Source organism: Jaculus jaculus, chromosome 12 (genome assembly GCF_020740685.1).
Source record: "Jaculus jaculus isolate mJacJac1 chromosome 12, mJacJac1.mat.Y.cur, whole genome shotgun sequence".
Lineage (NCBI taxonomy): Eukaryota > Metazoa > Chordata > Mammalia > Rodentia > Dipodidae > Jaculus > Jaculus jaculus.
This window is the reverse complement of record NC_059113.1, coordinates 11,782,294-11,843,241: the sequence shown is the minus strand read 5'-3', so window position 1 is coordinate 11,843,241 and position 60,948 is coordinate 11,782,294. Positions and strand designations below refer to the sequence as shown.

Here is a 60,948-nt window from a genome sequence, read left to right as displayed (position 1 = left end):
AAAAACCAACTTTTGAGTACCCTTTTTGTCAGTGGAGGAAGGCCCATGATGTTACATAGGGTTAGGACAAATCTTAACCACTGACACCTTGCCATGTCTGGACTATACAAGACTACACCAAAAAGCCACCATTCAAAGTGAGTTCTCCACAACTTAAATTTTTTTTTTTTGGGGGGGGGGGCAGGCTGGAGAGATGGCTCAGTGGTTAAGGCGTTTACCTGCAAAGCCAGAGGATCCCCGTTCCACTCTCCAGGACCCAAGTAAGCCAGATACACATGGGGGTACACGCATCTGGAATTAGCTTACAGTGGCTGGAGGTCCTGGTGTGTCCATTCTCGCCCTCCCTCTCTCAAATAAATACAATCTTTAAAAGATCTATTATTTTAAGATAGGGTCTCACTCTAGCTCAGGTTAACCTAGAACTCACCCTGTAGTTCCAGGCTGGCTTCAAATTTACACCTATCTTCCTACTTCTGCCTCCTGAGTACTGGGATTAAAGGTGTAAGTTTATCTTTCTTTTCCTGGGAATTTAACCAGGACTTGAACCATGTGTGCTCTGCTACTAGGCTATATTCTGAGGCCACAATGAGTTTCTGAATTCTTTTGTAAAAGAGAAGTGTGAGTGTGTGTATGGGGGGGAAATCTATGGGATATTTTTGATCACTTTATCTCAAGACAGCTGGGGCAGAGGGGACCATTCTTCAAGTATCTGTCAGAAAAGTTTTTTCTTTTCTTGTCTCCATTACTTCTGAAGAATTCCAGTTCCCTGGAGCATGTTATGGTAAGGTTGAGGGGCATCTTATGCACTGGATTTCCAGACAGCATTTTTCAAATATCCTCATGTGTTTAGAGTGAGACATGTCCCTGGACACACTATATTTGATTCTGAAACCAGGTCAGTAGAAACCACTGAAGTTTATTGGCGGTCACAATGCTTACACTGTATGCAGCAAACACCCTCACAAAGTCTATCCGCAACCTGATCACGCAAGAAAGGATCCACCACACAGTTGCCAGAGGAGAAGGGGAAAAAAAAAAATAATTGACATGTTTGTTTCTGGGAGTAGAGGAGAAATAAGAATAAAACCTAATTGATGAATGTCCCCTGGGCAAGTGCTGAACTAGAGAAGTGTACAACTAGCAGCAGCAATTGTGGAAAAAGTACAAGGCAAATAGCTTTCTCCATTTAATTTTCCTCTGTAGTTTTACTTTTTTAAAAAATTCAAACATTTATTATGGTTTTTATTTTATAAAAATGTATATTTTCAAGGGAGAATGTTAAATATTTCATGCTAGGTAGACCTTGTTATTAAGAACCCTTCCCCTGTAGTAACTTCCTCCAGTTCATACATTCATGAGTGCAGGTACATACATAAACATCCACACACGTCCACACACACTGCCTCGAGGGCTGGGGAAGACAAAATTATGGCCACACATGGTTAGGCCTCTGCTGGACTCATCCAAACTGCTCAACAAGAGAGCAAATGGCTCAACTACCTCTCTCTGCTCTCCCTACAGAGACTGAGAACCCTAAAACATACAGTTAAATGCAACTTTGAACAGGAGGAGGCATCTGTTTGAGGATGAGGGTATGCAAAGTGGGAGAAGGGATGTAGACACTTTTAGCTGGAGTTATTTGTCACTGCAAGAGGCCAGGACATAGGGCAGCATCCATGGTTAGGCGGGGAAGAGATGGTGCTCTGGCATGGCTTAGAGTTCCTAATAACAAGGGTTAATACAGCAATAGGAACAGATTATTTTTGGGAAGTGAGGACAGGGCATTAAGAAAAAATATACATTTGGAATTTTTATTTTTATTTTCTGCCTCTCTACACTGTGTCACTAAATAGATCTCTGCGCTTTCACACATCCTTGTTCAGTAAAGCTTCAGGCCACCAGAATACACATTTTCTCCACTCGCCATACATAACCCCTCACATCAGCATTGGTGCACTAGACTCTGTAAAAATTTTTCAGTCACACTTTTTGTTTTTAAACTTGAGTCAATATAAACCTTGTTCAAAATGTTATGAAAAAATGTACATGTTTATACAAGGCAGGTTGTGGCAGGACACTGGAGGTTCTCCCCACTTGGGGGCCCTGGGAGGCGGATGGAGTCTCAGATGTTTGTGTCTGTCTCCTCCCACCACCCTTCCCACCCAGGCCCCAGGAACCAGCAGCGCCCTGCCCCTTAGTGAGTGCACGCACAGCCCGCATTTCCTGGGGAAGTAGTAGTTGACCTTTGCCATTTCCCCACAGCCCTGGAGGAAGGAGCCAGGATCAGCCAGGCCCTTTCCCTTGCAATTGTTCGCCCTCTGGGCCAAACCAAAGGGACGCTGCTCTGTACAGGTAGAGTCCAAGGAGGTGTCAGCTCATCATGTCATTGCTATTCACTCCATAAGTGGAATTCTTCATCGAGTCGTTGACTTCTCGACGGAATGCGGACAGGTTCTGGGTGAACCTGCAGAAAGGATGCATGTGTGTGGGTCGGGGAGGGGGCAGAAGAGAAAGGTCTGCCTAAAATGTTCATTTTTTTTTTTTTTATTGACAACTTCCATAATTATAGAAACCATGGTAATTCCCCCCACCCCACTACATCCCCCTTCACAACTCCACTCCATTCTCCCGTCACATCACCCCCCACAACAATCTTGTATACTTTTATTAATTATTATTTATTAATGTACTTTTATTGTGCATAGATACGGCTACTGAGCAGAACAGAATGATGGGCTCTGCATCTAAGTCAGTTACTGTCTTATGGTTGGTGGTAAGAGAAATCTGGCCTAGTCTTCTGTACCTGACAACTGCAGCAGACAAATCTGGAGCTAGGAGGGCCACTCTGGGCTTTTGGGAGCACAACAGGAATCTCACTGTTAAGAGCAGGGAAGCAACTCTCGCAAAGTGAGCAAAGAGTGAGCATGCAGCTGCTGTATCAGTCAGCACTAGGAGTCGTTTGGTCCAATGAGGTAGCTGCCATCCACAGATGGCCAGAGAGCATTGGAGCTGTGGCCAGTGTGACAGAGAGCTGAATCAAGCTAAATAAAATTCACCTTCAGTTTCCCCAATCACACTTTCATCATTTTTATATTAAAATACCTTGGTTAAAATTAAACAAGAATTAATTGAAAACGTCCACATATTTAAGTCAGGTATTATGAAACTATTAAGTATATTTAGAACCACCTGAATACAGGAATTTACTTTGTCAATCATAAATTTATATAATCTAAATTCAGATCAAGTATTTCTGGTAGACATTTAAATTTGAACTGAGGTGTGTCCCACATGGACTTTGTGAAGTGTTAGTATATATACTGATAAAATCTTAGATGTTTTGTTTTGGGTTATATAAACCAATGAAACGATTTTTTTTTTTTTTTTTTTTGAGATAGGTCTCTCTAGCCTAGGCTGACCTTGAACTGATCTTTCTAACTCTGCCTCCTGAGTGCTGGGATTAAAGGTGTGTGCCATCATACCTGGCTACTTTTTAAAATTTAACTTATTTATTTATCTCTTATTTGAGAGTGAGAAACAGGAGAGAGACAGACAGACAGAGAATATAGGTGCGCCAGGGCCTCCAGCCACTGGTGCCACCTATGTGGGTTCTGGGGAGTTGAACCTGGGCTCTTAAGATTCGCAGGCAAGTGCCTTAACCACTAAGCCATATCTCTAGCTCCAGTTCCTTAATTAAAAAAAAAATGTGGCTACTAGGGTATTAAAAAATTATACATGTGGCCTTTCTACTAGACAGAACTACATACTTGGACACAGAGACTACCTTTGTTTCAATGATTTGAAAAATAACTATCCATGATTTCCTGGCAAGACCCTGGCACTCACCTGTCTCTGTTTTTTGTTAGAAGATTCCGCTCAATGCCTTCCATGAGATTTTCAAAGCACAGATGCATGGCCTGCTGCTTCTCTGGTGGCTGGCTATTGACGATACTGTTTCTTAGGTCAGAAAAATACTGTGGTGGAAGTTGGGAACAAGGTAAGAGAAAGTAGACAAGAGCAAATTAATGTGATGAATGTTCAAGAAGGAATGTTCTTCAAGGAAGACGTAATACAGACTTGCAGGACATCTTCATATTTAAAACTCAGGAATTTATAAAACAGTTTAGAGGTCATCTGCTCCAAGTTGTTGTTGTTATGTTTTGGCTTTTTGAGGTAGGGTTTTACTCTAGCCTGGACAGAACTAGAATTCACTATGGAGTCTCAGCCCGGCCTTGAACGCTCGGCAATCCTACCTCTGCTTCTTAATGCTGGGATTAAAGGTGTGCACCACCACACCTGGCCTATTATTATTATTATTATTATTATTATTATTATTATTATTATTTGGTTTTTCGAGGTAGGGTCTCACTCTAGCCCAGGCTGACCTGGAATTCACTATGTAGTCTCAGGGTGGCCTCAAACTCATGGCACTCCTCCTACCTCTGCCTCCAGAGTGCTGGGATTAAAGGTGTGCATCACCCTGCCCAGCTCTATTATTATTATTTTATAATTGTTTTTGTGACAAGGTCTCATGTTGCCCATGCTGTCTTTGACCTGTGTAGTTAACGATAACCTTGAACTCCTACTCCATCTGCCCACACCTCTCAAGGGCTGGCATTACAGGTGTGAGCCACTGTACCTGGCTATGTGTATGCACTCCTAACAGGGACGAATATGACATGCTTAAAATACTGCTGTTTTTCCAAAGAATTCTGTAAGTTTCACAGTGCATGAGAAGTGAGCACCAAGTGAAGACTGACCACCAGCTCTGGCTCAGCACTGGGAAGGACCAGGGAGCGGCCTACCTTTTCATTAAGTAGTATCAAGCCAAGGAGTGGCCGAGACATGGACCACTGATTCCTACAGTCTTCAAAGATGATGATGTTCAGCACCGTGGACAGCATCTGGAAAGAAGAGGCAGCCACCTCCTTAATCAACGTGGTACCTAAGGTGTCAGATTCTGGAGAAGCCTGCTAGGCTGAAGGCTTTTTCTGTGCATGACAATCAGACACATATTGGTGACAACAGTCTTGTGTCCCCACCCCCTTTTGTGAGGTAGGGTCTCACTCTAGCTCAGGCTGATCTGGAATTCACTATGCAGTCTCAGGGTGCCCTCAAACTCTTGGTGATCCTCCTACCTCTGCCTTGTGAGTGCTGGGATTAAAGGTGTGTGCCACCATGCCCAGCTCTCCATCTTCCTTTCTGTTTCTTTCTTCTTTTGTTTTTCAAGGTAAGGTCTCGTCCTATCACAGCCTGACCTGGAACTCACTAGGTAGTCTCAGGCTAGCCTCAAATTCACAGTGACCCTCCTACCTTAGCCTCCTGAGTGCTGGGATTAAAGGCGTGTGCCACCATGTGCTGTTCCCTTTTCTGTTCTTTAAATTGGTTTAATTTTTTTTTTTGTTCATTTTTATTTATTTATTTGAGAGCGACAGAGAAAGAGGCAGATAGAGATAGAGAGAGAATGGGCACACCAGGGCCTCCAGCCACTGCAAACAAACTCCAGACGTGTGTGCCTCCTTGTGCATCTGGCTAATGTGGGCCCTGGAGAATAGAGCCTCGAACCAGGGTCCTCAGGCTTCACAGGCAAGCGTTTAACTGCTAAGCCATCTCTCCAGCCTCAATTAATTTTTTTCCCCTTTGGCTTTTCAAGGTAGTGTCTCACTCTGGCTCAGGCTGACCTGGAATTCATGTAGTCTCTCAGGGAGGCCTTGAACTCACAGCAATCCTACCTCTGCCTCCTGAGTGTTGGGATTAAAGATGTGCACCACCATGCCTGGCCAGTTCAATAAATTTATTTACAGATGGGCCTTCCCAGTTCCCTATTTGTGGGAACAAGAGCAGTGAAGCAAACAAAATCACTCTGTAGTCATTTCCAGGTACTGGTCTTAGAGGTTTATGTGACTTTATGGAGGTGAAGAATTGTGAAAAGAGGGTGGGGGTATCCTCCAGCTCAGCATTTTAAGGCATTTGTTTACAAAGCCTGCTGGCCCAGGCCCATTTTTTTTTTTAATTTTTATTAACATTTTCCATGATTACAAAATATATCCCATGGTAATTCCCTCCCTCCCCACCCCTACACTATTAAGTATCCTCCTCCCTTCCTTTCTCTTCCCTTTATGTCTCCTTTTCAACTTACTGGCCTCTGCTACTAAGTATTTTCATTCTCACACAGAAGCCCAATCATCTGTAGCTAGGATCCACATATGAGGGAGAACATGTGGCGCTTGGTTTTCTGCCAGGCCCATTTTTAAAATAATATTTTTATTTATTTACTTGAGAGAGAGACAGACAGGGCCTCCAGCTACTGCAAATGAACTCCATATGCATGTGCCACCTGTGCAGCTGGCTTACGTGGGTCATGGGGAATTGAACCTGGTCCTTTGGCTTTGTATACAAGCTCCTTAACCCCCAAGCCATCTCTCCAGTCCCCCAGGACCAATTATACAGCCACACATGTAAAGCCAGATGGGCAGTGGGCATTCGTTTGCAATGGCAAAAGACCCTGGTGTGTGTGTGTGCACACACACAAGCAATAACGGACAATGGTGAAAATGTCTAAGATACCACTGGCTTAAGTATTTAAGTGTAATTCTATTGATTCTACTTTGTTTTCTGTTTTAGTACTGTATTTCTGTAGTTGCTCCAAATAGTTAAAAAAGATATGGACAGGCAAGCATATGGCTTGATTTCTCTGCAGTCAGTTAATTTCATCTGTTCTGCAGGCTTGTTTCTTCCCCTGTTAGTGCTGGGGATCAAACCCAGGGCCTTGTGCAGGCTAGGCAAGTGCTCTGACACACACCTAGCTTCCCTGCACTCTTGTTCCTGCTTTGCACATGGAACACAGACCTGAGAAGGATGGATATGGCTAACTCAGTCTCCATTTTCAAAAACTGAGGGAGGAAAGCAATGTTCATGGACGCAGGACAGTACTCAGGGGAGAGCACCAACGTGCAGGGGTTGGTGTAGCGCTCAGACCCACGCAGCTGAAGACTGAGTATCAGTGACAGCGTGGACACGTGAGGCGGCAGCGATGTGCACTGGGTCGCCTGGCCTCTCCTCGCAGAGGTTCTTGCTCTAACCCCTCAGCTTCCTCACCTGCTGGATCATCTCTGGATGCTGCTGCATAATGTGCAGAAAGCGGTCGCTCTCCTGGCTCAGGGGTGCTGTCCTCTTCTTGGTGCTGCGTGACAGCTGTTTGAAGAGGTATGTCACGATGTGGTCCAGACAGGAGCAGCAACCTGTGCATACCATTGTGTCTGGAAGAGGAGAAAGCAAGAATATTGAGCTGCTGATGGTGACGTGGGCAAACACGGATTGCCCATTTAGACAGGAAACTCAGCCAAACTCACCAAGGATGTAACCTGTTAACCTCTTACCCTTACAATATAAAAGTCCCAGTTTTGAACTTTGAAACTGAGTGTAACACATAGTAGTCTGTTTTTGATGGATGGCTCTACCTAATCTAATCGAATCTAATCTAACCTAATCTAATCTCTCTTTCTCCATCCCAAATAGTTCACATTCATTAAGTGCTTCATTTGTGCCAGATACCGTGTGTAAAATGCTTTTCAGGATTGTCCCTGGCTTATGCTTGTGAGAGCTCCAGGATGTAGGTTTTGCATTAGGCACACAGGAAAACCTGTTTGGAGATACCAGATTTGCCTAAGACAACACTGCTGGGAACTAAAAGAGCTGCTATAAGATACAAGGAACCTGAGGTGTGAACCTATGTTGAATTACTGAGGGACAGTGTCGCCAGTGTATCTTGATGGGAACTAGTCTTGTGTGTACTTTTTACCAAGGGAACACACCAGTAAACCTGTCAACTGAATGCAAAGTCACAGGGCTGAATGACTGACTACTTAAGTGAACAGTTTTCTCTTTCTTTCTTTGTCTTTCTTTTTTGAGGTTGGGTTTCACTGTACCTCAGGCTGACCTTAAATTCACTCTGTAGTCTGAGAGTGGCCTCAAACTCATGGTAATCCTCCTACCTCTGCCTCCTGAGTGCTGGGATTAAAGGCGTGTGCCACAAAGGCCTGGCTGTGAACAGTTTTCTTAATCCTCTGGTCCCTTTGTTTTCAAGAAGGTATAAAACAGCCTCTAAGGCATGTCTGATACTGCCCCAGAAAGAAGTGTTAATACATCAGGTAAGTGTCCCAGAGGCATGGACAGCTCATAAACACAAGCCAAGTCACTATCAGTGCACTTTTATAGTATGCCACGAGTGCTCAGCAGCTAGGCTTGCTTTTTGTTTTGCTCATTAGTCTAATGTAAAAACACCATTTTAGTCTTTGAACACATATACTTACTAACATTTCTGGGAGGGCAGTTTATAAACAAAATGGCTAATAGGAACCATATGGAGTAGGATGGAAAAAAATAGGGAACTGTTTGTAAAGCCTTTCCAATTTCCTGTGCCCTGAGGAGTCTAACCGCCCTGATGTGGTGAAGGGCGCCCTCTGCTGTGCACACTCCCTCTGCCTCACGTTATTCTCTAGCCCTTCCATAGCAACAGTTTGGCTGCTTGGTTCCTTCTTGGTACAGGTGTTCCTGCTACCAAGTCTCCTCCCAGCCTCTGTCCAGCTTTTATGTGACACGAGAACACCAGGCTTTCCCTGATCCCGCCTTCTCAGGACCAGGAGCTCAGTTATTTCTTTGTACTTACCTTGTTATGCTATGCAAGGCTCGAACCTGGTGAATAGCGAGCGGCTCTCTAACTATGTCTGTCTCACCCACCAGATGAAAGCTCCTCAAGCACAGGGAGCATGTGCTGTTACTGTACCCTCAGTGCCTTACACAGTGGTACCTGGTGAGAGTCAGTCAGTACTGCCAGATGAAAATTCACGCTGAAGGGAAGACTAACATCCCAAAGCAGTGATGCTTCCGGGCTCTTGCTTACCAAGTGCAGTGAGTCCTTCGGAAATGGAAGAGAGAATATACATGATGACGTGAGGTTCTAGGCTTGCAATAAAATTCATATGGTCCTGGGTCAGGACTTCCAGTAGTGAGTAGTAAGACTGGCTGAGCTTGGGGTAATCCTGTGGGAAGAAGAAGAAAGTAAAGTAGCTGAGGCAGTTTTCTACTTCAGCATGAAAGGAGAAGCCTTAAATAAGAGTTCAGCTACTTTAGGTTGGGGAAACAAGACTTAGTGGTGGCGGAAAGAAGCGAGGCTGCAGCTTCTTAAGAGAATCACTCAATCTTCATGGCATCCTATGAGAGGAAGATTGAACGCGATGCAAGATGCTGCCATAGGGCTTAGGGCTTACCAGGAGATCACTGTGGGGAATGGAGAGGAGCAGCTTGATGAAGGTCTGTAGAGCATTGTCCAGGGCATCGTCTCCATAGAGACGGAAGACTCCAAAATTGACGTAACTCCCACTGAGAGCAGCCTTCAGCATGGAGAAGCAGATGGAGATGCCCTTGAGCTTTAGGGCATAGACCTGATCCTTTGGCACCTCTCCTAGTGTGAGGATACGGTTGCCTGGACAGACAGGAAGACAAGCATTTATTCAACCACATCAAAATAGGTCATTTTTATGCCACCCCAAACTTCCTATTTCAAAGGCATAGACATTCCAGTAGCCCTTGGTGGCAACTGGCCCATGTACGAGGAACACAGAACCCAGCAAATGCTGTCCTGGCTGTTGCCAGGTCTGGCCTGAGATCACCTACTGCGGAACTTCACTTCCAAGGGCACGCCACTCTAAAGCACCTACCGTACATTGTTATCATCTTGCTGGTTTCTCGGAAAAGTAAGATGCCATTGGGGGAAGAGACGTCAAACTGGAGTCGCTGGGATCTGATCAGAAAACACAGAATGACAAAAAGTCAAAGAACTGCTGTGACTGGGTGAGTCAGCACTAGGACCACAAGCTGCTCAACCCAATGGGCAAAGAACCAAAACAATTTTTTGTATGCGTGTGTGGTGTGCATGCATGTGTAATGGTAGGCATGTGTGTGTGAAGGGCAGAAGCTGATTGGTAAGGTAGAGAAAAACTGTGTTTTTAACATTTTTTGTTCATTTTCATTTATTTATTTGAGAGTAACAGAGAGGGAGGGAGAGACACAGATAGAGAATGGGCGCGCCAGGGCTTCCAGCCGCTGCAAACTCCAGACGCGTGCGGCCCCTTGTGCATCTGGCTAACGTGGGACCTGGGGAATCGAGCCTTGAACCGGGGTCCTTAGGCTTCACAGGCAAGCGCTAAACCGCTAAGCCATCTCTCCAGCCCCAAGTTTATTAACCAATGATTTGCTTAGAACTGGAAGCGCTCGGTATGCTGGTTTCACTATTGGTACTATTTCACAGTCCTATGTACAACCACCCTTAGGCTCAGCCAGTCGCAAGTGAAGGAGAGGACAAGCAGTGCTGCCACTTTCTAAGAAAGGGACTTGGAGTGCTGCAACATTCAGAATCAGGAAGGGAAAGGATACCTTTAGTATCTTAGTTTTGAGGTCTGGCTGTTTAGGAGGCCAGAAATTTTGGCGACTCTACCTTTAAGTGAGCTTCACTTAAGCTGGCAAGCCTCTGGCGCAGGAGCCAGTCTTGACAATCCCATCCCTTCAACCAAATCCATGAGTTCTTAAAGTCCTGAACCCATCCACTTCCTATGTGTAGAGTTACTGAGAGAATGGGCGCACCAGGGCTTCTATTCATTGCAAATGAACTCCAGATGCATGTGTCACCTTGTGCATCTGGCTTTAACTGGGTGCTGGGGATCAAACCTGAGACATTTGACTTTGCAGGCAAGTGCCTTAACCGCTAAGCTATCTCTCCAGACCCCCCCCCCCCCCCACTTTGGGTTTTCAAGGCAGAGTCTCACTCTAGTTCAGGCTGACCTGGAATTCACTATGTAGTCTCAGGATGGCCTTGAACTCACAGCGATCCTCCTACCTCTACCTCTGGAGTGCTGGGATTAAAGGTGCGTGTCACCATGGTGGAGTTCTGTTTTCCACTCTTGCCCTACACTACAGCCCATCCTTCACATGGCAGGGAGTCAGAATGACACCTCTAAAGGAGTAACCAAAACCCTTTACAATTTGCTTAAAATGTTTGAGTACTTTTCTACTGCAGTGAGGATACATGTTGGTGCTGTAGCCAATGTGCTAGGCAACTGCACTCTGTTCACTGACCTGACTCCCTCTGCTGTGGCCTCTCTTCCTATCTTAGGTTGTCTGTCTAGAACACGTCTTGTCTTTTAGTGTCTCCATAATCTTTTGTCACTCAGATCCCAGCTTAAGTAATACATTCTCAAAGACGCTTTCCCTGACACAATCATTCCTCTCTTTTATTACCTTGTTTTTATTTTTTTCAAAGCACTTAATCATGCTAAAATTATCTTCTGTACTTTTCTTTTTGTAAAATATAGGGTCTGACTTTGTAGCCCAGGCTAACTTTGAACTCACAGCAATCTACCTGCCTCAGCCTCGTAACTGCTGGAATTATAGGCATGAGCCACTATTGCTATAAATGAGCTCTAAATGCACACGCCACTTTCAGTCTGGCTTTACATGGTGCTGGGGAACTGAACCTGGGCTGCCAGTCTTTGCAAGCAAATGCCCTTAACCATTAAACCGTATCCCCAGCCCTCAGATAGCTATTACATAAGTGAGTAATTCGTGAAGAAGCCCCATGGGAAGCTATGGCCTTACTTGAGTATCACAAGCTCCCTCACTCTGACAGCCACAAGAACCGAGGACCATACCTGAAACCCCAGCAATTCATCTGTATTCATCTTGCTATAATTAACCTAGTGACTTTTTGGGGGTTGCTTTTCAAAACAGGGTCTCACGGTATAGCTCAGGCTGGCCTTAAACTTGTGGCAATCCAACTGCTTCAGCCTCCAAAGTACTGGAATTAGAGGCATGAGCCACCACAACACAAGTCTTTCTTAAGGATGTTTTAATACCATATTTGTGTCAAATGTTTCTACTCTGAAATGTGATAAATATGGCATGGTTAATAAATGTCAATTTTTATATTTGTGGTAGGGTCTCACTGTAGCCCAGGTTGGCCTTGAACTAGGTGATCCTCCTACTTCTGCCTCCCAGGTGCTGAGATTAAGGGTGTGTGCCACCATGCCCAGCAGAACTAACAATCTTGGTTTCCAAGTTTATTTGTTATTAAGAATGGAAGACATTCTGGGCTAAGGATGTAGTTCAGTTGGAAGAGTCACAGTGCAGGTGGCTCCTAGCACCCCATCAAGTGGGCATGGTGCACACCTGTAACCCTAGCACTCAGGAGGTGGGGGCAGGAAGATCAGGAAGCCAAGGTATTCCTTGGCTACGTAAGTTTAAGGTGAACTTGGGCTACAAAAACAACCCACCAACCAACCAAAGCCAAAACCACCTCCCACCTCAAGGAGACTCATTATAAGGTCATTTATTTCCTACAGGCAGCTATGGCTTTGTGTGACAGAAATGCAGTGTACTTTATTATCACCCATGCCCAGAGCATGAAGTAAGAAAGAAAACAAAGTTTTCTCCAGGAACAGAGCAGCTGTCTTCAGAGCATCTTGCTCCTGCTTACCTGTTATGGACTAATTCAGCCATGAGCTTGAGTACAGGCGTGGTGCAGGCCGGGTCATGGTACCAGAGCTCAATTGCCCGCTGGAGAATTGGCATGTAGGAGGGGTAACTGTAAAGGTGGAGCTAAGGAAGAAATTCTGATTCAACAGATACAAAATTTTAAATATGTTCTCAGTAGTAGCCAAGCATAAACTCAAATTACAACTGTTTACTTTCCAGTCTCTTTCTTGCTAACCTTGGGAGTTTTTATCCTTTACCACCTATATATATCACAGGGAATCAGTAGTTTCTTTTATGTAACTATTGGAGAAACACAGGCACTCAGATTTGATAGGATCTGTTCAAGGTTATGAGGTCAGTAATTCCTAAATCTACAACTTCTTTTAGTAGAATGCAATGCCTGTCTTCCTACCCCTTCCCTTTTCTTGTAGCCTAGGCTGGCCCTGAAATCATGCTTGATCTTCCTTTGTAGTCCCGCTATCTGTTATGATTACACACATGTGGCAACAGGCAATTCTCTCTTGTAAATGTAGCAAAATTTACATGCAACAGTTGCACAGTGGTGCTCAGTTCCACTGGCATTTATATCTGGGACCAAGAAGAAAAACTGGGGGAAAAGTCTCATTCCTGTCCCAGTCAGAGGTAACACTATCCTAAGACCACTGCAATGGTGGCCTACAGGACATGGTGGACTTCTTGGGTAACTATCTTCTTGCCTCACCACACCTCCCTCCACTTCTCTCTGCCCTACACCCATGAGTCCATCTTCCAGTCACTCCACGTATAGCAGTCGTGTCCTAGTTTGAGTTAGGATACATCCATTCAAACAGCATCATAAAGCTGGTCTTGGCATTGAAGGCAAAAGCTATCCCTCGCAGGTCTCTCACCAGGCCAACAAGAGTTCGCTGTAGTAGAAGACAGAAATACGTTAGGATAAAAACCAAAACTATAACCATCTAATAGAGATTTCACACATCTGTGATCAAATTCTTCTCAAGAGTTCAACAAATATTTCCCCTTAAATATTCTGAATCAAATTCTTCTACGATACAGAGGAATCTTTTCACTTGGAAAATTAGTTTTGTAAAGTCTGATTTTCTAGTTGAACAACCCTCGGAACAAAACATGAAATTCAAAATACAAACTTGGGAGAGGGGCACTGGTAGTTAGGGATATAACTGAGCTTCATGCAGGCTAGGCAAATGCTCTACCACCAAGCTTCCTTTCCCAAGTATATCTCCCATTTTTTGAGGAGTTGAGGTGGGAAAGAGCCTCATGTAGCCAGGCTGGCCTTGAACTCACTATACAGCGAAGTACGACCTTAAAACTCTGATTCTCCTTCTTCCACCTCCCAATTGCTGGGATCATAGGTGTCACCACACCTGGTTTAGTTAATGCTGGCTATCAAACCCAGGACTTCGTGCATGCTAATGTAAGCACTGTACCAATTAAGCTACATCCCAAGCTCCCACTTTCTTGGGGTGCTAATAGGCCACCAACAAATGGAACACTCTGTATCATGGAATCTTGTTTCCTGCACAACATTGCTGCTTGATACCTAGCAATGCCAACAACCCTCTGACTACCTCCTCAGGAACAAGACTGAAAGGATTATTTTTAGGCTATGTATATAAAGTACATATGAAACATAAATTCTGTTTGATTCGGGTTCTTTCCCAAGATATGTCATGACAGATATGCAAATATTCTAAGACATAGGGAAAAAAAATCTGAACTACTGAACACTTCTGGCCCAAGCATTTCAGATACAAGACATAAAGACTATAGAAAACAACTGTATGATGTATGGCTCATGCTAAATCCACACTGTGCCCCTGCTGCCCAAGACTGAACGCATGGTCTCACACTTGTTAGGCAAGCACTTACAACAACTGAGCTATACCTCTACCACCAATACTCTTTTTCAACAGGACTTTCACTTGAACAAGACTGCTTTTAAAATCTAGTAATGATTAATATGCTTCAGAAGGTAGGATGTATTTGAAGATGCTGATTCATTCTGCAAAAACTGCTGCACTGTGAACATCTACTTTAAGCAAACAGTTAAAATCTTTGAGTTGGTACCACCACTTCAACGTTCCAGTCAAAGACATGGCCAATCTGAAAGACCTGTTACATGGGCCATGACATGGTGACTGCCATAATCCATGGTCAAGGAGGTTAAGTAATTTCACTTGCTTTGTATGAAACTAATATGATGGGGAAAGAGCTGATATTTACTGATACTCTTAGTTAAACCTTTGATATTGATTCATACTGTCATGTAAGGTAGTGGTATGTTCTGTAGTAATCCTTTCCTCTTTGAATGGCAGCTGTTTCAGACTCCAAAACACAGATACAAAGGGTGTTTAGCTGAACCAAGTAGTGTTATTCTGACTACTCTGGTGAGTGAAGTTGGGAAACTAAGAGGATTTTAAGAGATGAATGTCAAGCAAAGCCAGGAATTTTTTTCTGGCAATACCTCTGGCTATTGGGTAGCTCTACTGGTTAGCCTGGGACCCTCAGGAACATTACAAAAGGAACCACTACTGTTAACACCTTGGTGTCTTCTGATTTTGGCATGGGTCTCTGTAGATCAGGAGAGCAAGAATGAATAAAGTGAAAACGAGAAAATCAACAATCCAATGGCAATTTTGAAAGCCAGACATCAAAAGCTAATACTAACTTAAAATCCCATACATATGGAAATTTAAAGAAACAAGCTTAAAAGGAAAATTGTCTATGGTGCTGGTGGTTGAACCTACAGCTTCAAGCAGGCTATGTAGGCACTTTACCACTGAATCACACTCCGAGCTCCCCAAAAGAAATCTTAATGGAAACTAGAAATTACAAAGAAGCAAATGATAATGAAAATGTTATACATCAATGTGGTTTTAAACTTTTATTTATTTACACATGTGCATGTGCGCACGTGTGTGCAGGTGAGCCAGAGTCTCTTGTTGTTGCTACTTTTTGTCTGGCTTTATGTGCTGCTTTAACCTTTGAACCATCTCCCCAGTCTGAAACTTGTGGGTTTTGAAAATGTTTCACAACAATGTAGAAATACTAACATACTTTAAACTACACATATAATCCCAGCATTGGGAGGTGGAGACAAGGAACTCCTAGGCCTCACTGGCTAGGCAGTCTAGGCAAACTGGTGAGCTTTAGGAGTTCAACAAGAGACCCTGCCTCAAAAACTAAGGTAGAGAGTAATGGAGGAGGACATGTGATGTAACTTGCACACATGTACCAGCACATACACCCACATGTGCATGTATACCACATACAAATATACATGCAAAAAAAGGGGGGAAAAATAAAAATACTTTACAAACAGACTTTATGAGTCTCTATCAGTTCTTCACTTTCTAAGTCCCAAGAGCTCAGGAGGTTAAGTTCAATGTTAGCTAGGAAGATTGCAGAAACAAGCACTATTTTCAGTGGTGAGAGCTAACCTGGGTTTTACCAGGGGCCACCCTCAACCAGAATTCTATCAGCTGGGGACTGAAGGTCTCACCTTTGCCTCTTGTTCATTGAAACTGTTAGTACTAAACATCTGGGCCACAGCCTCAAACGCTGCTGTGAGTGGAAGCATGAATTGCTCGTACTGATCTTCATCCTCTCCTGCAAGAGAAACAACCCTGGGTGTGACCTGATGCCGGCACAACCAAGCTCTATGCTTGAGAAATACGATGGGGTAAAAGATGAGCAGACCTCAGGATAACTCGACGGGTCCCTTTATCATCTTAGTATTAATTTAAGAATAAAATGTGTATTACTCAAGGTTCTCTACAGGAACAGAACCAATGTATATTTCAGAAGCAGAATATTTTAAGCCAGAAAAATGGCAGAAACTACTTAGTATAGTGACATCATAACTTCAGAACCTGAGCCAGTTCCCAGGGATTTGTATACATATCAGGTACCATGTGCTCTCAGTTGAGAAAGGACCCACGTTGGCCTAAGAACCATGTATGTGAGACTCAAGCGTAAATTAAATGCTTCGGCTTTACTCACATGCACTTTATCAGTTTTCCACAAACCTAAGTCTTCTGCCATCTTAGCAGGATTAAATTAAAATAGCTCAAAATTGGAATGACACTACTGGCTTTAATAATTAGTGGAACCCAAACCACTATTATTACCAGCAATACTACTAAAGTGTCCAAGTCTTCCTGGTTCATAAGTACTAGAGAACTGGAGAAAACCATTGTTCACTGCCCCAGGAGTATTTGCATCTGAGTGGAATGGGAGTGGCCTGGTTGGACCAACATCATGACTTAAAAATCTCGGTTCATAATTCTCTCATTTTACAGTTGAAGTATGTGAAGAGAGAATTTAAAATTGTTTTAAAAATCATTTTAGACAAGGTCTTGCTGTTGCTGATCTCAAACACATCATCTTCCTTCCTCAGCTTCCCAAATACACGTAATATGGGTGCACAACACTGCACCCAGCTTGCAGAGAATTTTAAAGCTACTGCATACTGAGATGAAAGCTTTGGTGGTGTAATGTTATTCTATTCCAATTACAGGGAGCATGATGTGTTCCTGGTGAATCACAGTGTTATTTCAGATGGTTTTGTTTCTATTAAAACAACAGAAAAATTTCCCCCACATCTAGCACTCTGTCCTCAAATAAAAATTTAGTACAGTGCCAGATTACTTCATGAGCCTCTAGGACTTATTGCAGTACCTAAATCCACCATGAGGAGACGCCCAAGTGCTGTGTAGAAGGTAGTTCGACACCGCATGTCTGTCAGGTTGGACTGATTGTTAATACCCAAAAATGAAAAGTGCTCGCTCTATTGAAAGAAAGAAGACAAGTTAAAATGATAAAAACATGGGTTAGAGATAGAATGTAAGTCAGTAATTTCAGAATTACTGAGCTCTTTCAAACTAATGGCTCTATGGTCATATTTTAAGGATCTGAGGTGACGATATATATATATATATGTGTGTGTGTGTGTGTGTGTGTGTGTGTGTGTGTGTGTGTATGTATGTATGTATGTATGTGTACGGATTTTTTTGCTTTTTGGTATAATTTTTGTAATTGTTTCCTACTACTATTTTATCCAAAGTGTGAGCAGGAGTGGATGGCTTGAATGTGGCTCAGATCACCCTGATTCGAAGAGGAGCTGTGATGACAGTAAATGCAACGTGGCAGTCTGATGATAGTTAGGGGCCAGCCTCTGCTTTGGCAGCACCCAGGACTCAAGTGAAGTCTGCCCTTTAGTGCTGAGGAAGTGTGTGAGGATGGCTGGAGAGCGGAAGGGGAGAGGTGAGAGGTGAAAACTCACCGTGTGATTGTTCAGCATGAACTGTACCGCGCTAAGCTTCACTAGCTTCCTTACACTACTGTACGTAAAGACAACGGCAGAAGGTCAAGGAAAGTATCGAGCAAACTCAGAATCTTTAAGGTAGATAGAAAAGAAATGGTCCAGAATCATGCACACCTTACTCAAACAGCTGATTTTCCTAACCATACAACACTACCACATAGAAAAAAGCATGTTCTTCTGAGCAGTATTCAATTGAGCAGTGTGAGAATACCTAGACATGCAGTTTTCCCCCAAGATCATCACTAACCTAGAACAGCTTTGCCTGGCAGGGGTTCCAAGTGGGACTTTAAGCTCTGAAGTATGTGCTGGGTATTGTGTATAAATTCCTAGGATGCTAATAGCTATGAACAATCTTTGGAAGAATTGAGAAAAAAGTCCCTCAAGCAATGTTACAGGTCTTTCTATTCTTTCTTGTTGGTTCCTGATTGTGAAAAACCATTTTAGAGAAATTTAAATTTTACAGCAGACATTGCCCAAATTAAGGGGGTGACATCGTCACATGTCAAGGAGTTTCTCCCAAACAGCCGAGACTTTCTTTCCAAACCTCAGCCACACAGAGCATACTTGTGAGCCAAGTCCCATAGTTACTTACGGTACTTAGGACCAGCCAGGGACAAATCTGTAGTCAACTACTAGACTGTGTGCTACTTCATTCTTAGGGACCTAAACTTATTCTAGATTTAGTGGAGGTACTGCCTTTGACTTGTAGGAAGTGGAAGACCCTTGAGTATCTACTACAGCTAAACCAAAGAGGCAACAGCAAGAAGCCACGACTTCTAAGACTGACATTCTAGCTTTTGTTCTGCACAGAACTATCTTTAAAAGGATATCCAATGGAGAGGTCATTGAGAAGCTGCAAGGTCTTGGAGGTGATTGGTTCACAACGGCCCCAATACTTCAAGTTGGTGATACTGGAGGACAAAAAGACAAGAAAAAGCAAGACAAACTTTTGATTTGCCTGGCTTCCTTAAAGGCTGGAAGAAGAAAATCATCCATCAAAAGTCACCACACATCTGCATCACCAAATCACAGACATCACGACCACAGAAAAAAAAAAAGGGTATAAAATCTCTGTACTTACATTTGGATGACTAGAAAAATTATCCTTCAGATAATCTTCACTACTTGGTTCCAAAGCTACACTGGCCCATACCCAGGCCCTTGGAATTCTGGGGCACTCCAGGGCTGATTTCTGCAGCAAGGGTAAGAGATTTCTGCGGCAGTGATAACATGCAGACGTAGGCAATTCTGCACCTGCACCATCCACTGTCAGCTGCAGAATTCTAGTAGCCCTTGCTTCTGGATTCTTGGCTGGTAGAGTCCTTTAGACCCCCATTACTTTGTCCATCTTAAATTATTAACCAGCTCATGGATATCAGTGTTTAGGGCTGGGAAAGTTGTAAGGCAGCAAAATGTCATTTTGCACACAGCCCTGGGTAATATTTTTATTCCTACTATGTGCTTTCATAAATTGAGCTCCTAAAAGGGGGAAATTAACCAAAAGGGGCATAACTTAAAAAACAACAAAAACAGAAACAAAAAAAAGGGCCAATTAGGATCGCCATCTTTGAAGATAGTTCAAACAAAAGCAACAGATTTTGGAGACTCAAAACTCCTGGAAAGTGTGATGCTTCTGGGAGGAGGAAGCCTATCTGAAAGTGAGGCTCTCCCCCGGGAGGCGGGTATACATAATGGAAATCAGCACCAGAAAGCAAATGCCTACTCTGGGCATCCCCCACAGCTCGGTGATGGATTGAGTGAAAAGCCAAGCAACAGTCACTGAGCAGGGAGCTCCATTTTGCTAATGTGAGTTTTACCTGTGATTCCAAAGGCTAACAAGGGGATTCTGCAAAATTCTGTACGAGCCTGGAATGCTCTGGGGCCGGGCCATATCTCTAAGCACAGCTTGTCACACACTCAAATGCACAATTTTCTGACGCAAACGATCAATGCTAGAATACCAAGGCAGTGGCAGCACAATGCCAAGATCACAGGTGATAGTTGCAACAGGACTGCAGGGCCTCTTGCTGATTGCAAGCCGAAACACTTACATTTTTCCTATGAAGACACTCAGGACCATAGTCTCGTCATTCAAACCCAAAACTTCCGAGAGTCGGCGGTATAGCTGGTGTGACATGAAGGGAAGAGAAATGGCCAGAAAACATGGATTAGAACACTTACATTCTTGGGCCATTGAAAATATGTTCACACTGAGGGCAAGACCTGAGAAGACAATGGATAGTCCTGGGTACCATATACTTAAGAGACAGAATTACTAAATACTAGAGAGAGGCTGAGCTTTCTTACTGTCCTCTTCCATTCTCAGATCTCCCAAACACTGCCAAACTGTCGACTATTCTGAACATTAATTCATGTATAGAGATTAAGAACTGCCAATTTGGAGGAGTGCAACAGATGTTTTGACTGGCCATTTGTCAAGCATATGGAACACTAGAGAAATGGACCCGACTCTTTGATAACTCTCCAGAATTCTACAGACGAAGAGAAAACATTTGGATTATACCAATACTGAAAATTTGGAGGCTACATCTCAACTGTTAACTGTTTCCTTTCGTCAGTGATTCCACACCAAAGAAGTGAGAACTAAATGGAGCCAACTGTGAGTCTATTACCTTCGAGGATTTCTGCACCTGGTCCCCAATGTAGATCTTCCGAAACTGCTCAAAAAAGCTCAGCATGGCCAATTCGAGCTTCTCATTACCGGCTTGAGCTAATCGGGAATCTGTCAGGTTCATTAGCTGGAGCACCCTAGAAGAAGAAAGAAGAGAAACAATGATGTCTTCATATGGGCAGTCCTGACAATCTAAGCTATCTCAAAGTCATCAACTAGGGACTGGAGAGATGGCTCAGCAGTTAAGGCACTTGCCTGCAAAGCCTAAGGTATTCCTCAGCACTCACATAAAGCCAGATGCACAAGGTGGCACATCTCTGGAGTTCATGTGCAGTTGCTGGAGGCCCTGGTATGTTTATTCTCTATCTACCTCTTTCACTCACTCTCTCAAATAAGTAACACACATATAAAAAAATCATCAGGGCTGGAGAGATGGCTTAGCGGTTAAGCGCTTGCCTGTGAAGCCTAAGGACCCCGGTTCGAGGCTCGGTTCCCCAGGTCCCACGTTAGCCAGATGCACAAGGGGGTGCACGCATCTGGAGTTTGTTTGCAGAGGCTGGAAGCCCTGGCGCGCCCATTCTCTCTCTCTCCCTCTATCTGTCTTTCTCTCTGTGTCTGTCGCTCTCAAATAAATAAATTAAAAAAAAATTTTTTTAAAAATCATCAACTTACTGGGTGTGGTGGCACACGCTTTTAATCTCAGCACTTGGGAGGCAGAAGTAGGAGGATCGCTGTGAGTTCGAGGCCACCCTGAGACTACAGAGTGAATTCCAAGTCAGCCTAAGCTAGAGTGAGACCCTACCTCGAAAAACAAAAACAAAAACCAAAACAAAACAAAAATCATCAACTATGCCTCCTCCCCTTATCTCTACACCCTGTGGGAAACATCTTCTCTACAGGCTTTAAACTCTAATGAAGGTCTAAAGTCTCCACTTGGGCTTAAAAGCAGTGGTAAAATGCTATTACACAGGGTAATGGTTTTCCTGGAACTTCTGAGAGACTCTGGGTGGAGTCATTTTCTGCATTCCAGTTAATTTATGCAAATGAGGAAGAAAGGACTAGCCCAATTGTTCTTTTCTTTTTTCCTTTTACATTTCCAGGGAAAAACAGGAGATGTACTACCTATAATATCAACCTGTACTACCTATAATATCAACCCTTCTGCTCTACACACTCTCCCCCAAAGAATTCAGAGAGGTGCTAGGCGTGGTGGCACACACCTTTAATCCCAGCATTTGGGAGGCAGAGATAGGAGAATTGCCATGAGTTTGAGGCCACCCTGAGACCACACAGTGAATTCCAGGTCAGCCTGGGCTAGAGTGAGACCCCACTTCAAAAACAAAAACAAAACACAAAGTTTTCTGATAGGGCTGGAGAGATGACTTAGTGGTTAAGGCGTGTGCCTGCAAAGCCAAAGGATCCAGGTTCGATTCCCCAGGATCCTCATTAAGCCAGATGTACAAGGTGGTGCCTGGAGTTCATTTGCAGTGGCTAGAGGCCCTGGTCTGCCCATTCTCTGCCTCTTTTTTCTCTCTCTCAAATAAATAAATAAATAAATAATAATAATAATAATAAGGAATTTATTATATATATGTAAGTAGCAGAACAGATCAATGTGGTGAAAAAGCCTAAGTGAGGTCAGGGGAAGAGATTGAGTAAAGGAAAGGTGGAGGGAGGACTAATCAGAATCTAAGAGGATGTAAATAAATCATATGGAAACCTATGTTTTTGGACAATGGAACACACAGGAGCCACAGATTGTTACTAGAAAAATTTCAGTGCCAGAGATGGGATATCTTCCAGTGATTTTTTTGGCCAGGGAGGTCCCTGATGCCCCTCAAACATTACAGGCCATTGCCAAGGCCCTTGGTTTCCCACCAGGAATAGATGGTAAAACCTTATTGCTGAAGACTCCACATATTTGGGCTGCAAAGTCACTGAGAAATCCTGCTGGAGCTGAGCTGAAAACCTCTTCCATGTAGACCAGCTCACAGAACGCTAGAAAAAGCCATGCTGCATGCAGTTCAATGGCAGAGAGAGAAATCACCAGTGAAGATATCCAACAGTGGACACTGCAAGCCTTATATATGTGGCCAGCCAGGCCAAATGAGCCAATGGGTGCAATAGTGGCACATAAGGTATGGGGAAACCAACTGCCCTCTAATTGGACTGGAGGTCCGCTCCATGGGAGGGAATACAATCCTGATATTGAAATCTACAACAGGGGTAGTCATGATCCCTAGGGATGTAACATCTGCTGCTATCTGGCTAAATGTATATACTATGGTCACCAAACTGCCCAGTAAGCATTTCTCTTACTGCTTCTACCCATATATTAATGCTACTCTCACTTTCAGTTAGAAAAGCTTCTCTTTTCAGACGGCAGTGACCTTGGAATGACTGAGAAGGCACCATGGTGTGGAGAAGAAGTGACAGAGGAGTGCTCAGCACTGAAACATCTCTATCACACCTTCCAAGGCTCAGGGTCCATTGTGGGAAGAGGTGACGGAAAGAATGTAAGAGCCCAAGGAAGGGTAGGACTCCTTACAACGTGCTCCTCCAGACACAAAATGGCCTGGATATCCAGGACCTCACAGTGCCTGATACCACCTACACAAGACCATCATAATTGGAGGAAAAGACCATTACATCAAAATAAAAGAGAGACTGAGAGGGGGAGTGGATGTGATAGAGAGTAGAGTTTCAAAGGGGAAAGTGGGGTGGGGGGAGAAGGAATTACCATGGACTATTGCTTATAATTATGGAAACTGTCAATCAAAAAAAAAGAAAGAAAGAATTTACTGGATGATGAGTAAGAATGACATGATTACAATATGTGATTAGGTAGACCTTATGGCATATTATGAGGAAACTAGACTCAACCACTGTGTTACAACACTCAAGTTGAGAACCAGTTTTTGGTTTTTGCTTGTTTTTCAAGTTAGGGACTCACTCTAGTTCAGGCTGACATGTAATTCACTATGTAGTCTCAGGTTGGCCTTGAACTCACGGTGATCCGCCTATCTCTACCTTCCAAGTGCTGGGATTAAAGGTGTGCGCCACCACGCCCAGCTGAGAACCAGTTTTAAGACACATCTAAGCTGCATTTATATCTTGACACACTTGGTGTCACATGAGGGTAAAGAATCAGAACTAGGTCTTATATTTCATCCTTATTAAATCTTCCTTCACCTCTTTAAAATTATTTGAGAAAGAATGAGCCAACCTCTTTGACCTCTTTAAAAAGTGCCAATGGGACAATACCATGTAGACTTTTGTTAGGATTAAGGCATTCACGGGCAAAAGGACATCTGACAAACAAAACGGGGATGCAAAGAGACAAATGGGGATCCCCCCAGAAGAATAATAATTATACATTAAAAAGTCTAGGGAGTGATAAAATATAAATGATCAGGGGTTGCAGACATGGCTTAACAGTTAGGTGCTTGCCTAAGATGCCTAAGGACTCAGGTTTGATTCCCCAGTGCCCACATAAGCCAGATGCACAAGGTGGCCCATGCGTCTGGAGTTCTGATTGCAGTGGCTAGATGCCCTGGAGCACCCATTTATCTGCCTCTTTCTCTCAAATAAATAAATAATTATTCACATGTGCTCTAGGCACATGTCCTCTCTAGGGCAGATACCTGGTCGTTCATTCTGGCCCTTTTTCTATGTACATTACCCAGCATGTACACAGGTTCAGAGGCTGTGGACTGCCCGCTGTCACCACAGAGGTACATAAGCAGATATAAGTATTGTCTTCCATATGCCGTAAGGAGAGTTTTATAAAACCACTGATTATAAGGTTGTTTTCTTTTTCTTTTTCATTGTTATTCTTTTATTTTCAGTCAGCATGTCAGGTAAGAGCTCTTCCATAGAGTTGTAGCCCAATCCTTTCTTCCATTTTTAAAATTTTAAGACAAGATCTAAATTACTCCGACTGACTTTGAACTTATGTTCCTTCTGTCTCTGCCTTCTTTCTTCTTTGGCTTATTGAGGCAGGGTCTCACTCTAGCTCAGGCTGACCTGAAATTCACTATATAGTCTCAGGGTGGTCTTGAACTCCTGGCAATCCTCCTACCTCCGCCTCTCCAGTGCTGGGATTAAAGGTGTGTGCACACTTGGCTCTGCCTCTGCCTTCTAAGTAGCTTGGGTTATAGGCCTGTACCACCAAGCTGATTTTTAAAATGTGTTTAGAAGCTGAAGAGATGGCTCAGCCGTTAAGGTACTTGTGTGCAAAGTCTGAAGGCCTGGGTTCAATCCCCCAATTTGCACATAAAGCCAAATGTACAATGTGGTACATGGGTCTGGAGTTCATTTGCAGTGGCAGGAGCCCCTGGTATATCCATATTCATTCTCTGGTTGCCTCTTTTTGTCTCTCAATTCAATATTTAAAAAGCATAGTGGAATTATTACTGTTAAGAGGGTAAATTACCCTGGAAATCAAAACATTTCAGAACTTATGACTTTGGGTTCATACAAGCTCCCCCCCCTCCCCCCCGAGGTAGGGTCTCACTGTAGCTCTGGCTGACCTGGAATTCACTATGTAGTCTCAGGGTGGCCTCAAACTCACAGGGATTCTCCTACCTCTGCCTCCCGAGTGCTGGGATTAAAGGTGTGAGCTACCATGCCTGGCTATTAACTTTTTTTTTTTTTTTCTTCGAGGTAGGGTCTCACTCTAGTCCAGGTTGACCTGGATAGTCTAACTTTTTATATTTCTTTAGTAAATTTTTAGAAACTACTAATTATGTTGTTTTTTGCCTCCCTTCAACTTAGAAAAGTTCTTAATAAATTTTAATATTCAATGGTTTTAATAAAAGGAGAATCACACAGGACAAAATAATAGTATTTTGTAGCAGGACAGCATATGGCTAAGAAATCTGAGAGGCTATACAAGTTCTATAATTCTACTTTTGGTGACAATGAGGAACTTTCAGAATTCTGTTAGCTCTGTAAAAGCAGCCCATATTATATATTCCATATAATTCTCAGATATTGTCCTTAAATACCTCAGTTACTCCCTGCAATATTTTTTTCCCAATTCTGTGTCCATCATTTCCTTGCTAAATTTTTTTTGCATGTATGTAGTAGTATGCATGGCATGGTGTGTGTGCTGTGTGTGCAGTTGTGTCCCCTGTATGTGTGTGGAGGCCAGAGAAGAGTGGTGAGCGTCCTCCTCTACTGCTCACTCACGTTTCCTTGATAAGAGTCTCTGGTTCTGGAGCCTGCTGTTTTATCTTGAACCCTGGTGAATTCTGATCTGTTTTCCACAGAACTGAGGTTACACACGTTCGTGGCCATGTCTAGCTGTTTATGTGGTTCCTGAGGAATTGAGCTTGGGTAGACTTAGGCCCCTCAGACCATCATGTTTATTGGGGAAGTGCTCTTAAACCAATGAATCATCTCTTCAGCCCCTAAAATGTCTTTAGTATAGGTCATAGGCAGAGTTCTAACTGCCCAAGGCTACAATCTACACATAGGGAAGAAAGCATCAACAGGGGCTCGCCAGGAGCTAGGGAGGAGCCAGAGAAGTGGAATGGAAGGTTTCCATGGATGATACCTACCGACACACGAGCTCGCCATCCATAGCATCTTGCTCATCAGTGCTGGCAAAAGAAACCCGGCCACCAATCACAGCTCCAATGATGTAAACCAGCCATGTCAGCCGTCCTGTAGCAGGAACAGGACTCATCAGTGTTGCACCCAGAAACAACGTTACAGAGAATCCCCTTAGTAGGAGCTTCCTCATCTCAAGAACGCTGTAGCACCCCGGCCAGTCTTACTCTTCTTACGCGGGGCTACCATTCTACGTGGGAAACTGATCAGGTAACCAACATTCCTACATTACACAAGTCATTATTTTTAGGGTGCAGTACTCTTTGGAATTAAAAACAAGCCATTGCAAATAAAATTTCAGTTGTTTTTCCCGAGCCCCTCGTGGCATTATTCACTGGCTCATTTTGTACACATGGAGGTAACGGATGGCGAATCTTTGTGTGTGTGTGTGTGTGTGTGGGGGGGTGTCGGAAAGGAAGGCAACAAGGAGTGCAGGGTATCAACACCACCTCTGCAGAGCAAGAGCTCCTGCGTACTGCACTTACCCTCCTGCACTGCAATGTCCACTGGGCTGGCGCTGGCACTCTGAAGCAGCTCTTGGTAGGACTGGGCTGACTGGTCGAACAGCTGCACAAGGAGTGCACACGTCTTCTCGTACTCACAGCGCCCAATGGTGGACAGCTGGTCTAACTGCTGCTGGACCAGACCTGTATCCTCCAGGGGATCTTCCAGGCCATCCCTATTCCCAAAGAAAGGAAGGCAGCCCTCTGAAAAGATGTGCCTGCTGCTTTCTGTAAATCAGCAGCTTTCATTCTCCTTAATTTAGCCACAGTTTCTGATTTTGGAGGCCTACATTCCTCCCAACACTAATTTTCCCCAATAAAGAATATTTAAAAAGTCAGAGGCAGATAGGTTTAACCTAGCTTCAATTAGTCAGCTTTTTGGTGTTGACACTCCCATCAAATTCCCTTCCTTGAACACCTGTCTGCTTTGTGCCTCGCCATGTCATGCTTCTCACTTCTCTAGGCCCTGGGAGCTTAATGTTTTGTTTCTTTCTGATTTTAGCAAACTGTGGGGCTAAATACACACTTCTGTAGCTGAGGCTGTTGTGGCTAAAAAATGTTTAAGGATTCAGGAACTTTCAGATTTGAGGAAGGCAGTATGACACTTGCCCTAGGCTAAGCAAAACCCTGACAGGCCTGTGGTATATCAATCAGTGTTCCTATAGCAAATGTATGACCATCAGAACAGTCATACTAGAGCTGGGCGTGGTGGCGCACGCCCTTAATCCCAGCACTCGGGAGGCAGAAGTAGGAGGAGCGCTGTGAGTTTGAGGCTACCACGCTGAGACTACATAGTGAATTCCAGGTTAGCCTGGGCCAGAGTGAGACCTTACCTTGAAAAATCAAAAACAAACAAACAATAACAAAACAAACAAACAAACAAACAAAAGACCCAAACAAACCAGAATAGTCATACTAAATATATTTTAAAGAAAGTCTGTAAGTGGTCTAATATTAGTTTGGCTGATATCAAATTAAAAAAAAAATATACACACATATATTTTGGGTTTTTTTCGAGATAGTCTTACTCTAGCCCAGGCTGGATTAGAATATAGTCTCAGGGTGGTATCAAACTTATGGTGATCCTACCTCTGCCTCCTGAGTGCTGGGATTAAAGGCATGTACTACTATGTCCAACTTTTTTTAAAAAAGCATTTTTTTAAATTATTTATTTGCAAACAGAGAGAGAGAGAGACACACACACACACACACACACAGACAGAATTTGAATGAATGAGTATGGGCACATCAGGACCTCTAGCTTCTGTAAATGAGCTCCAGATGCATGCGCCATTTTGTGCAACTGGCTTATCGTGGGTCCTGGGGAGTGGAACCTGGGTCCACAGACTTTGCAGACAAGTGCCTCAACTGCTGGGCCGTCCTTCCAGCACCATTTTGCCATCAAGCAAATTTTGGTGTCAAACTATGAAAAAGCTTAACTTTATATCTTGGATTTCAGAACTGCAGATAAGGAATTATGGCTCAATACCAGGTTCTGCCTTATCTACTGGTTGCTAGAATTTACCGTCTTGTCCTTTGGTGAACTCTGTATTGTTCTGTTCAAGTATGATGCAGCAGAACATTAGCAGCTGGCTATCGTGTGTTTACACAGCTATATTCAGTGTCGTATCTTATTAAGCTTAATTCTCATAAGAACCATGGGGTAGGTGTATTATTATTTGTAGGTTACAAAAACAAAACAACAACAAAAAAAAACAAACAAAAAAAGGAAATAGGGAAACCTGTCCCGAAGCACACAGCTATTAGTAGCTGGCTTCCTGGACCAAGAGGCTCCATGCATGTCTCCATCCGCCAGCACTGCCTCTTGGATCAGCAGAATAGGACAAATGTTTCAACAAACTTCATGAGCACTCATATTTTGAAAACAACTCATCATAAACAGTGAAGACTAGAACTGAAAGACAATTTAAATGCCCATGACTCTGAAAAAACTAAGGATGTACCCTTAAAAATCTCAGATCCTCAAAATCCAAGTAGATTCCCCTGAATTATAGGCAATGAAAAAATACATGAAAGCCAGCTGTTGTAGCTCAACACTGTAATCCAAGCACCTGGAGATGGAGCAAGGAGGCTCACCATTCCTTCAAGGCAGCCTGGACTACAGAGGGAGTTCCAGGTCAGCCTGAGCTACAGAGGACCTCTGCCTCAAAAAAACAAAACAAAACAAAACTACTTAAGAAAGGTACCTAAATGAAGATGACTTCATTTAATATAGGTCATTAAAAAGAGGCCTGGCTTTTCTTTTTAAATAATTTTTTGTTTTTATTTATTTGACAGCAACAGACAAAGAGGCAGAGAGAGGGGGGGGGTAGAATATGGGTGCGCCAGAGCCTCCGGACACTGCAAACAAACTCAATGTGTGTACCCCCTCGTGCATCTGGCTAATGTGGGTCCTGGGTAACTGAGCCTTGAACCTGGGTCCTTAGGCTTACAGGTAAGCGCTTAACCACTCAGCCATCTCTCCAGCCCATTCTTTTCTTTTTTAAATGTAATTTTATTGTATTAAATGGAAGTAGAGAGAAGGAGAGAGAGGGAATGAATGAGAGCAGGTGTGCCAGGGCCTAGTGCCATTGCAAATCAACTCAGACACACATGGACTGCTTTGTGCTGCTAGCTTTACATGGTTACTTCAGACTTTGTAAGCAAGCACCTTTAACCACGAAGCCATCTCTCTGGCCCACCTGGCAGTTCTTTAGTTAAAGATTTCTGATCTAGTTAGTAGTCAGGTCAGAGAGGAACTCTCTGTTAATACACACAATTAGCATTCAGCTGCCTGAACTCTTTTTGTCTTCTAGCATGCTCTGAAAGACTAGTTGGTAACTAGACCTTGTAGCGTTTTTTTCACCCCCTTATTTCTTTAGGAGCTCTCATTAAGCACGATAACATATACATTGTAATTCTTAACACCTATGTCCTATAAGCGTTTCTCATGCTTACAGAAAAAACAGTGGCAAGGACAGCGTTGGACAGATGTGCTTTCTATTGAAAACTGCTACAGATGTGAAAAGGAGGACCTGAATAGCATGGAATAAAAACGATTCTTTCAGACTTTAGGCTCTCATATGCTATTCTGCTGAGAGAAAGGGACAGTCACAAACACTATTAGCTCCAAAAGGACTTGTGTTAACTTTCCCTTAGCCAATTGGGGGTCTGATTTTTAGTCTATTTGACACGAGGTTACTGGTAAGTGAATGAATGAGGTGATCCAAGATTCCTTACCTCAGTATGATGTGCACAGATTCCAAACGGGATGTGATGTAAGCTTTGGTAACCTCAGGTGTGTATGTTTCCAGCATGTGGGGCTCTGTAGCTTTGACATATGGCACAGAAGCTGCCAGCCGCTGCCAGAGACTCAGGAGATAGTGCACACTATTTGGAGCGAATTCCCAGTGCTAAAGATAACCAAAAGAACAAAAGGTGTAGTTTTCAATCCTGCACACAAAGTTCCAAGCCATTTAAGACAAACACACACACACAAAATACAACACAACACAACATACTTGGTTCTATCTGTGTATGGCATCTGGTTGAAAGTGGTTACTAGTATTTCAGAGATTAAGAATTTAGTGTCAGGCACACCTTCAATCCCAGCAGAGATAAGAGGATCAATGTGAATTCCAGGAAACTCTGAGGCTACACAGTGAATTCCAGGCCAGCTTGGACTAGAGGGAGACACTACCTCGGAAAAAGTTTAGGGTCAGGCACGGTGGTGCACACCTTTAGCTCCAGCACTTGGGAGGCAGAGGTATGAGATTGCCTTGAGTTCCAGGCTGGCCTGAGACTACATAGAGAATTCCAGGTCAGCCTGGGCTAGAGTGAGACCCTACCTTGAAAAACCATAAAAAGGGCTTGAGAGATGGCTTAGTGTGCCTGCAAAGCAAATGATCCTCAGTTTGATGCCCCAGGACTCATATAAGCCAGATGTACAAGGTGGTGCATGCATCTGGAAATCAGTTGCAATGGCTGGAAGCCCTGGTACGCCCATTTTCTTTCTCTCTGTCTGCCTCTTTCTCTTTGTCTCTCAAATAAAGAAAGAAAATACCAAAACAACAACATTTGTAAGCAGATGGTTCTGTGGTGATGTGTAACACAAGGAGAAATGCATCAAAGTGGCTCTCAAACATGCACACGCAGGAGAACTACCGAGAACTCCTGTAAAGAGAGGTGTGAGGCTTAGGTGACAGCTCAGATGCTAAAGTGCTTGCCTTGCGAGCATGAAGACATGAGTTCAATCCCCAGCACCCATGTAAAAATGCTGGGTGGGATGGCACATGCCTGTAATTCCAGTGCTGGTAAGGGTCAGAGACAGAGAGGATCCCTGGAGCTTGCTGGCTAGTCAGTCTAGCCTAATTGGTAAGCTCTAGGCCAATAGAAGACCTTACTATAAAAAGGTGAATGGTATTCTTGAGGAAGACACCCAAGGTTGACCACTGGCCTCCACGTGCACCCATATACACATGTGCATGTGTGTGCCTGTGTAGCATGCGCTCGCATACGCACGCATGCACACACAAACACACACACACAAAAAGAAGTAGATGTTATAGTTCCACTGTGGACCTAGTGAACCAGAAACTGTGGGGGCAAGACTCAATGAAGCACTAGTGCTTTCTCTCCAACTTTCAGATGATCCTGACCTGTCACAGTCACGGACCCAATGTCCTACATGACATAACTTAGAGAGGGCGGTATCTTTATTAATTATTTTTCTGCTAGCTCCCTGCTCCAACTTTTCAAAGAGATGATAAAGGAATTCTTGCGCTTTCCCTGTTTTTTTTTTTTTTAGAGTAGTGGGGACTGAACTAAGGGCCTCATGTGTGCTAGGCAAGCACTCTACTACTGGGCTATATCCTTAGCCTTTCTCTCTCTTGAAATTAAAGATTATCCTTATTTAAAAAAATATTTATTTATTTATTATAGATGGGGGGGGGTGAGAATGGGTGCGCCAGGGTCTCTAGCCACTGCAAATGAACTCCAGATGCATGTGCCACCATGTGTATGTGGCTTACATGGGACCTAGATAATTGAACCTGGGTCCTTAAACTTCCAAGGCAAGCGCCTTAACCGTTAAGCCATTTCTCCAGCCCAACGACTGGCCTTATAATATCCACATGTTCCTCTCAGCATATTCCTGGAACGTTTTTTTCCTATTGTGCTGAAGCTCCAACTCAGAGCATCACATTTTTCAGGCAGGTGCTCTACTACTGAGCTATACCATTTCCTCCTTATACTGCCTTATACTCTTAAACGTAAATGAGCAGGCTGTGATAATAACTAGGCTGTCTTATACTTGGTTATTTTTTCCCCTCCATGGTGCTGGGCAACAAACCAGAGACTCATACATATTATGCAAGTGCTCTACTACCAAGCCACAAGCCCAGCCCAAGAATCTTTATAAAGTTAAAACCAACAAGCAAGAGGAGAGAGCCCAATATTTAAACAGAAAGACAGCAATCAAGAACAAACCTGTAGGCTGGTCACTGTGAAGTTGGCTATCAATCGGATGACCTCAGGGTAGTTTTCCACCTTCACCAGTTCTCCCAGCTGATAGTTACTCTTTAATCGGGCCAGTAGTCTGCAAAACTCATGGTAATTGTTTGGGTCTGATAAACTCTGGAAGCAGCATGGGAGGAAAAGAAAATGAAAGCTGTGAATGCTGACATGGCACAGGAGGGGGACTCTAGTGCTCAACTTCTAGGCTGAAGATCATGATTCAGAATGACACATCTGTACAATGTTTAGAAACGAGAAAAAGTCACTTTATAAAGGTCTGCTTATACTTACCTCAACTGTTGACGATAACCACCTATGTAATTATTAGCCTATCAAAGAGGAGCCTAGAGGGACTGCACTTGCCTAAGGTGGTACAGTTAATTAGTGGCAGAAATAGGCACCTTATTTGACATGACTGGCTTGCCTGTTTCACAGATCAAAGGAAATCTAACAAATTTTTTTACTCAAACTGATCACTAAGCATAGAATTGGAGGTTGTAATACAGACAAAGCTATACAAATGTTTCACATATTTACATCAACAATTACTATATTAACTTTAGTCATATATTAGGATGTTTATATATTTTAACATACAATTACACCATGTATTATGAAAACTTAACTTTAATAATCATATCAGTATATTTGTGTTTCCTGATAAAATTTTTCTATTTGTGACGAGGACAGACTTGTGTTGTTTACTGCTGTAACTTTGGCAAATCATAGAAGCTTGATACAATTTGTTGAATTACTAATGAAATTTTTAAAGAAAGGGACAGAAATAAACATTTTCTTTTTTCTTTTTTTTTTTTTTTAGGTTGTGTCTCACTATAGCCCAGGCTGACATGGAACTCACTCTGTAGTCTCAAGTCGGCCTCAAACGCACAGTGATTCTTCTACCTCTGTCTCCCAAGTGCTAGGATTAAAGTTGTGTGCCACTATGCCCAGCTCAAAAAAATTTTTTTTTAAAGAAATAAGTATTTTAAAAACAGACTGCTGATTCCGCCCTCTATCTTTCTCTCAAATAAATAAATAAAACATTAAAAAACTGCTTTCATTATTTTTTTCTATTACATAGAATACTTTGAAAATAGTAGGTATTAGCTGAATTTTGGGGGCTTAAAAAAAAAGACAAGGCTGGGTGTGGTGGCGACTGCCTTTAATCGCAGCACTTGGGAGGCAGAGGTAGGAGGATTACTGAGTTCGAAGCCACCCTGAAACTACAAGTGAATTCCAGGTCAGCCTGGGCTAGAGTAAAAGTCTACCTCAAAAAACCAAAAAGACAAAATGAGCAAATCAAGTTATGAATTTGCTCATATATATTAAAGAGAAATGTTTATCTTCCAACCTAAAAATAGCTCTATTCATTTTATGTTACTCACATTATTTTTAAATGTGTTAAATAACAAACAGAAATCATTAGGTTTTAAATTTCTTAGGAAAGTAACTAGTTCTTTTGTATTTACATATCAAAGTGACCCTTTGCCTAACAACTGCATTTTTGGAGTGGGAGGCCCAGAGCCCTTGCTGGGGCAAGTGATGGACAATCGTGACTCACACATATTTCCAGAGGGTTGACAATGAACTGTTTCCTGGGACTTCTGCCTTCAGTGGATTTCTACCATACACTAAGGTGAGACATATATACACTGTCAGAAATCTTACCTGTGGGTTTTCCAGTATTCGTTTAACACCATCAACAAGATGAGAGAGAAACTTTGCCCTCTCAGCATTGTTAAATAGGGATCGTCTGACTGAGGCAATCTGTACTAAGCAGGATAAAACCTGAAAGCAAGGCAAGACACAGATACACTGTTCAGCAGCCATTTTCACCAGCCCCTTGTAAGCTTCATTAGGATATCTCAAACAGCTTTATGAAAGAAAAGAGCACCTGATCTGCATTCCTCATAGGAATGACCTATGGTTACATTTAGCCTGGACTGAGATAACAATCTTTGACCACCTCATGGTGTCTCTGATTCTTGCTCATAATATTTAAAATATTGAAAATATTAAGCAATTTACAGTTTCAACAAAGCCTGAGATTTATACTTTATTTTGGGAAGGCAGAGGTAGGAGGATCACCGTGAGTTCAAGGCCACCCTGAGACTACATAGTGAATTCCAGGTCAGCTTGGGCTAGAGTGAAACCCAACCTTGGAAAAAAGAGAGAAAGAAAGAAAGAAAAAGAGGCATTGCTGAGCTGGGCATGGTGGTGCACACCTTTAATCCCAGCACTTTGGAGGCAGAGGTGGGAGGATCACTGTGAGTTTGAGGCCAGCCTGAGAAAATGGAGTGAATTCCAGGTCAGCCTGGGCTAGAGTGAGACCCTACCTTGAAAAATAAACAAACAAACAAACAAACAACAACAAAAAAAGAAGCTTTGCTTATAGTGCTATAATAAGATAGGACAAGTCTATGCCCTGAAAACAACAACAAAACCAAGTTTTACACTGAAAACATTCTCCTCTTTATTTATACTGTGGCTGTGTGCGGTGCGTCCCTCCAGATCTCCTTTCTTCTTTTCCAGGCAGAGTCTCACTTTAGCCCAGGCTAACTTGGGAGCTCATTCTGTACCCCAGGTTAGCCTTGATCTCATGGTGGTCATCTAACCTCATTCTGGCATTAGAGACATGAAACACCACAGCAAAAACCTCCCTGATACTCTTGCTTCCACCTATACGGATTCTGGGGACCTGAAGGATTTTCTAAGTCTCAATGGTTCAGTATCAGATGAATCTAGCCTGAAGTCACCAACAGGTTATAGGCACAAGATGAGATAAAGAGTGACAAATTAGCAGTACTTCTCAGTAGATATGAGTAATTTAAAAATAATTAAGGCTTTACTGCTAGAACCTTTAGCATATAAGCCTAATACCCCCAGAATATGGTAACTAATCTTAATGTCTTTGCTTTATTTTTAGAAATTAATTTATTTGTTATTTTGTGTGCGTGTGTGTGTGTGTGTGTGCGCACGTGTGTGCATGTGTGTTGTACGGCAAGGTGTCTCACTGTAGCCCAGGCTGACCTGGAACTCACTCTGTAGTCCCAGGCTGGCCTCAAACTCTCAGTGATTCTTCTACCTCTGGCTCCCAAGTGATGAAATTAAAGGTGTACCACCATGCCTAGCTTATTTTTAGAATTTCATAAAACAAAATAAACATAAAGCTACTTTCTAGAAATTGGCTTGCTGTAGGAACTGTGGTTCTGACTTACCAGAGGTGAGAATGAAGGAGGGATGGAATGATACAGGTCAAAAAACAGCTGCAGAGTTGAAGAATCTAAGAATGCTAGGATGAAAAAACAAACAAAACAGATAGAATATCTCTTTATTACGTCTGCGTGGTGCTACTGACATTTTTCTGGCATTAGGCATTAGGAACCATATTCTGTTTATTCCAAAAAGAATGTTCATTTTCTCAGAAGTGAAGGCTTTTCTTTTCCTTTTTTAAAAAAAGTATTAATTTTAGTTCCTCTATGATCCTCTATTCACCTGGGACCTTTGAACAATATTAACACCTCTCTCCATAGCAAGAACTTAACATTTTGTTTTTAGTATCAAAAATACAGACATAAACTCAAGTTTGTTTGATTTTTTTTTTTTTTTTTTTTTGAGATAGGGTCTCACAATGTATTCTAGGCTGGTCTGCAACTTGCTATGTAACTGAGGCTGGCCTCGAACATGGACCTTCCTGTATCAGCCTTCCATGTGCTAGGATTCTAGGTACTGCTCACCTTACCAGGTTTTACTGATTACTTTTGTTTTGCTTTTGCAGTGCTGAGAATTGAGCCCAGGGCCTTTAAGCAAGTCTCCTACCCCTGAGCTCCATCTCAGGCCTTGTTTTTAGAGAGAACAGAATGTCTAGGCAGCTAATTTAAGAAGGTAAAATACACTTATTAGTCAGGAATTATGAATTCTCTCATGTTGGGGGAATCGACAAGATCCCTCCATAAGTTCTTTCTATATTATGAAAATATTGTAAGAAATTCAAGTTTTCTCTCAATCTAAGTAATAAATCACAGGGGGCTCTCTGAATCATCATACAGACACAAGTCAGCAGGGGTAAGTGGTGTGAACTGTTACCTGATCTCCAGCTAGTGGGGATCTGTACTGTACATAGGTCATCTGAGGACTCATCAGTAGACGTGCCGATGAAATCGAAGTTCAGGCAGTTATGGGTGAGTTTGAGTAGCTGCATGAGCAAGCCATGCTGACTCTCATCATTCAAGTTCAGATTCTTTCCTGAGGCCTAGAAAAATTGCCATACAGTAAGCTCTAACCATTCTCTCCCCAGCTTGTGCAGACTTATGAATGTGCTGCTAAGCCAGAAAAGGAGGGCTGTAAGCCAGTACAGTAAAATAATGCTGTTTTCCCCCTCCACAAATATTCTGTACTTCTATTATTTTAACAGTACTATAAAAACATGTACTCTTCCTTTTTAGTATTAACACATAATAGAAAACCATAAAGCTAGTATTTAAAAGAACCCCCCTTTAAGCCCTTATTCTTGATATGTAGACTAATGGCCAGAGGTAATTCTGAAGCAATATGAGGATGTGGCATTTGCATATAAGAGCTCAGTAAGTTCTAGGCAGGACTTAGATAAAACTTGGAGTTCAGAGGAAGTTTTACAACATGGCCTGCCTTCTTTCCTTTCTCTTTTTAACACTATCACCTCCACACCTAAATTTTTCTAATCAGAATTAAAATAGCATCAACCCTGAATTTCCTATTTTTATCTGCAGTGTACCTATAGACTACAGCTGAATAATGGTCCGTCCAATTGAGGCTATAGCCTCCAAGGATCTATCTACCAGACGTCTCAGTTATTAGCTGGCTAAAAATTTCTGATAGGCTCGGATTTGATCCTTAGTTTTCTCAAAAGCATCCCCTCAGGGTACCACAGCTTTGCCAGCCAGCTTGACCAACCAGAGAAACTTTTAAAAATTGGGAAAAATATTAAGTGAGTAAAAGATGACTATCATTAATGGGGACAACAGAAAAGAATACAAGTTTGCTTCTGAAACTAAAATTGGGAAACACAAGAAAGTGAGAACAAAATCACAAAAGTGAAGAAGCAACAACAAGATCATCGGGGGTCAATTCCATCCGGCTTTCCACAGGGATGGCCATCAAACACTGACAAACTCACAGGACACCTAGGATTCATTCATATTCACATTCTCTGTTTTTGGAAACAGGCATGTGTCCCCACTCTAAGCCTTACTTTTCTTCCTTTCTTTTGTGTGAAATTGGGGATTGGACCAGAATCTCATGCATACCAGGCAATCACCCTACTAACTTAAGAGATCTCCCAGCCTGACTTTTTCTTTCTTTTTCCTGTTCTGTTCTGTTCCTTCCTTCCTTCCTTCCTTTCTTTCCTTTTCTTTCTTTTTGATTAGTTCAATGCTATCAACAAATGAAATGAAAACCAACTCTACCTTAAAACAGGTAATTTCCTTATGTGATACTGTTTACCCCTTCAGCTTATTACATCTAAATGGATGTTAAACAATCTAAGACCTACTCTTTCTCACAGATGTTGCTTGTTTATTTGCTGCTTTTAACTCAGCAGGGGACAGACGAGTCACCTAGTTTTGTACAACAATGTGGTCTGAACTTGCTTTCAGAACACATAAGAATCAAAACACTGTAAGACTAACATGTTTTCATTCCATATGGAGACGTTTTATGTGGCTGTAAAACAAACAGAAAAACCCTAGCAAATTCTGAACTTTGTGACAAACTAGATTTCTTTAAGATAGGAACAAGGGATAAGTGTTCATTTACTGCTCTTACCTAGAGTAACAGCTATGACCCAGGGAAAACATAACCCTTTCTCTAAGCAGTGGTCAGTGGGTCTACACGTCTAGAAGTGTGAGCTGACGTGGCACAAGGCCTCACCATTTCACCCTTGAACAGGAACTGAGAAGCACTACACAATTTACAAACATACCTGTTTGAGTAAATTGCAGGAAAGTGTGAAGATATCAAATAGTGATGAATCTCGGAAAGAAGAGGCTATTTTTCTATGTTTGGTTAAAGGATGGGTGGTGTCTGCCTGTGTAGAAAAAGAATGGGCCAATGCAAGTTTTAGAAACAACTGCACAATAAAGAATTCATGTAGACTTCAAATAAACCAGAAGGGCTTCTAATAATACAACATAAATAAAAATAGTTTCTAAATCTTATTGTTAAATCAGATCTAGTGAGATGTGGAGGATAGGAAGTTACTTAGCTTCAAAACCAGACAAAGCAGCAAGGCATAATTTTTGGCAAGTGAGCTACTCAGGGACAAAATCACTACAGAATTTTGAAAGTAGTCATTAACAGTCATGAACTTTAAATAAATGATAATGGACTGCAATCTTAGTTTAGTCTCAATCCTATTTCAGCATACAGTGTATGCACCATGCAAGTGGGAACTTAGACCGTTCTATGGGTTTCTTCCTCACCCCTCTGATCTTGCTTTTCCAGCTGCTATAAATTGTATGCTTCTATTTTTAACACATAGTAGGTACTCAATAAGTGGAATTTCAAGGTAGTTCAGGATATTTTTCACATAAACACTGAAAACTTAACTCTAGTTATGGATCATTCATTCAAGAGGAACTCATTTTGTTTCAGTCATATTAAAGAGTAATATAGCAAGCCTTAATGTCACTTCTAAATTCAAATAGCAATGGTAACAGAACTATACTTTCTGATTTGAATGTGACAACCAGTAAATAATGGAAAGTTAAAGTTATTCATAAGTTCAAAATATTCAAATTCTAGCTTCCATATCACCATGTTACCTATGTTTTAGACAATAATGGCATTGCTAGATTACGGTGGAGGGGATCTTGAAGGGGAAGGCGGAGAGTTGTGGGAAGGAATTATGATCATAGTATATTGTCTATATGGAAGTTGTGAATAAAAAGTTAAAGACACTGCTAGATTTTACATATATACACACAATATAATGTAAATATTACCATATATAGTTTGTTGTGCATGTCATAGTAAAAATACACATTAAGTACATCAGACATATTTTCATCAACTTATGATTGCATCTAAGGCCTTGTATATAGTAGGTAGGCACTCTACCACTAACCTAGTTGCTGAGCCTAATATTTTCATCATTTTCTTAAGTAAAAGTCTGAAAAAAATTTTTATACTAACATTCATGTATTTGGGAAGGACGAACTTTAAAGGAGAGAACCATGAAGCCCACAGTCTATATACTTACTTAATGTATGCTCTTCTTATTGTGAAGGCAGTGGTTAAAGAGTAAGTTGTTTAAGAGTCCAGGCTTTACTATAAGACCCTCTGGGCTCAAATCCAGACACTACTGCTAACCAACTGTGATACTGTAGCAAAAGCACTGTGCTTCAATTTCCTCACCCAGAGACTGGCACAACTACAATACCTACCTCACAGGTCTATTGAGAATAAATCAACTAATGTTCACCACAATGTAGAATGGTGGCTGGCCCATTACAATCACACAGAAGTCTAAGCTATTCATATTTTGATAATTACTGATCACAACAGGGATTGCACATAACAGATACTGCAACATGGACTCCAACTTTTAACAGGCCATAAGCCAATGCATGAAGAGTATCAACTTACAGTTAAAAATTCTCAGGGTTAATGAGCTGTCTGCATGATTATGAGCAACAGCAACGATAATGCTAATGGAATTAATAGCTTAATTTAAGTGTGAGATGTCACAGCTAGTATTAATATTGGCCTATTTCATAATTATAAAACTTTAGTTGAATATAAAATTAAAAAAAAAAATCAAAGAATAGCCAGAACAATAGGAAAAAAGAAAAAAAAGTCACTGTGTTTTCTTCTGTAGTATTTTCTGACATCAAACACTATTTAAAATAATTACTGGTATTTAATACAATATTTTATTCTGAAAAAACTACCAGAAAAATCTTTAGTAGAGCATGTGGGGCTGATTTTTATTTATTACTATATTTTTGAGGCAGGAACTTTAGCCCAGGCTGGCCTTAAGCTACCTATTTGGCTGAAGATGACTTTGAACTTCTGATCCTCTGGCCATTGTCTCCTGAGTACTATGACTACAGCAGTGTACCAGTGTGACCAGTTTATGTTGCTGGGATGGAACCCAGGGACTGGTACATGCTAGGCAGCCTATCAACTGAGCTACATCCCTAGCTCTGGGAAGTGATTTTTTAAATGACGATCATAGACATGAACATATTTAGCCCTAGAAATGATGCTAGTTCTCCTTTTATGACAGCTGTTTTAGATTTATTCTCTTTTACTAAAGTAAGGCAATAGTCTTTCTTTTCTTTCCTCCCTTTCTCCTTCCTTCCTTGTCTTTTGTCTCTCTCCCCACTCTTTTTTCTTCTTTCCAGAGTACCACTACTGAGCCCAGGCCAGCCTCAAATTCAGAGCAATCCTCTTGCCTCAGGTTCAAGAATGCTGCAATTACATGGCCACCATCATGGCCAGGAAGTTTCACTGTGGCTTTGGCTCATTCTAAAATGAACATTAATACCAATAAGGAAAATGGATATGGGAGGATGGAACGCTTTGGGAGAGCTCACTCCGAAAAAGACTAGGAGGACAAGGGAGGTAGCTGCGCTTACAGAAGAAAACACAATGGACCTAGTTTGTTTCACAAGGGCATTAATCACTTACCGCAAAAGCACACAACTGCCAAAAAAGATCATCCCACACATAGCAGAAAGCACCAAGACTAAGAAAAAAATGTGTCACTTACTTCAATGAGGAAGGCTGTAGCACTTACTTGATTAATTTCATTGGTCAGCTGAGATAAAATTGTGACACCAATGATGCAGTATTCAACACTGTCCTGGGAAGAGAAATATACAGGAAGAAGGGTTGGCATGCGTCTGGTCTTGCATGTGGAATGCACTCATACCACTAACTGACACAGTCTTGTGTCACCAATAAAACTGCCCAGAGAAAGCAGCAAAAATCGTAGTTTAAGCCTGAAGCCTGCAGGGCATAAAAACAACCTCCTCAGAGAAGACTGCTATCATTGATCCAACTAAAACACAAAACTTTTAATTCTGAAGTTTTCATAAGCATTACAGCATTATTAAAAAATAAACCTCAGCCGGGTGTGGTGGCACATGCCTTTAATCCCAGCACTTGGGAGGCAGAGGTAGGAGGATCACCGTGAGTTCAAGGCCACCCTGAGACACCATAGTGAATTCCTGGTCAGCCTGGAGTAAGACCCTACTTCAAAAAACCAAAACAAACAAACAAAAAACAAACCTGCAAAACATGTCTTTGTATGATAAATGGGTAACAATTTGCAATAACACTCTTTATAACAACAAGAAAAAGCTGGAAGATCTGAGAAAAATGTATATAAAGCAGTAAATTAACACATTAAAAAACCTGCCAAGTCTAATTCATAACTCTATGCTATCAGTAATTGTTACCTATTAAGCTAGGAAAATACAACGCATAGCTTCCAGGGCTGACATGTCAGGAAGTAAGTAAGTGCAAAGTTACAAAGAAGTTACTCATTAGGAAGGAATGAGACACACACGCACGCACGCACTCACACACAGAACATGAGAATGAATGAATGGGTGTACCAGGGCCTCTTGCCACTATAAATGCACTCCAGATGCATACATCATTTTGTGTATCTAGCTTTATATGGGAACTGGGGACTTAAACTTGGGTTGATCCCAGGCCAACAGGATTTGTAAGCAAGCACCTTTAACTGTTGAGCCATTTCCCCAGCCCTATGTGTAATCTTTTTGAAGAGTATTTAGAAATACTTTTTTTTTTTTTTTGAGTAGGTTCCGCTCTAGTCCAAACTGATATGGAATTCACTGGATAGCAATTCTCCTACCTCTGCTTCCCAGCTGCTGGGATTAAAAACGTGCACCACCACACCTGGATTGAAAATATATTTGAAAGACAAAAATGTATCTATCCTTATGCTGAATAATTCCAAGTCCCAGCACTTGGGAGGCAGAGATAGGAGGATTGCCATGAATTCAAGGACAGCCTGAAACTACATAGCGAATTCCAGGTTAGTGTGGGCTAGAGTAAGAACACCTACCTCACAAATCAAAAACAACAAAAAGCATTTGAAATGTGTCAAGATACACAAAGAAAAATTTTTAAATGCAAAAATATAGATGTAATTTGATGTAAATACACAGATAAGCAGCAAGTCTGTTTCTGTTGCTTTCCCATTCCTAACACCAAGCACACACTGTACCTGTAAAAACCTTGTGACATCAGTGATGGCATTTCTGAAGACATAGTCGTCCTTCTGGCAGTCAAACCAGCCCAGTTTTGTGATTCTAGCGTATAACTGAATAAGTGCTTGTGTCACGAAAGTAGCCAACTTCGGCCGTGTAGCAAGGTAGTTGAGTACATAGTTCCCTATGAAATCAAAACAGCTAACATGGTAAGAAAGCTCTGCCACAGAAAGGCCCACATCCTTAAATATGCAAAATAACCAGGAACCGGTGACTCTATTTTATCTCTTGATTTTTGAGGAAGGCCCTCACAACAGTCTGAGCAGGTCTTGACCTCCTGGCGGTCCTCCCTCTCCAACCTCCTAAGTGGTAGATCAAAGGTGTGCCCACCATGCCCAGCTTAGAAACGGTAAATGTGGACTTCACTCACTCTCTTTTCATGCCACCGAGAAATGAGACCTCAGATTAAGATTACTGTTATTATTACGTTCACAGTACTGGGGAGTGAACCTGTGAATGGTAGACAGGTGCTCTACCACTGAGCCAAATTTTTCTTTTTCTGGTTTTTCGAGGTGGGGTCTCACTCTGGTCCAGGCTGACTTGGAATTAACTATGTAGCCTCAGGGTGGCCCTGAACTCACGGCAATCCTCCTACCTCTGCCTCCCAAATGCTGGGATTAAAGGCATGTGCCAGCCACCACGCCTAGCCATTGAGCCAAATTTTCATATCCAAATGAAGATTGTTAGCTTCTGAATTCAGCATTTTATGCCGTCACAATGAAGAATCTACCCCCACTGGATCAAAACAACAAGAACTATGCAGAATTAAAAGTCATGAAGAAAGTCCCCCCCCCCCCCGAGTTATTAGTGACATTAAATGAAGGGCTGGAGAGATGGCTTAGTGGTTTAGGTGCTTGCCTATAAAGCTAAGGACCCAGGTTCAATTCTCCAGGTCCCACATAAGCCAGATGTACATGGTAGTGCATGCACCTGGAGTTTGTTTGCAGTGATCAGAGGTCCTGGTGTGCCCATTCTCACTCTCTGCCCCCTCTGTCTCTAATAAATAAATAAAAATGAATCTTTGAAAAAGAAGTGAATGAGGCTGGGAGTAGTGGAGTATGCCTATAATCCTTGCATGTGTAAGGCTCAGACAGGATTGTGAGTTCAAGGGCAGCCCTGGCTGCATAGTAAGACCTTGTATCAAAAACAAACAAAACCTCCAAAATTGAATGAAAAAAAAAAATCTCAACCGCAAAAGGGATGACTCAAGGGTTCATTTAGAAATCAGTGATCCTGGATATTCTGTATGCTTAACACTTGCAGTATAAACAACAGAACCGAGAATTCTGTACTTACGAATATCTATTCGTTGTTCCAATGGCAGGGGGTTGTTTGTGCGTGACACAAGCTTGGTAAGGCATGTAGCTGCTAGTAACTGGGAGTAAGATGACTGTGAAAAGAAGGAGAAAAGGGACTGAAAATTGTATTGGATAAGTCAGTCACAAAAATTATCTAAAGTTAATCTTTTAAAAAGTTAATTTTCCATGAAACTAAGTCCTAAAGACATCCATTTTTGTTAGCATTATTACATGATACAACCATATACAAAATCCTTAGAATTAAGGAAAAGGGTGGGCATAGTGGTACACGCCTTTAATAACAGCAAAAAAAAAAAAAAAGGTTAAAGGTAACTTTTATTCAGTATAGTTGCACATGACTTGGAATGAGTAGTATAGGAGATGCTAAATTACTCTAACCATAGATCACGTTAATGTCTTTACACCTAATTCTAAGCCTTGCCAGGCCATGAAGTCAGCACAGAGATCAGAAAGGACCATCATTATTTTCAGCATTTCACTAATTCTGCTTTCTTCTAGCTCTTCAACTGTTAGCGAGGAACTTGAGTAGCAATTCAGAGGCTACATATAAATTCCAGAGTCAAAACAACCAACCAAACAACAAACAAAACCAGAGCTGAGCTGGGCATGGTGGCGCACGCCTTTAGCTCCATCACTTGGCATGCAGAAGTAGAAGTATCGCTGTGAGTTCGAGGCCACCCTGAGACTAAACAGTGAATTCCAGGTCCGCCTGGGCTAGAGTGAGACCCTACCTCGAAAACAAACACACCCCACAGAGCTAGTTGTGCATCTTCCACAGGACAGATGCAACGGACCAATCTTCAATCTTTGACATGACTGTAGTCTTCAGATCTTTATTTATTTATTTTGAGATAAGGTCTCGTCTAGCCCAGCCTGACCTGGAATTCACTATGGAGTCTCAGGGTGGCCTCGAACTCACAGTAATCCTCCTACCTCTGCCTCCCGAGTGCTGGGATTAATGGCGTGCGCAACCACGCCTGGCAATCTTCAGATATTTAGTGAAGTCTCTTCAGCTTCAAAAGAATGATTTATTTTATTTATTTGCAAGCAGAGAGAGAAGAGAGAAGAGAGACAGATGGAGAGAGAATGGCATACCAGCCACTGCAAATGAACTCTAGAGGTATGTGCCCATGTGCATCTGGCTTATGTGGGCCCTGGGGAATTGAACCTGGGCCCTTTGGTTTGGCAAGCAAATGCCTCAACCGCTAAGCCATCTCTCCAGCCCAAAAGAATGATTTTAACCAATCATAACTTGTTCTGTTTACTGCAGAAGCATTTTGACAATGCTAGTGTTAGAAAATAAAAAAGTCATTTATAATTCTACTTTCAACAAGTTAGCTCTTTATTGTTTTTACATTTTTATATTTTCTGTCAGTATCAAAGAAAGTAAGCTATTATTTTGGTTTTTCTGAGACAGGGGTATCACTCTGTAGCCCAGGCTAGCCTGGCACTCATGCCAAGGCTGGCTTCAAATTCATGGCAATCTTCCTTCAACTTCCAAAGTGACACAATTATAAGCAAGAGCTACTATGCTTGGCTCCTAGAAGGTAAACTTTTTTGAACAATTTCTTCAGGGATACATTGTTGTTTAAGATACAGTATTACACCATTATTTCTATTGCCACTTATTCCATGCTGATAGTAATTATCACTAATACTTTTACTTTTTGTTGTCTAAGATCTGCCCTCTTACCTGTGAAACATGTCTAGAGTTGCTCTAGCATTAGAAAGCTTAAGATTACACCTGACTGTCCCTTTGCTTAGAAGATTAGTGCTATGTAGTTTACCTGGGATTCTTGATGTTTTTATGCTACCTTGGCAAAAATGTTACTAAGGCCTCCAATCTTGCCATACTAGAATTTTATCAATTTATGTCTCATCAGAAATATTATTTCATCACTGCAATGCCACTGTTTAAGGTGAAAGGGATTCTAATTATAAAATCTAAACTTTCTGGCTGGTTGTGGTTGTGCATGCCTGCAATTCCAACACTTGGGAAGTTGAGGTAGGAGTGTTAAGAGTTCAAGGTAAGTCTTGGCTGCATACTGAGTTCGAGGGTAGCCTGGGCCTTGTCTCAGAAAACCAATAAAACATGTAGCCCCTTCCTAGAACAGCTCACTTATACACAGCCCTCCTTACCTTCTGTCCAGGATAGGAGGTGGCACTTAAATATAAAAATAGAGGAATAAATCTCAGAAATGTGATGTAAGACGAAAAATAACAGGACAGAAATAAGTGTATAAAGAGACCTTCCTGATGAGGCTAAGGCCCTTTCTTATCAATATCTGGCAGGGGCACCTTTACGTCTACCCAAGCTCAGAAGCAGTGTCCTTTCCCCTAAGCCTCGCCCCTCCAGGACCTGGTGCTCTTACGTACACTTCCTCTCTCGAGGAGCAGCTGGCACTTGCTCAGGCAGTCAGGGCTGTTGGTGAATTCTACCAAGGCCTTCTCTGCCTGCAGTCGAGTGGTTGTGTCTGTTGTTTCATATAGCTGTTTGCACAGATTCTCTAGTTGGGCCAGGCTCTGGAAAAGAAAAGTTAAGAAACAAGTTAGTCCAGGCTGCTATCTACCCAAGGCACCATGCTCAAAATTACTGGAATAAGAAGAAAACTCAACTTGACAAAGAGAATTCTCATTAGAAGCTGGGGAGCCATTAGTAGTTCTTTTTATTTGATACTTCAAAGGATGAAATGACAGAATGTTTAAAGTATACTTTTTATGACAAGCAACCACAAATAATATACTTTTCCTTGTAAATAAACACCTCCTAAGCGCCCTAAAGACTTTCAAATAAAAATACAAAATTTAGTTTGCCATCAGTTGTGAAAGCATGACAACTAGAGGAACTGTTGCTAAAATTAAGCACATAAAATACAAATTAAGTGCACCGCAGATCATTAGGTAGTATTATTAAGTATTTTCCTTTTGGGCAAGGTTAACACAGCACCTGAGAAACAGCTGGGACAACGTTTGAGAATACAGTACGCACCTTCCTCCCTAGGTCCCGCATGTCTAAGTGCAGCACTCTTCTGATGTACTTTAAACTCTTGCTTTGCTTCCAAATTTAAAACGGAAGGGTCAAAATAAATTCAACCCTAGCATCTGCTCACCCAAAGATAAGACAAGGGAAACGCCCCCAAACAAACCCTTCTCTCCAAATCTTGAACCAGTTCCAAGGAGGCAGGAAGGGTATGGGTGTGCGCTCCAGTCACAACCTGAAGAGTGCAAACAAGTCCACTTCCACTCACATGGAGTTCATGGTGAAGAGGATGGTAAATACCTGTTAGCCTTTAAGTGAGTGGTTTGGACTTTAAGAAGAAATCTGAGCACATTTTCAATAGTAGTAAGCAAGATTTAGTTGTTCAAGTAGCTTGAGGGATCTTACTATTATGAGTAGCCACTCTGACAAGAACAACAACAATAATAATTAAACTAGCTGTGGAAAATGCCTTACAACTATTACACAGCCTGCCTGCCCAAGGCTTTCTTTCTTTTTCTTTTTTTCTTCATTATGCTGTGACTGTAAATCACAGCTTTTCCACTAAGAAGGAAAGCCCCTAGGGTAGTAGGATTCATATTTTATTCAACCTGATTAATAAATCCCAAACATTTAGCAAAAGGAAACCAAGGGAAGTACCAGTGTCACTTCAGAGAATCTCTCAGAGTAAAGCACTGTCTTTCACCTTTCAAAAGAAAATACACAAAAATATTTTGTGACAACAATTAGACTTAGGCTTGGTTCCCTCTGATAGTCAGTGATCTCTCACTCTTCAATTCCAAAGCACAAAACTGCATTTGTAAAGTAAGATCTCAAGTTCAAAGTCCTACAAGCAACACCTGACTTTTTCCACATGGATTACAAACAGGGAGGGAACAGAGGTAAGGTTAACTATATATATTCCATAACTGTGTCACTGTGTGCATACTTCACAAAATACAGGTGGAATTTTAATTTTATGCTTATCAATACTGGCCTAAGATTCTACTGAAAGTGGAATCAATTTAATTATAATTCCCCAGTCCTAAACAAAGGATTAATTGTTTTAACATAAGGATTTGCTTCAACACGGAACTCTTTATTTCTTCCTATGCAATAATTCACTTAAGTCAGGCATGGTGGTACATGCCTTTAATCCCAGCACTCAGGAGGCAGAGGTAGGAGGATCACCGTGAGTTTGAGGCCACCCTGAGACTATGTAGTGAATTCCAGGTCAGCCTGAGCCAGAGTGAGACCCTACCTTGGAAAAAAAAAATTCCCTTAAACTCGGGAGGCAGAGGTAGGAGGACTGCCGTGAGTTCAAGGACAGCCTGGGCTAGAGCGAGACCCTATCTTGAAAAAAACCAAATAATAATAATAAATTAATAATTCACTTAAAAGAAAAAAAAACTTTCTTAAAACCCAAGCACCATCAAGGGGAAATGGAAACTAATCAGGAAAACTGGCTATAGGATCCAGTCTTAGGGAGCAGCAGTGCCAGGATCACAGTCTTCACAGTCAGAACATACTGAGGTTTCCAACTCCTGAACAGATAGATAGTCCCTAACAGCCTTGCAGTTTAGGTATAACGACTCTTTGAGGTCTGATCAGTCAGTGCTGGTGAATTCCCCACAGCGCATGCTTATTAGAGCAGAGCAGTCGCTCACTCTAGGGTGGCTTAACATCTGTCCTGAGCGGGTCCTTCACTGCGGAACACCTCCATGTGGGCTACAGTGGGGCTTTGGCTGCTGCTGTTTTGCAGACAAAACATATTGACAGATAAGCCTGGAAATGAGTTCTCTGTTCAGGAAACCAGACTGCTTAGAAACAAAAAAAGCAATTTGATCATATATACAAACAGCCTAAGAACTACAGCTCTATTTCTTTGTTTCTAGAAGAACAAATGGGAAACTGTTTTTCCAAACAATTAGTCGAAGCACATTAAAAACACAGGGTTAACAGCCATCTTTTCTGGGTTGCCCCAAGAGCACACAGAAGGAGAGAGGAATGACATATTTTCATTTATGTTCTTGGGGTTCCAAAGCACATCTAAGGTTAGGATGATTTTGAATCACTTTATTTTTAGATACAACCTAAAATAACTTATCTTGATTATTTGATTAGCTACCAAGAGTAGTACTTCACATTCTGTATGGTAATAATGTGCACAGCATGCCCCCTTTGCATGGTAACACTGTGGTTCAGCCTCGCTCTACAACTACATCTATTTTGGGGTGCTACTCTGTCACAAAAAAGGCCTTCAGAGGAGGATGTCTGTTTTCTCTTTCTGAGAATGACATGCCTACAGTCCACAGAGCAACTTCCACTTGGTGCCACGGAAACAGAAAAGCACAGTTATAAAGCTGGAAGGTTTTGTCAACTAGGAGAATACTGCTTTATCACAAGAAACTAAACTGGCCTATAGCCAGACTGATTTTGTCAAGTTACGATGAAAATAGCATAAAATGAAAGCAAAAAAAAAAAAAAATCACTTTTAATATTTATTGAGACAGTATCTTGCTATGTAGCCTGGTTTACTTCAAATTTGCTATATATGGTCCAGGCTGGCCTTGATTTTTCTTCCTTCCTTCCTTCTTTCTTTATTTCTTCTTTCTTTCTTTTTCTTTTTTGGTTTTCTGAGGCAGTATCTTGCTCTAGCTCAGGGTGATCTGGAATTCACTATGTAGTCCCAGGGTGGCCTTGAAGTCATGGCAATCCTCCTACCTCTGCCTCTTGAGGGTTGAGATTAAAGGTGTGTACTACCACACCTAACTTGGCCTTGAATTTGAAATCTTCCTACCTACCTTAGCCTCCTAAGTGCTGGAATTACAGACATGTCTGGTTAACTAACATTTAATCGGCAACTTTATTTTATGGTACTGTCAGCCTGGATATAGACGATGCAACACAATTATTCTCATTTCATTACACTTGTTGAGCCAGTTGTGGTGGCACATCTTTAATCCCAGCACTTTGGAGGCAGAGGTAGGAGGAGCACGGTGAGTTTGAGACCACCCTGAGACTACATAATGAATTCCATGTCAGCCTGACCGAGAGCAAGACCCTCCCTCAAAACATCAAAAAGGTAGAGGCAGAAGGATTAGAAGTTGAAGGCCAGCCTGGGCTACACACGGTCTTTGACAGGTTGTAGTAGCATCACACGAAGGTGTACGGATAGTGCGCTCTCAGTTACACGCTACACAATGTCTGCCTTGTGCCTGGTAGGGAACTGCACATCCTCAAGCACTGGCCTTAAAGTGAGTAAGAGTCTGTGCATGATACTTGCTTCAGAACTCCTTGAGATTTCAGGATAAGGCTAGACTTTAGCCAGAACTGCTGCCTAACTTCCCGTTCCCTCAGCTTCTTCCTGTCCTACAGAATTCTTACATAATCATGTAATTTAATAAATCACTTGGTTATTTAAAAAAATGTTTATTACTGGGGGCCAAAGAAATGGCTTAGTTGTTAAGGCATGTGCCTGCAAAGCCAAAAGATCCAGGTTTAATTCCCCAAGACCCATGTAAGCCATATGCACAAGGGGATGCATGCATCTGGAATTTGTTTGCAGTGGCTGGAGGCCTTAGCATGCCCATTCTCTCTCTCTCTCTCTCCCTCCCTCAAATAAATAAAGAAAAAATAAAATATAAAATGTATTATTTGTTGAAACCACAGGTCAGGTCTCCATATATAGTTTATATGAAGAGTTGCCTCTATATGAAGGAAAAGGTTTTGTTTATATACTAGATACCATGCTATTCCACATAATGGGATGTCTTAGAATCTGTCATTTAGTTGCTATAATGATACTTTTTGTTGTTGTTTTTCGAGGAAGGGTCTCACTCTAGCCCAGACTGACCTGGAATTTACTATGTAGTCTCTGGGTGGCCTCTAACTCTTGGCAATCTTCCTACCTCTGCCTCCCAAGTACTGAGATTAAAGGTGTGTGTCACCACGTCCAGCAATACTGCTGTGTGTGTGTGTGTGTGTGTGTGTGTGTGTGTGTGTATGCATGCATGCATGCATGCATGTATGTATGTATGTATGTATGTGTTTTGAGGTAGGGTCTCACTGTAACCCAGACTGACCTGGAATTCACTATGTAGTCTCAGGGTGGCCTCAAACTCATGGCACTCCTCCTACCTCTGCCTCCCAAGTGCTGGGATTAAAGGCGTGCACCACCACGTCCAGCAATACTGCTTTTAAAAAACAATTTATTTACTTATTTTTGTTTTCTATTTTACCTTATTTTATTTTCTCAATTTTTATTAACATTTTCCATGATTATAAAAAATATCCCATGGTAATACCCTCCCCCCCTTTTCCCTTTGAAATTCCATTCTCCATCATATCCCCTCCCCATCTCAATCAGTCTCTCTAATACTGCTTTTTATATTGCCCAACTATCCATACTTTCAAATTAGCTTCACTGCTTAAAAAAGTTCACTTGGAGCTGGGCATGGTGGCGCATGCCTTTAATCCCAGCACTCGGGAGGCAGAGGTAGGAGGATCGCCGAGAGTTCGAGGCCAACCTGAGACTACATAGTGAATTCCACGACAGCCTGAGCCAGAGTGAGACCCTACCTCGAGAAACCAAAAAAAAAAAAAAAAAAAAAAAAAAAAAAAAAAAAAAATTCACTTGGGAAACTTCTACTCAGAAATCAGAATACTTGCTTTTAGGAAGGGCTTGATGAAATGTCTAATAGTGCCAGGTACTGAATTAGAAGGCATCACAATTCTTGAACAACCAGTCAGATCTGTAGGTGGTCTGAAAGCACATCCTTGACCTGACTATATCTGATCACATGAAGTGAGCAGGAGCCACCATTCACCACAAAGCAAAGATGTAATTCATCAGCTCTTAACTATTTTTATTTATTTGCAAGCAGAGAGGAGAGGAAAGGAAAGGGAGGAGGAGGGCGGAGGGACTAGACAAAATGGGCACACTAGGCCTCCAGCCACTGCAAATGAACTCCAGATGCATGCTCCATTTTGTGCATATGGTTTTATGTGGGTACTGGCAAGCTGAACTCAGGCTGTTAGGCTTTGCAGGCAAACACCTTGACCGCTGAGCCATCTCTCCAGCTCCACAAGTTCTGATGAAGAGCACAGAATGGATTTATCAACTTAGTAGCTGAACTTTCATAGTTAAAATGTCTCAGCTACAAAAAGAAATGGTGAAAAATCAAGCCACATTTAACCTGTCTACTAAGACACTAACTTGGACCCCGGTTCGAGTTACCAGGACCCATATTAGGCAGAGGTACAAGGGGGCGCATGTGTCTAAAGTCTGTTTGTAGTGGCTGGAGGCCCCGGTGTGCCCATTCTCTCTTTCTCTGTCAAATAAATAAATAAATAAATAAAAATATTAAAAAATTTAAAAACCTATTCAAGAAGGCATCTTATTGTCAGAGAGTACCCAATTTTATCATTGATAACTTTAAAGAACTCTTGAAAACCAAAATAGTAGCAAAACATAGTATCATGTGTGATACATGTTAATTTACAGAAAAATCTGGATGAATACAAACTAAATTATCTCTGAACAGCAAGACTGCAGGAGACCTGCAATTTCTTTATTACAAATTTCTGTAACTTTAATGCTTCCTGAGATAGAATAAGTTTCTATGTAACCCTGAGTGGCCTTGAATTTACAGCAATCCTCCTGTCTCTGCTTCCAGAGTGCTGGGATTATAGACATGTACCACACCTGGCAGTAATGTTTTATTTATTAACAGCTGAGTCAGATACCAATCAGAATTCGTATTATCTAAAAGGCAAACTTTATTCCTAAGGCTACTTTTATTTCTATTTTGCTCTTTCTTACCAATGCTGGTAGTCTAAATGACCACAAAAGAACATCCCACTCAAGATCTCTCCTTACAGTTAATGGAGGTAATCTGTAGGCCAAAGCCAACTTGATTTTATACATATTTCAGACAATCTCTCATAAGTTATTTCTAAGTGGCTGATTTACTACAGTGGATTATATAGGAGAAACTGGCAAGCTATCTGAATGCTTACACATGCAAACTATTATTCAAAGTTTACAAAGTGTACTTTACAAGATGGTGTTACATGGCCAACAGGCAAAGGAAAAGGGTCTACAATCTACAGGGAACACAAGTTCAATTCATGGGTGAGACACCCTTCAGGCAACTGAAACAGAAAAGCCAAGAGCACAGTGGGATGCCAGGCCAGTGGAACTCACAACCTGTTAGTGAGGTCTGCACTGATTCAGGCACACTAGCAGCCTGGTAGTGTCCAGTAAAGCTAAGCTATGCATCCTCTAAATGCAACAGCTCCCAAATGGAAAGCCAAGTGCCCATTAACAGTAGTATGGGCAAATATTTCCCTTCTCAGCTGGGTGTAGGCTATGCCTACTTTGTGAATATCCACCAAGTTGTACATTAATAATCTACCTTTTAGGATGTGTGATGAATGACACATTCTCCCCCAAATTCCCCAGGTATTTATTTTTATCTATTACTTACTACAATGGTAGTTTCACTTGAGATTTAGAATTTAGTTTTATTATCAATTCATGTTTTTTGAACCAGGCTTTATTATTTTCTCAGAATGCAACTTGGGAAAGAAGGGCTCTGGATGCATGTGAGGACACCCCACCCCAGGAGCTCTGAGGGTGACACTTTTTGGTTCCAGGTGCTGGTAGTGTCACTGCCTCATAGCAAGATAAACACTCAGCTCAGCAAGCGATAGTGCTCAGGCAGCAGCTTGCGCGCTTCAGATACGGATGGGAAGTCTGCTGGCTCATGAGACAGCAAAATTCTGCACTTAACTTCAAAATATGAATCAATTCTAACTTGCAATAAACACATATGATCTTTGCATTATGGGTAGTATTTGGCCAAAACAAATGTACACTAATGATTTCACGAAATAAGCAGCCTGCTTAAAAAGTATTTTATTTATTTATTTGAGAGAAGGGAGCAGAGACTGGACATGTCAGAGCCTCTAGCCAATGCAAACTAACTCCAGACACTTGCAACACCATGTGCATCTGGGGAACTGAACCTGGGTACTTAGGCTTTGTAGGCAAATGCCTTAACCACTAAGCCATGTATCTAGCCTTATCCTGTTTTTTTTTTTTTTTTTTTTTTTTTTTAATGAGAGACAGCAAGAGAGATGGAGGGAAGGAGGGAGAGAACGGGTGCACTAGGGCCTCCAGCCACTGCAACTGAACTACTCCAGACATGTGCACCACCTTGTGTTTGCGCACGTGTCACTTTGTGTGCCTGGCTTATGTGGGATCTGGGGAGTTGAACATGAACCCTTATGCTTCGCAGGCAAGAGCCTTACCAGCTAATAAGCCATCTCTCTAGTCCCCGCCTGTTTTTTAAGATACTTTTTATTTTCGAGCGACGGAGTGGGGGGGGGGTGGGAGAAAATGGACACACCAGGGCCTCCAGCCACTGCAAACAAACTCCAGATGCGTGCGCCCGCTTGTGCATCTGGCTAACGTGGGTCCTGGAATGGAGCCTCGAAACCGTGGTCCTTAGGGTTCACAGGGAAGCACTTAACCGCTAAGCCACCTCTCCAGCCCCTGCCTTTTTTTTTTTTTTTTTTTTTTTGACTCCTGAGGTAGGGTTTCACTCTAACTCAGGCTGACCTGGAATTCACTATGTAGTCTCAGGGTGGCCTTGAATTCACAGTGATCCTCCTATGATCCTCCTACCTCTGCCTCCGCAGTGCTGGGATTAAAAGGCGTGGGCCACCACACCTGGCCCCAGCCTGTTTTTGATCACATATTTAACCCACCAGCATTGACTTCATGCCATCAGAAGCTGGTTTAGGTCCTTTCTCATAGTCACTAATAATGTAAAAGACTGCAAGCTGAAGCGTTAAGAGCAATCAGCTTAAACAGTTTCAAACCCGCAGAAATGGTCCACAGACATTTATGGTTTTGATCTTGCAGTATGGTTTTAAAGCTTGACAAAATTGCCTATATATACATATATATTAAACAATATCTGGTTTTCTAGTTTGCCATGAAGAACTAAAAAGTCTGAAAATACTGGCACTGTATTTGGAGGATCACTAGCCACATGCTGCAGAAGGAAAGTGCTCCCTGGGGCAGACTCTCTTGCTCCCACAACCCCCCTGCAGACAGGTGGCTTTCTCTCGTCAACCCTGCTCAGCTCAGTCTCACGTGGTTCAGCCCAGGAAGGCAGATGTAATGGCATGATAGTACAACAGATTTTGGCTTAACTTTGTAGTTATTAACTCTTTACCAAATTCTGTCAAAACATTCTCCTATAAGGGGCTACATTAAAAAAAAAACAAACTTGGGCACAGAAAAGTGAGTTTGACTTAACTTGGACACTGGTCTTAGGAACTGTGATTCTGGGCAAGTTAATTTCTAGGGAGGTTGTTCCTTCACATGCCAAGCAAATGGATTCCATTAAGTGATTTTTAAAAGAACTTCCAGTTATAAAATATTATGATTATAATGTACTTTTCCTACTTTCAATTATTAAAAATCATGAAGGCACCGGTCAGAACATTTGCTTTGTGCAGGCATGAATTACACTTAAGTAAGGTAGCCCTCCTCTCCCATCAATGGAGAACAGTACCTTTACCCACAACCTCAGTGACTTAACAACAGGAAAAGGACTGTTTTTGAATTGAGAGGTTCAATACTGAGTAATGTTTAAGATTTTTAGAGGAGCTGGGCGTGGTGGCGCATGCCTTTAATCCCAGCACTGGGGAGGCAGAGGTGGGAGGATTGCTGTGAGTTCGAGGCCACCCTGAGACTCCATAGTGAATTCCAGGTCAGCCTGGGCTACAGTGAGACCCTACCTCGAAAAACCAAAAAAAAAAAGATTTTTAGAGGACAGACAAACCCCTACTCCAGCAGGTGAGGGGTGTGTGTGGGAGGGCGGTCTTAGGTACTCAAATCATTCAAGCTAGTTTTTTTTTTTCCAATTTAAGTAGAAATAAATCTATTTCACAGGTTGTAAAATTCAACGAAGTGATGTATGTAACTTGCTAATTACTGAGATTATTACTGGCTATTACCTATTACACTGGCTACTAACAGCTCTGAAGAACAGTAGCTTTTATATTCATTTGCATGAATGTACACAAATTTGTAATGGTTCTTTAAAGGGATCACAAATGTTCCTTCTTTGTAGGAGAAGGACTGGGGCCAGGACACACAGCAGGTCCTTACTACTCATCGATTCTGCTTTGTGAATTCAGTTTCTTGCTAAAATGCTGTTCTAACCACTAACCAATGTTTAGTCATCATGCTCAGTCCCATCTGAGGGAGATATGGCAATGCTTTGCCTTACTGTTTCCATTTCACTCTACACAAGGGCATAGTCCTTTCTGTGCGACCACGTTTTGGGGAGTTGTGCTTTTTATTACTCGTTTCACTGATTAAAACAGCATGCAAACATAATGCTAAAGTATTGTCTGGTGTTCACATGTGTAAGATAAAACTTTGCTTAGGCATGAGATATAGTGCTTTTGGTCAGGATCTTGTTCAATGGTGATGGGCAGCAATATGTATTCAATAAAGTGCCATTATACCGAACTCACATAAAGTGCCTATACAACCTGATGGATGAAAATGTGTCCAGAGGTTGCAGGAACCTAATCCGGTATTTCTCCTAAAAGCAATAGTTCAGCATATGCTAACTCAGTGTTCTTGGCTAGTTTTTAAAACATAATTACAGGGAATAATGAATTAAAATACAACTGTATTTCTGCCCTCACTGGGTAGTATGTTTTCCATAAAACAAGGACATAACTTGTGTTAATCCCCATTTCAGCCTTTCAAGGGCTGGGATTACAAGTGTGTACTACAAGGCCCAGCAAAAAAGGAATCAATTTTTAAAGCTACATATCCCATACACACAGAAGAGGACACAAACAAAGGCTTACACAAGTTAAACTTTCTCATTCACCAGCCCACAGATCAAAACACAGAAAACATTATGAACACCCAATGTTCTTCTCCCCAATTCCAGCACATCTTCTTTCTCAGGAGTAATTGCTATCCCAACTTTTTTTTTTTAAACAATTATTTATTTATTTATTTGAGAGCGACAGACACAGAGAGAAAGACAGATAGAGGGAGAGAGAGAGAATGGGCGGGCCAGGGCTTCCAGCCTCTGCAAACGAACTCCAGACGCATGCGCCCCCTTGTGCATCTGGCTAACGTGGGACCTGGGGAACTGAGCCTCAAACTGGGGTCCTTAGGCTTCACAGGCAAGTGCTTAACCGCTAGGCCATCTCTCCAGCCCGCTATCCCAACTTTTAAAACTACAAATTAATTTTGTCTGTTTTTTATTTTAGGAAAATTAAGTAAGTAATACATAGTTTTTGTTTATCATTTAGTAATGTTGATTCTGTAATAACTACTTGATGATTTAAAACAACAGGGATTTATTCCTAGAATCTTAGGGATCAGAAGTCCAAAATCAGGACTGGAGAGATGGTTTAGGGTTAAGGCACTTGCCTGTGAAGCCTAACCCATATTCAACTCTCCAGATCCCACATAAACCAGATGCACAAAGGTGAGGCAAGCAAAACGTTGCACATGCCAACTAGGTGGCGCAAGCATCTGGAGTTTGATTGCACTGGCTGTGGCCCTGGCATGCCAATCCTCTCTCACACTCTCTTAATAATAAAAAGAAACCCAAAATCAGTTTCACTCTGCCATGATCAAGGGATCTGCAGAGCTAGTTCCTTCCTTCTACCTGTGGTAATGAAGAATCTGTTCTCATGTCCTCTGCAGCCTCTGATACTGGCTTTCTTCTTGAGCTGATGGTTCCTGCCCCTGCGTCCAAAACCTAATTTGTCAATATGCCATCTCTGCATCTACATTTGTAGCCTTTCTGGATATTATAGGACACCAATCTCAAAATCCTCAGTAGCATGGGTTAAGCCTCTATACCATATAAAGTGATATTCACAGGTTCTAGGATTAGGACCCGGATATCTTCAAAGGCCACTGTTTGCTCTATCACAGTAAGATTCACCTGTATTGTTGCACAGTTTTCTTTTTAAAAAATATTTTATTATTTATTTGACAGAGAAAGGGGGAGGGGGGAGAGAGAATGAGAATATGAATGGGCACACTAGAACCTCCAGCCACTGCAAACGAACACCAGATGTGTGTGCCCCCTTGTGCATCTGGCTAACGTGGGTCCTGGGGAATCGAACCAGGGTCCGTTGGCTTTACAGGCAAATGCCTTAACCACTAAGCCATCCCTCCAGCCCCACACAGTTTTCTTATTGTTACATAGTATTCTTTTTATTCATCTTTTAAAAATTATGTCCAAAATTAATTATTCACTTTATCACTGATGGGCATTTGAACTGGCTATTATAATAAATATATATAAATATTATAATAAAATTATAATTATAATAAATAGTGCAATGTAATTAAGTACCATTTTAATGTGTATGTTAATAATGAATGGCCTCTAAGGGTTAGAAATGTGAGAATACTAGTCAATTTCTCAAAAACACCTAAATTATAACAAATGAATTATTTTAAAAAAGCAACAAAGGCATATATTGTCATGAAGACATTTGTTAAGAGGTACTACTATCCTAGTTGTATAATGTACATATTAATGTCTATGGTGTTGCCTCAAAGTCTTAGACAATTATCTCAAATGTTTGCTTAAATTGCCATTTATATAATGATGCATGTGTTATGACCTTAATTAATGAGCATCAACACACACAATGAATGGAAAGGATAGGAGAGTTGTTTCATAAAACGTCTTGCATAAACCGTTGATTAAATCCTTTTTGTTTTTATTCATTTACTTGAGAGAGAGATCAGGAGGGAGGGAGGGAGGGAGGGAGGGAGGGGGGGAGAGAGAGAGAGAGAGAGAGAGGGAGGGAGGGAGGGAGGAAGAGAATAGGCATGCCAGTGCCTTTAGCCACTGTGAATGAACTCTAGATGTATGTGCCAGCTTGTGTATCTAGCTTACGCAGGTCCTAAGGAATGGAACCTGGGTCCTTATAAGGGCTTTACAGGCAAATGCCTTAATTGCTAAACCATCTCTCCAGCCCCCTGTCTAAATTCTTTTTCTTTTCTTTTCTTTCCTTTTCTTATTATTCTTTTCTTTCCTTTTCTTTCTTTTTTTTTTAGACCCAGGCTGACCTGGAATTCACTATGTAGTCTCAGGGTAGCCTCAAACTCATGGCAATCCTCCTACCTCTGCCCCCCAAGTGCTGGGATTAAAGGCATATGCCACCATGCCTGGCTTATTTATTTGTATGAGAGAAAGGGGGGGGGGGGAGAGGGAGAAAATGGGTGTGCCAGGGCCTCTAGCCACTGCAAACAAACTCCAGATGCATGTGCCACTATGTGCATCTGGCTTATGTGGGCCCTGGGGAAATCGAACCGGGGTCCTTTGGCTTTACAGGCAAACGCCTTAACACTAAGCCATCTCTCCAGCCCCTGTCTAAATTCTCAAAAAGAATTCTAAAGGGACTTTTGGTTAAAATGGCAGTTGAACACACAATGATTTTATTCTCCTCCAAACATTACTAAAAAAAGAAGCAAACTCAATCCCATAGGATAGAAAAGACAGGAGAGGGGAAAACAACAATTTTGGGCTATAGAAACAGTAATAATTAAATGGCCCAAGAAAGTCAAATTTCTTTTGTGACATGAGAAAAACAAAAGCCTACCTGATACCTGATTCAGATTACATCTCTCCTCCCCCTCCCTCTAAGGCAAGGTCTCACTATAGCCCAGGCTAACCTAAAACTCACTCTATACCCCAGGCTGGCTTTGAACTCACAGTGAGTCTCCATCTTAGCCTTAAGCGATAGGATTAAAGGCATTTGTCACCACACTTGGCTTAAACCAGACCATGCTCTTTAGGCAGAAGGACTTTCTCCTGAGAATCTTAATAGTCACAAAGGGAACACTTGATATGCTGACAGGGGATTATCCAATAATACATGGTTCTACTGTGATGCCCCAAATTCAGCCTTAGACTTCAACCTTGGAAACTTGCTACTGCACAATATGATTACTTGTAGCACTTATAAGCCACAAGAGGCTTTAGGCATACAAAATTTTTGTGCATAATAAATTACAGATGGAGTTCCAATAAGAACAATAAAAATGAATATATACTATAAATTTTTGTCATTAAAAAAAGGCTGTCTGGGAGCTGGAGAGATGACTTAGCGGTTAAGGTGTTTGCCTGCAAATCCAAAGGACCTTGGTTCAATTCCCCAGGACCCACGTAAGACAGATGCACAAGGGGGCGCATGTGTCTGGAGTTCGTATGCAGTGGCTGGAGACCCATTTCTCTCTCCCTCCCTCTCAAATGAATAAATGAATGAATGAATGAAGGAAGGAAGGAAGGAAGGAAGAAAGAAAGAAAGAAAGTAAGTTTATTGAAAAAGAAGGCTCTTCACCTCTTAAATGCCTTTTATAGAACTGGATTCTGCCACATTAACAATGTTACAGGCTAAAACAGTGTACTCTGCTATGCAAGTAGCTGAGTAAGAATAAATTATGTAGGCTATGCAGATCACCTGAAGAAAGGAAGCCAACTATTTGGGCCCCCAATTTGCAGTTATAAATACTCACATGTGAACAGCTTTTATTTATTTATTTTGCTACCTTACTACTTGCTATGACTTGAATGTGAAGTAACCCTGAAGGCTCATGTGTGCTTGGATACTTGCGCTGTTCTGGGGGGAAGGACCACCTGGCCGGGCTCATGACTGTCTTGGTAAGCAGCCTCATGCTGCTGCCACCATGGTGGGCTCCGTTGCCTCAGACAGTAGGCCAAAATAAATACTCCCTCCTTTAGTAGCTTATTGTAAGTATTTTATCACAGCAACAAGAAAAGTAACTATTCTCCTAAAAACTACATTTAGGGAATAAAACTCTCCTACAACAGAAGTTCAATACTCCTGTAAGAGTGTCACTCACATCCACTGCAAGCTCAACTGGTGTGATGGTATATTGGTACTATCAGATGCTTTTGGATGTATGTGTGTGCAGATGTGCATAACCTGTGCACATGCATGTGGAGGCCACAGGAAGACTTTGGGTGTCCTCTATGGCACTTCCATCTTACTTATCTGTACAGAAATCTCCCATTGAATTTGCAGCTCCCCAACTTTTGCCTAGACTGGCTGGTCAGTGATCCTCCTGTCTCTGCCTCTTTTTTATCACAAAGGTTACAGGCATGCATGGCCATGCTCAACTTTTTTTTT

General features: G+C 41.9%; 1 protein-coding gene across 2 annotated transcripts; it reads right to left on the bottom strand.

Annotated features, from left to right (window-relative positions):
• Window positions 1-896: 896 nt before the first annotated feature.
• On the bottom strand, window positions 897-46,764 carry Xpo7 (exportin 7). 2 transcript variants are annotated; one of them, XM_045130995.1, is made up of 28 exons: window positions 46,729-46,764; window positions 46,116-46,262; window positions 43,717-43,810; window positions 42,378-42,544; window positions 40,890-40,982; window positions 38,097-38,201; window positions 36,224-36,389; window positions 35,356-35,429; window positions 33,806-33,925; window positions 32,111-32,257; window positions 29,864-30,036; window positions 26,606-26,799; window positions 26,069-26,174; window positions 20,506-20,641; window positions 19,924-19,997; window positions 18,703-18,783; window positions 17,831-17,894; window positions 17,227-17,335; window positions 16,049-16,155; window positions 13,345-13,433; window positions 12,530-12,637; window positions 9,720-9,802; window positions 9,270-9,484; window positions 8,903-9,041; window positions 7,099-7,259; window positions 4,806-4,904; window positions 3,847-3,974; window positions 897-2,464 (listed from the first exon to the last, which is right to left on the bottom strand). In XM_045130995.1, the coding sequence occupies exons 1-28, from the start codon at window positions 46,747-46,749 to the stop codon at window positions 2,371-2,373; spliced, it is 3,294 nt and encodes a 1,097-aa protein (XP_044986930.1). In that variant the 5' UTR covers window positions 46,750-46,764; the 3' UTR covers window positions 897-2,370. The 2 variants fall into 2 exon arrangements, with proteins under 2 accessions (XP_044986930.1, XP_044986931.1); XM_045130996.1 differs by having other exon boundaries at window positions 40,917-40,982.
• Window positions 46,765-60,948: the final 14,184 nt, after the last annotated feature.

Bases quoted from the DNA above. Each gene is read 5' to 3' on its own strand.
- Xpo7 (XM_045130995.1), bottom strand. From the start codon at position 46,749: ATGCGGGACCTAGGGAGGAAG. The intron at 38,202-40,889 runs GTAAGTGACACA...TTTTCTACACAG, and splicing joins CTACAGCCTTCCTCATTGAA to GCAGACACCACCCATCCTTT. The intron at 18,784-19,923 runs GTAAGTGTTTCG...TTTGTCCTCCAG, and splicing joins AGTGTCTTCATAGGAAAAAT to TATCACCAACTTGAAGTATT.